Source organism: Glandiceps talaboti, chromosome 21 (genome assembly GCF_964340395.1).
Source record: "Glandiceps talaboti chromosome 21, keGlaTala1.1, whole genome shotgun sequence".
Taxonomy (NCBI): Eukaryota; Metazoa; Hemichordata; class Enteropneusta; family Spengelidae; genus Glandiceps; species Glandiceps talaboti.
Window position 1 is genome coordinate 14,302,324 of NC_135569.1, and position 72,089 is coordinate 14,374,412.

At 35.1% G+C, this 72,089-nt stretch overlaps 1 protein-coding gene and 1 non-coding gene across 2 annotated transcripts; one reads left to right on the forward strand and one right to left on the reverse strand.

Moving 5' to 3' along the window:
• The first annotated feature begins 28,478 nt into the window (after positions 1–28,478).
• Positions 28,479–28,550, forward strand: Trnap-agg (transfer RNA proline (anticodon AGG)). The gene has a single exon. It is a non-coding gene; the product is annotated as a tRNA-Pro (tRNA).
• Positions 28,551–28,725: 175 nt separating this feature from the next.
• On the reverse strand, positions 28,726–45,265 carry LOC144451277 (uncharacterized). Its single transcript, XM_078142080.1, has 11 exons — positions 45,123–45,265; positions 42,969–43,148; positions 42,216–42,454; positions 41,145–41,410; positions 39,610–39,899; positions 38,979–39,147; positions 38,739–38,749; positions 33,079–33,317; positions 32,509–32,801; positions 30,930–31,216; positions 28,726–29,808 (listed from the first exon to the last, which is right to left on the reverse strand). The coding sequence occupies exons 2-11, from the start codon at positions 43,064–43,066 to the stop codon at positions 29,622–29,624; spliced, it is 2,079 nt and encodes a 692-aa protein (XP_077998206.1). The 5' UTR covers positions 43,067–43,148; positions 45,123–45,265; the 3' UTR covers positions 28,726–29,621.
• Between the last annotated feature and the right edge of the window lie 26,824 nt (positions 45,266–72,089).

Below are 72,089 nucleotides of genomic sequence, written 5' to 3' on the forward strand. Positions count from 1 at the left end.
ATATTATGGGACTTCTCTTAGCTAACTTTATTGGGCCCTCGAACGGGGTAATGACCACAGACTACGGCTGCAATTCAGAGTTTCAATTCATCGTCTGTCGATTGTCCATCTGTTAATTGGACTACTAGAATTCCTAGATGATGAGCAGAATGGTCCTATTCAGCTGTACAGGCATCTTTTGAAATTAAAGACAGAATAAACGATTCATTTCGTCTAGTTGATTTGTTATTATCAACTAGCAAATAGTCCGTACTTCTCATGGGGTTTACATATAGATGCAATGTTTCTAGGTAGGATTTTCAAGTTTTATAAGGGGTCAAAGTTTAAATCTGCCACGCTAATTGTCAAAATAAAGATAATCAAGATACGCGTAAACCTTTGAATCTTGTTTTCTTTGTCATTTTCACAATGTCGTGTTACATACATACACCTACATACATACAGTACGCACGTTGAAACATTTCTATATATCATATTGCTGATGTTACATTCCATCTATCTCTAGTGGCATGAATACAAAGCATTATCTAGTGGTTGAAAAAATAGTTTTTTTTGTTAAAACTTTACAAGTGCAGAAATAATTACACATCAAATAAATATATTAAAAGCAGAAAACACTTTGGGCAGAGGGCACTATTGATCTAGTCAATGATAGAATGGATGTGTATGAAATAGGGTGTCAGTTGAGGCGACTTGGAGCATGTTTGAAGCCGAGTGGTGCCAGTTAGAGGCGAATGGGCGTAAGTACAAAGTACGGTTCCCAAGACTGACGGATGGAAATTTCATGACTAGACCGAAGTAACACCATGAGACAAGAGGTAGAATTTGTGTGGTGTTGTAAAGTTTTAAAGATTTGTTTTATATATTTGTGCTAGACATGCATGATGCGGAATCTTCGATCTGCAGAATGTTTTCGTGACTTCCCTTGTCTCAATGTGTAAGAACAACTAAATCTTTATCATTTTGTTCTCAATTTAAACATATGAACACAGGAAAATTAAACTAAAACTTCGTAGACAACAAAAATGATTGTAGTATCTGATATTAAAACTGTCCATGGTGATATTTCAATGCATGCGGAAGCGATGCATGCACAGATGGGATATGGTGTTTTCAAGTAGAAGTCTTCGAGTAGAGTAATCCTTGGTCCCTCTAATTGAACACCTTATATCGACATACTTGGAATACTGCCATGAGAGCTATCGAGTACCACACCCGCACAGAGAAGAAGCTATTCATTAGGCGATGTTGACAACAACTCAATGCAAATGGCTGTAAAGTTTGTGCAAGTCATGCTTGATGCAAAATCTTGAATTTGATCTGCAGAATGTTTTCGTGACCTCCCTTGTCTCAATGTGTAAGAACAACTAAATCTTGGTAATTTTGTTCTCAATTTATACATATGAATACAACCAACTTAAAGAAAAACTTCATAGACAACAACATGATTGCAGTATCAGATATTAAAACTGTCCATGGTGATATTTCAATGCATGGGGAAGCGATGCATGCACAGATGGGATATGGTGTTTTCAAGTAGAAGAGCAGAGTAATCCTTGGTCCTTCTAATTAAACACCTTATTTCGCCATCTTTGGATTGCTGATACGAGAGCTATCGAAATAACAAACCCGCACAGAAAACAAGCTATTCATTAGACGATGTTGACAACTCAAAGCAAGTCATGCTTGATGCAAAATCTTTGATCTGCAGAATGTTTTCATGACTTCCCTCGTCAATTTGCAAGGCGTGTGAAGAGTAACTAAAACTTGATAACTTTGATTTATGAATTTAAAAATATGAACATAGTCAACTTAAATATTTGTTCAAGCATTGATTTGAAAGTATCGTAAACGAAGCATGGAATATGTTTCAATATCCTAATGCCAGATCTGCCAAGCATATTAAAAATAATACAAGCAAGTGTTTTTACACCAATATCATAAACTGCAGACTATGAATGAAATCAAACCAGATCTTCAGTATTGCATTGTATAAATCTGTTTTGCAGCTTAGCGGAATTTTCCAACAATTAGAATTATTCAGGTCTCAGGTCTATAAATACTATCTAGATGTAGAAAAGCTGCATTAATATCAGTATTGTGGTTGTAGTGTTTTCTTGAATGCAATATAATGTATATTATACATCACAATGAGCTCACTATTTCTGCATGAATGACTACCTGTTACTCGTACATTTTCTTGAAATGCAGATCTTAATGTTAAATAAATAGTCCAGGAAATATATCTCTTTGTGTGTGTATGTATGTATGTATGTATGTATGTATGTATGTATGTATGTGTGTATGTATGTGTGTATTGCAAGATGTTGGAATCTTATAGGCAAAGTGAAAGTGTGACTGTACAGTCTTCTTCTGATGATTATTGGTGTATACTCTCATCACACAATTAGATGTACTTCCATGTGTGAATTATGTCGTTTTGCTAAATGGGTTCAAACGTGGGGTTTTCCTATAATGTAAATGTATTTGCCATATTTAACCATTAGTCAATGCCTCTGTCTTAAGTAAAGATAACAAATCTCAGGTCTGCGACATGGCGCCATTTCGTATATGATAGCTGTTGGTATCTGTATAGCTCAATAGTGTTACACTAGCTCGACATGTACTCACCGCATCTAAATCAATGTCGTAAGGAAAAGTGGAGAAAGTCAAACTCCTTTATACTAACAATGTTATTACCATCCAGGTTAAATGAAATATTGCCTCGTGTTGTCCATCGGTCCAATAACGTCTGCTACGTATATTAAAAAAAGAAGAATGTAAGTGAATCAGTTAGGTTAATTTACAATAATAAGACCACAAACCAAAGAAGCAAGGAGGGAGATTGCTCTCTATTTTTCATTGCAAAATAAATAAATGAAGCCGAGTTATTTAAATAAGTGAAATTCTCAGAATTCAAAAGTGAAATGAACTTATCATAGGACGGGTTTAAAGATAACCACCTTGGCAAAAATTGTCAATTCATATTGAAGGTCCTTATAATGCGAACAAACTCTGTGAATGCAAACACTGTATTGCAATGTGATTATATAGTAAGTTTTGAGATATTTTGACTATTTCCTGTTCCTTTGTCATAATGACCCGAAGTTCACGATCAATTCCTGAAATTGTACCGAGATGGTATAGTGGTGATTACGTGGTTTTACTAATGTGAACAAAACTTATTCAGACTAAAATTAGCGAAATCTGCAAATTATCAATCTAGGTGTACAAAGTAACCCAAGTTCATTCGAATCACAAAAAGTCAGACCATTAGGCCACAGTAAATTGAGTCAAAGGCAACGGTGGATGTTGTTCTGCTAAACTGACTAGATAACGTTAAAATATAGTGCAACTGAAATCGTGTGGGTGTGGTCTAGCATGGAATTTAAACCTAATGTCCGTCATATCTCAACAGGCGAAATGTCGAATGGAAGTTTGCTTCTAACAAAATAGATGCACTCGATCAACATGTATGACAAGGTAATCTGATAACAAAAGCAAAAGCTATCATAATGTAGAAGGCACTCACTATATACACCCCTCCCTACATACATACATACATACATACATACATACATACATACATGCATACGTATACATACATACATACATTCATATACATACATACATAGATACATACATACATACATACATATACACATCATACATACATACATACATACATACATACATACATACATACATACATACACATATACATACATACATACATACATACATACATACATACATACATACATAAATACATACATACATGCATGCATGCATGCATGCATGCATACATACATACATACATACATACATACACATACATACACACACATACATACATACATACATACATACATACATACATACATACACACACATACATACATACATGCATACATACATACATACATACATACATACATACATTCATACATACATACACACACATACATACATACATACATACATACATACATACATACATACATACATACATACACATACATACACACACATACATACATACATACATACATACATACATCCATGCATGCATGCATGCATGCATACATACATACATACATACATACATACACATACATATATACACATACATACATACATACATACATACATACATACATACATACATACATACACATACATACATACATACATACATACATACATACATACATACATACATACATACATACATACATACATACATACATATATACACATACATACATACATACATACATACATACATACATACATACATACATACATACATACATACATACACACACACATACATACATACATACATACACACACATACATACATACATACATACATACATACATGCGTACGTACGCATGCCCTCATATGCACATACATTAACTCTATAATACAATTTTAATGTAAATTTTAAGTTCACATTAATACTAATGATTATCTTTTTCTTTAACTTTCGTTTTGGGTCTTGGAAAACAGGGCAACATTAGTATCGATATACACGATAAGATTAACCACTGGTTATATTCTCTTAATATACAGGTTGCCATTTTGAGATTTGACATCGTTATGTTTTCCATATCTTCCACAATGCTCTTGTACATAGCCATTGCTACCTAGAATTCGTGTCATTGTATTGTATTACCCACATGATTACTTCTATATCAGCGAAACATTTTATAGACAGATTCTGGTGCACGGTTCCCTGGAGCAAGGCTAAGATTTTTGTCAAAGAGGTAAACTAATGATGAAGAACTGACGAAGTTTCACGAACTGTAATTAAGTCCTTCTAATTAAATACCGTATTGTGCACTTACATGTATTGCTGATACGAGAGAACACACTCGTACTTAGAACAAGCTATTCAATACGCGATGTTGACAACTTTAAAGCAAGTGTCTGTAAAATGTGTGCAAGTCATGCTTGATGCAAAATCTTTAATTTGATCTTCAGAATGTTTTCATGACGTCCCTTGTCAATTTGCAAGGCGTGTGAAGAGCAACTAAATCTTGATAATTTTGTTCTCAATTTAAACATATGAACACAACCAACTTAAAGTAAAACTTCACAGACAACAACATGATTTAAGTATCAGATATTAAAACTGTCCATGGTGATATTTCAATGCATGGGGAAGTGATGCATGTACAGATGGGATATGGTGTTTTCAAGTAGAAGCGTAGGTTAAGCCTTGGTCCTTCTAATTAAATACCACCCTTGTATTGTTGATACGAGAGCTATCGAAGTGAAACACCCGCACAGAGAACAAGCTACTCATTAGACGATGTTGACAACTCAAAGCAAATGTCTGTAAAGTTTGTGTTAGTCATGCACTTGATGTACAATCTTTGATCTGCAGAATGTTTTCGTGACTTCCATTGTCAATTTGCAAGGCGTGTGAAGAGCAACTAAATCTTGATAATATTGATTGTGAATTTAAAAATACGAACACAGTCAACTTAAAATATTTTTTTCTGGTTCAAGTATTGATTTGAAAGTATGGTAAGAACGAAGCATGGGATATCAGTATTGTCATGCTTCAATATCCCCATGCCAGATCTGCGTAGCATGTTAAAAATGTGTAAATAAGTCCTTTTACATCAATATCACATAAACTGCAGACTGTGACTGAAAACAAACCAAGCAGATGTTCAGTATTGCATTGTATATCCCCGTTTTGCATCTTAGCGGGCTTTTCCAACAATATGAGTTATTCAGGGCTAAGTAAGGGTATGAGGCAGCAATTCTGGTGTCTATTAGTATTAACAATTGAATAAAGACAATATCAAAAAGTTCCGTCAAGTTTATACCTATGTTTATAATTATTACATTATCTTGAATTAATAATTAATATCTAATTAAAATACACAGAAAAATACATAACAGTAACTTGACACGCGCTGGAATATAAATAGAATACGGCGGACTGGGATTCTGTAATGCAGTCTAGCATATGCAGCAGAGTGTACCGATTGAGTAGCGCCCCCAACGGTCATAGAAATTATGTCTAGTCGCATGATCGCGAGCTCGAATGATTCGAATCTTTTCAAAAGTCCATGAAAGTAGTGGAATTTGAAAATTCAACCTCCACGAGCTCAGCATTTGCTCAATTTGCTCAATGTGCTCATTTGGTAAAAAAAAATGGTAGGACACTTTGGTGTACATTTTGAAGAGAACCAGATATGATGACCAATGTTTATTGAATATTTTTACGTAATTTTATGAAAAGAATGTAGACCGGACTGTGTGTTCGAGCCTAGCCTACCACAACTCTTCGGCACCAAATATTGATTAAACCAAGATATTATCAATTGTGTTTTTGTTTATTTCCCTCGCAAAAGACGCAAAGTTTGGGAGCTTCAATTGAAACAATATGGTGTGTCGGCAATCTGTTGTAATATACCCAATGTACTTCAGCATGCGAAATATATATCTCACCACAAGAGGGCAGCAGGTGGTAACGAGCATTGCTACAAAAATGGAGGTCACATGGTCGATTTGAAGCATCCTGATTGGCTTATTCGATGCCATGTCCTACCCCTCTCTATTACTAGTTAAGCAAGCAATGCGTTTGATCTCGAGCACGGCTAGCAGCGCGTCAGTTGTCGTATTTTAAGCGCTAGGGCACTAAGCATCGATTTTGCACCATCGTTATGTTTTCCAAATCTTCCACAACACTCTAACACATAGTATTACATTGTTAGCTAGAATTTCGTGTTATTATATTTCTATTATTTTATCCACAGGTGAAACATTTTAGACATGTACAGATTCTAGTGGTTCCCAAAAGCGAGGCTTAGAATGGTGTCAAAGAGGTACACTATATATCACCATTCAAGCCAATGGAGTGTCTATATATTAACGTTTTTCGTTATAGTTTTTTTCCATCAGATGTACAGCCATTGCAGATTGGAAGAATATATTTATATTTTCTATTGAAGTTGATGTCAGTTTCCGCATCCAATATTTCTCGCGAGACTTCATGGTTTTCGCGATTGTATTTTATTTTGCTCGAATAGTAAAAACAAGTTTAGGGTCGGCAGTAAAAAACTAGGTGGGGTCGGGTAACTGGAAGAAAACAGTATTTCTGGCTTAACTATTATCTTATTATAAGATGGATAATAATTGTAAAAATATAGATACATGTTTATATAGATGTAGAGTTAAGCAAAACAAATGTACGTTTAGATTAAGACTATACATTTTTTCTTTAATTCAAACTTTTTAGGGTGTTTGAAGTCTTCGGCCATATAAGAAGATGTTTTTCTCAAGTCGGAGTTAGCAAGATGATTCGTGTCAATAGCAGAGGTGCATGAAAAACTTACGAAAACAACATTCAGTTTAAAGCATTAATGAATGGTAGCCGACCAAAGCAAATTATAGACAGATTAAGATTAACGATTAAAGAGAATATTTAAAAAAAATGATACGCTTAAATTTGTTATCATAACCTATGGGATGTGTAAGTGATAGTGTGAGATTACTGTCCTTGCCCTGGTTTCTACTGCTTGCAGACTAGGAATTATCTTAACGTTAACAAAAATGTTGTCATTATAATAAAATGGCAATACCATTGCAATGATCAGTCTTTTGGCTGTTTATATTGCAGTATATGGCAGTGCACAGTAGTTTTGGCGTTATTATAATTACACAAGCTTGGACACACACTCCGCCCCCCCCCCCACACACACACCGTACAAGAGGACCTGCAGATGATAGCATTTAAAATGTTTGTTTTTTTCAAAATGACGTGGAAATAGATTATCTTAACTGAACGGATCTGTGAGTAGCAATGTGAGAATACTTTCCTTCCCTTGTTTTGTGGAGTCATGATAGGCTTATGCTTAGCGTGGCCAGCTTGGAATCTGCAAGTTGCAGGTTAAAGACAGTCACTGCCTTGGAAAGGATTTGAACCTCGATTGTGCCAGCTCATGCAATCGACCCAGCTGCATGCCGCCATAGGATAACACGTGTAATAAGGGAGCCTTCATTGAGAGAATGGTTGAAACCATGTAGACGAGACGGAAAGTAGACGAGGCGGAAAAGAGTATAACTAACTTAGTGAGCCTACTAGGCAATGCATTCTAATTCGGCAAATGTCTGTCCAATCTGGTTTTAATATAATCGAAAATATAATATCACAGTTGGACAAATATCAGATCCAGATTCATTGTACATACATGTATACGTACGTGTACTTTGTCCTTAAATTCATTCCCCAGTGTAAGTGAACAGGATGTTTGTAAGCAAAACTGAGATGGCTTACAGTAATGTTCTTGAGTAGCTTGGTTGCGTTTCAAAGAAAATGACGACATTATTGAAGTTCGATCCTCATGAAGCTGTTTAGAGATTGCTACATCTGATAGTGTAATTTAACATCCACTTTGATCAACGTTAGGTTAGGATGCCAACTTATCATATCGTGCTCTCGAATCATAGATGCGTATCCAGGAATTCTAATCAGTTATGTGGCTTCATCCACTCTTTACATGGAATTAAATTTTACAAACTTTATAAACCTGTATAATTATTAAGGTTTCAAATATATTCAAGGTCGTATTAAAGTACTTAGCAATTTGACACCGTCTTCTATGATATATATTTGATGCAAATTAAAAAAATCAACAATGTGAAGGTCGGTTGAGCCTGTCTACATAGCTGATCTTCAATTGCTCTCGCCTACACTCACCTTGTTAGTCAAATTAATATCAACTTGGTAATGTAATTTGAAAACATTGTCATAAGGCCAAATAACAAACACAGTGTTTTTCCCATAACCCGACCGACCCTAGGTTAAGCCACCGACACTAAACCTGTTTTACAGTATGCAAATAATGTGGAATTATGACAATTAACTTTTATTTCCCTGTGGTTTTTGCTTGCCAAAGTAACTTTGGTTACTTCTTACAAATAAAATCACATTCCAGAGAGAAACGATGTCTTTTCAGCATGCGGCGCTATCAGTGCCAGACTTTGTTTGTAATTTGTAACAATCAACGTGTGAGATGTCAAAATACATCGCGCTGCCTAATTGGAAATGTATAGTCACTGACTTTTGGTAGTATATTGGACAAAGGCACCCAATTACTGACAACCATGAATGTATGAAATGTAAAGACTGTCTAATGCCAGATCCAAATGTGCATTTATATTTGTATACATTTGTACTAAGTTGGTACAGAAACGGCTGTAGTACTTTGGGTGAAATGGTTTTTATTTATTCTTTTATTCCCGAGTCTATTCGAACGTACTCGTGTTTGTATTGTTTTGCGAGTCCATGTGGTAGTGTTTGTCGTCAACATTGACGTCCATAGTGATTCGAATGAAATGCAAATTGTACAACATCTTCAATTGTTGTTTATTATAGTGTCATGGTTTTTTTTTCAAAAAAAAAACAAGAAAACGGAAATATTTTTATAATTTGGGCCTAATAAAAAATATTTGGTTCCGGTTACTCGACCCCACTTTGTTTTTCACGCCGATCCTAAACTTCTTTTTGCGTATTCCAGAAACAAATTTAAAATCGTGCAAATTGTGAAGTCTCGCCAGAAATAGCGGCTGCGGAAACTGACATCAACTCAAAGAGACAATACAAAACTGTTCTTCATCTGATGAGGAGAAACCAATAACGCAGCGACCATATGGAAACAACAGAAAACATAACTACCTGAACTAGACATTCACACATGAAAAATATATATTAACAATAGTAAAAAATCTACCTACTCCACCTATTCTAACATTGAGCGTAATCGGAGCCACACTATTTGTTTTGTATGCCTTAGTGTAAGTACATTTGTATTCCAGAACATAGGTTTCTATCGATGTGATAGAATCGATGTCACTGTGTTTCACTCAAACGGTATATTTACCTACCTCAACGCACCATCAATTAAAAAGAGATTTATTCAATTGTGGTGTCCTTGAGATGCATTCATTTTCATTACTAACGATCGTATATTTACTTACAATGGATGAAATAAGATGCACGAGCCTAGATAGAGAAACACTCAGTATAATTGATGATTGACACTACAAGTGTTCATATATGTACGACAACTACAAATCAATATTGATTTGCCACGAATTTGGCAGAAAGTTAATTAAAACAAATTAACACCTGCAATCGGAAACTCAATAATCAAACTTATACATTTTAGACGAACACATTAAAGTTAAATGAATGGAGAGGGAAACTGTAGACAACAATTCCTTAAGTCAAAGAGTCTCCATTTGTTTAGATTAACGTTGGTAATTAGTTTGGGGCTTTTTAATAATCATGCACGAACTCATTTGAATATATTAATTAAATGTATTTAAGGCTGGGGCGCAAGTTAAAAAGTTTACCATTCCAAAATGAAATTACCAGGTCATCCAATATAAGAGACATTGTTCAAAGTTTTTTTTTTGCACGTGTAATGAACATGCATAGAAGTATAAGGCTAAATAAGAAACCACCCACTAGAGGCAGACTTCCGATTTCCCCTCTAGTTAAGATAAATTATTCAGAAAGCCGCAATATATGAAAGATGATGAAGACAAATCTCATTATTTTTAAATAGAAGGTGCATTATATGAATTTGTAAAATAATTGTCATGTGTCGTGTTCTAAGGGTTGACAGTCTAGTATTCCCCTAGTAATCAGACTCTTCACCTGTTTGTGTGACAATTCATTAAAAACATACTTAATTCTCCAATTGAATTTATTTCGATACCCACGAGTAATTTTCCGTGCATGATGTCTGTTTAAAGGAAACCATAACTTCATATAAAACAATAGTGAAGTATTGTTTAGAGGTGTCAACAATATTAACGAATTCTTATTGACATCTACTTCATTTCATTGACAATGACGAAAACTAAAATTGAAAACAGACAATGTAGTGATAATTAAATAAAGGACACCCATTGCGCAGGTTTGTTATAATGATAAAATATTTAACAGTCATTAACTTGATTATCTCCAACTAAATTGATCACGTGGTTCGTTTGCGCGTCACTACACTTGGATGCAATTCACTTTAAGGCTTCTCATCATAAAATGAATTATCGTTCATCAATTGCTGTAAGCAGGCCAGTCTTGGATGAGTCCTTAAACAATGTCGACAGTCCGTCTTTAAGTCTGATAAGGTTATCTGGTTATGGAGAAATATAAACGATGTTAATAGCAGGATTCATATTTCATCGTTGGAATGTAGAAGTGAAGTCACCATATAAGAGAAATGCTGGTAAGTTGATAAAGAATTCCTCCAAGACGTATGCGTATTGCAGACAGTAAATTCCTCTTCATGTGATATTTTCAGAGTGTAAAATCACATATGTGACACCCGCTCGTCCTTTTCGTGGTATTGCTCATTCAAATTCCGAAAAACTATCTCGCTATCATTTTGACGAAAATTAGGGAAGTATAAAAATCATTATATAATACATATAGTAAAATACTCATGCAATGAGAGACAGTGAAAGTAGTAACTAAACGTAATGTGACTCGTTGCTACATTTCATCGTCTTCCGTCATTCAAGAGTTACCGTAGCATTATCTCAGCAGATGACATTTTTTTCAGGAATGTCAGTTGATTTTAAATGTAGCAACTGTTGTACATTTCTGTCCTTACAGACGATAAGATGTAGCAATAGTTATTAGTAAAGATATTTGTTGCACCAGAGGATAAGCAATATTTATTAGACTAAGTAAAGAGTATTTGTTGTAGCAGGCGATAAATTGTAGCAATGCTATTCAAATTTTAGTTGATCGATGGGCTAGACCACGAAGACGTTCAGTCTCGACTCTTCTTGTCGCCATTGTAAATCTGTTTCTTGTCATCAAACTTGACATTAAGTGTATACTGTTACTGAGATGAACAAATCCAAAATAGATGAGTAGGTGTTCATGTAACCATGGAAACATTGCATCAACAACCTTAACGATTCCTTCTTCGCACAGCAACATTTGCCTCAAGTTTCTAAAATAACTAAATGAGTGTCTAGTTCATGTGCCGAGGTAGTGTAGCTTGTTATTCCTGGTCTTAATCCTAATCGAGTTCTTAATCTTAATCCACTTCCTATAACCTAATACATCCTTTCTGTATGTGTCTTTCTTTCCTTGTAGCCTCTATTGCGTGTAGTTACTCAAGTGACATGTTATACTTCAAACGTGTGACCTATATTGATTTACACATATCTTGTGACGTCGACTAAATTCAAAACAAAGTTACGATTAAAAAATGATGGGAAAATTATATTGCATTTGTTTTATATATATATATATATATATATTTATATATATAAGCAAATGTACGTATAGTGCGAGCTTAAATCTCCATCTTAAATGATCTGGTGGAAAGTTCACCATGTCTCCTAGAAAAACGAATCTAAGTGAACGATCATCTATTTATAACAAGTGTTGCCTTGGGACTGTCTCTTGAAAATCAAGGGGTCAAACTTTAGGCAAGGCTGGAAAAATTCAATTGTCTATGTAAGCTTATGAAGAAGTGTATTCCAAATTAAATGACTTTCTTTTACATTAATCATTGAACTACATAATCAAATCAGTCTCTAGACTAAGTTTTGAAGAGATGGATTAGACATGATGTCAAACACAGTGGCTGCGATAAGTATATAGAAGCTCGATATACCTGAGCTAAAAGAAATTACCAACATCGTTTGAATCAATAACCAATAGTTGATGTATTACTAGCTGAATGCTATATGTTTCATTTTTCCGAAATAATACTGACAGCTGTGATTAACAATTGTTATGATCCAGAAATATCAAGTTTAGAAGTTTGGCATACTTTACAAAAATTAACGTAGAATTTACCTCTGTGCTTCATACTTACAAACGGGAGATATGTATAACTGACATTTTAATAAACCGACATTTCTAATAAATTACCGATATTTGTAATAAACTGACGATATTTGTAATAAATTCTGTGGACAATTGTAATAAAAATTGACGATATCTGTAATACATTTCAGAAAGAAATGTGTAATAAACCTGCCGAAATTTGTACTAAAAGAAATGTTAAGGAGGTTCCTCCCTGGCTTTCAGAGAAATTGAGTTACTCATCCTAAACTTTGAAGGGAGATAAAATATCCTCATAACAGGTTTCCTAGAATCAAGTTAAAACAATTATGTCATTCTTAGGCCACTTTGCCCTTCGAGTCTTCAACAGATTATCAATCAATCGATCTGTCAATCAATCAATCAATCAATCAATCAATCAATCAATCAATCAATCAATCAATCAATCAATCAATCAATCAATCAATCAACCAATCAACCAACCAACAAATCAATCAATCAATCAATCAATCAATCAATCAATCAATCAATCAATCAATCAATCAATCAATCAATCAATCAATCAATCGATCGATCTGTCAACCAACCAACCAACCAACCTACCAACCAACCAATCAATCAATCAATCAATCAATCAATCAATCAATCAATCAATCAATCAATCAATCAATCAATCAATCAATCAATCAATCAATCAATCAATCAATCAATCGCCATATTTCGTCAGAGTATTTGGGACTCACACATCAGATTCTATTTTCCATTATACATAGTGGCGATGAGCACACCAAATGTTCTGTATTAAACGGAAGCGACTTTACTGTATCTGCAAGAGGAATGCTACTATATATTATTAACACAAGCCTTTGTCAAACCGAGAAACGATAAAGTCATATTTAAAGAGAGAACTTTGGATTTGAATCACAGAAGTAGAAATATAACAATATCTTTCTCCGCAAAACTTCCCTGGCTTGTAGAATAAGTTTTTACGCAGGGAATTTTAATACAATTTCTTAGATTCAGGTGTTTAATTTGTTGGAATCTAGGATTGGTGAAGATGAAGCATTGATTGTAAATAGCCGAAAGCTAGTGGGTTTTATACGATAAACTCTGTTGTTAAAGAAAGGACCTCGGATTTGAATCACAGAAGTAGATACATAACAATATCGTCCTGTTTCCATTTTGGTGCTAAATATCTCCGCAAAACTTCCATGGCTTGTAGAATAAGTTATTATGCAGGGAATTTTATTAAAGTTTCTTTGATTTAGGGGTTTTATTTGTTGAAATCTAGGATTAGTGAAGATGAAGCATTGATTGTAAATAGCCGAAAGCTAGTGGTTTTTTTTATTAATTATTAATTCACTCAGCACAATCTATTTACAGAAACTGGTAACAATTACGAATACACTTGTAATACAATTGTTGAAAACTTGTAATACAATTGCCGACATTTGTAATAAACTGACAACATTTGTAGTTAATAAACTAACGATATTTGTAATAAAACTGATGACATTTTTAATAAACGACTGACATATCTAATAAAGTAACGACATTTGTAATACAATTGCCGACCTTTGAAATAAACTATCGACATTTGTAAAAAAAAAACTTCCGACAGTTGTAATAAAAGTGCCGCCATTTGTAATAAAATTGCCGCCATCTTAAAGCTGAATTTTAAGATGTTTAAGAATAGCATTTACATAATATAAATATACCTGATGTGATCTTATCAAAGTAACTTAGATTGTGTTGAGTGAATTAATAATTAATAGAAAACCCCACTAGCTTTCGGCTATTTACAATCAATGCTTCATCTTCACTAATCCTAGATTTCAACAAATTAAACACCTGAATCAAAGAAACTTATTCTACAAGCCAAGGAAGTTTTGCGGCGATATCTAGCACCAAAATGGAAACAGGACGATATTGTTATGTATCTACTTGTGTGATTCAAATCCGAGGTTCTTTCTTTAAACAACAGGGTTTATCGTATAAAACCCACTAGCTTTCGGCTATATACAATCAATGCTTCATCTTCACCAATCCTAGATTTCAACAAATTAAACACCTGAATCTAAGAAATTGTATTACAATTCCATGCGTAATAACTTATTCTACAAGCCAGGGAAGTTTTGCGGCGATATTTAGCACCAGAATTGATAGAGAAAGATATTGTTATATTTCTACTTCTGTGATTCAAATCCAAAGTTCTCTCTTTAAATATGACTTTATCGTTTCTCGGTTTGTCATAGGCTTGTGTTAATAATATATAGTGGTATTCCTCTTGCTGATACAGTAAAGTCGCTTCAGTATAATACAGAACATTTGATGTGCTCATCGGCACTATGCAAGAACAAATCGCACAAATTAACATCTGAAAGCGTCTGGATAAACAAAATTCAAAACATACTGAGCAAACGGAATAAACCGCAAACAATAGCATCTGTTCTCATTGCCATTTTGAGTCACGTGATGGCTGGACATAAGCAATTAGGATGCTGGTTTGGGCCTACTGAGGCAGCTTTGCGAAGCCTGAGCGAAACGTCTTGGTCAAAAAAACTATTTATTGTATATGTTCAAATTAAACTGCTTAGTGTATATGTTTCTCTTGAGTATCTTGCTTGATACTGTGTTGTTATGTATACCGCTCCATATACGTATGTATTGCGCACTGTTTACTCCAGCATAGACATTTTACATATACCGAGTTTATATATATATATATATATATATATATATATATATATATATATATATATATATATATATATGTTGAGGGTAGAAGAAAATCAAGTCGGGTTTTTCGTCTCTACAAGCCTGTTTCGTGAGTAAATCACTCGTCAGGAGATGTTGATGTACATCAACATCATTTTCTTCTACCCTCAACATATACTCCGCTCTGCGTGCAGACGTATCGAGCACTGTACTACGGACAAATCTTACCACTGACTTCCTATATATATATATATATATATATATATATATATATATATATATATATATATATATATATATATATATATATATATATATATATGTGTGTGTGTGTGTGTGTGTGTGTGTGTGTGTGTGTGTGTGTGTGTGTGTGCGTGTGCGTATATATAAAAAATCTTATATACATTGCTGCATATTATTATCTGATTCGACCACAGACAACGGTTCGATACAAATATGTTTTCTAATATAACTTAATCATATCGTCTAATGTCTGTGTCTGAAAACAATCGTATTAACGTTGCTACATTTTGTGTCGTCTGCCAGGAAAAAAAACATCAGTATTATTGTTACCTTTTAAGCCATTGATATGCCTCAACAATTATTCGTTATTTTAATGAAATATGATTTTGCGACGATTTGCCAAGACAATGGTCGCTCATGTAAGAAGGTGAACTGTAGAATTGTTAGTAAGATTTTTGTTGATGTAGACGATGAAATGCAGTACTGCTAGTAAGACCCTACTTTTTGTTTCAGGTCGCATGTACTATATTGTAAATGACCGTGTACTAAATTTGAGTGATAACATAGGACGCATTATTTATAACATCTGCACCTGGAACTCAATTTTCAGTTGTATCAGCAAGTAGCCCTCTTTCCAATTTCGAGCGACAAGTTTCATTCGCCTAACCTTTGCTAATGAAGATGACATTTTCGACACGAATGTCTTCAATTAAATCTTCCGCCATGCCTTTAAACTATAAAAGTAAAAGTAACTGTTTTTTTAATGGTACCCGCGGGACATGTGTAAAACGACTTCAATAATACTCAGCTTGTCTGTTTTATTCGTGCAATCTAATTTACGATTGTTCTGACACAAATGATAACTGTTTTAATTATAATTAATGATTGTTTCAACCATGGGAATATAAATAATTAGAGTATGTAACTATGTATGTATGTATGTATGTATGTATGTATGTATGTATGTATGTATGTATGTATGTATGTATGTATGTATGTATGTATGTAAACAAATAACAAACTCAAATCATTTTAGGACTATGATTCTTATAAATTATCCACTATTCTCAACTATAGGTCCCTCTGGCACTTGATAGATATTCTCAACTTAGTATCAATGTTTATTGATATGCACGATTAAGAAGTTGTCTAAGAATAATGATGCGACGTCGGCTATTTCACATATGGCAAAGCTATTAAACGGGTATTAAAAGTTACTTTGAATGACTAATACCCGATTGCAGATTAATACTGCACGATATTTCTACGAACCCAGTCCCATTTCGTACCTATATCAATCAAAATCAAGTCTTATTAATGGCAGATATATTAATGTAAGTTGAGTGATTACATTTCGTAAGCATGCGCACGAATGACGTTATCTCTCAAAATATCATTTTTATGCCATCTATTTCTTATCGAATTCAAACATTTTATTTCTTCAGTAATAGTATTTTAAAATGTGCTTTGTTATTTCCATGGATTTAGCTGTGGTTATACTTTCCCCATTACAGTCTTTTCCCCATACAGAGTAGGGCGCTAAATCTTGCACCCGTTTGGCTATAGTCTTACTAGATGCTTTTGTTGTTATATCTGGATGTACCCTTTGTATCATATAACTTGAATTTCAAGTTGTCACCAAGTTCACACACATCATTAATCCTGTGTAATCTTAGTGTACGTATATATGTAGGCAGATTTAACATATTTACGCAATCATATCGCTGGAATGGTTGAGCAAGAATAATTCAAATCAGGTGTGATTTCCGTAAGTACAGAATAATTACCAGTGTCTTCATAAGATTCAATTATGTGGGAAAGCTCTAATGTTGACAGAGTTGCAGAAAATGTGATGGAGAGAAGTGTATAAAGGATAATGTATTTCAGAATCTTTAAAACGTTGCAGTATGTAAGTGGCATCAAATTCTTTTAGTTATATCCATATTCAGTATACAAAGCATACATATGAATGAACTCGGGTATAACAATACTTTTCGTCAGGGAAAATCGGCATCAACACAACAAGATAGAGATGCTGGAGTGTGCACACACCCCCTAGAATTTTTGTATTCAATATATAGATTTTTAGTTGCCGAGCGAATTTTAACATGCTGTATACATTGAATGACGTATTGATATTTCAAATTTAAAGTACCTATCCACCTAAATCTTTAATTCTATATTATAAAGTGAGAATTCCATAAGGTTTGCATACACCCATTGGGTTCCACTAGCACACAAACTAAAACAAGAAGTGTTGCACAACATATAATGCAACAAACACATTTATAAAGTAACAAGGTTATCATTTCGGACGTTAAGGTTGATGTCTCACTTGCTAAAATACAATGGGTTCTAGATTACTGCTGACTGTCACAGTTGTGTAAATCATGCAGAAGCCAATATGAAACTGAACATAAGTTTAAGAGAGTAAGATCGAATTAATACAAGAGTTGCTATATTTAGTCTGAATGACTCAACCAAGTGAACGTCCCTCAACTAGATGCAGATATGTGGGCACCAAGATTTTAATTTCTCTGTATTACATCAATCTGTCACTGTATCTATTATATGTCTGCATGGTGGCACACTAGTACATATCATTTAGACAAAATGTAGCAAGAGTATGTATTAAGTCAACCAACGACTTGCTAAAATGTTGTATATGTTGCAGCTTTTTGTATATGGGAAGTGGACAGTAACGTCAACACGCTGTAACAAGTCGTATAGTGCTGAATATAAGAGGATTGTAATAGAGGAAAATTTATATTCAACAATAAACCTTTTGTATCTATCAACTCTAGCAAAACAATCGCAAGTTTCTAAAATGATCGGCTTACATCATAAATGTATATAACACCACATAGACTGTGGTAAGTTGGTAACACACAGTCTTAGAGTGAATGTTTCTTATTTATTTTAGCTACATGCAGAATCACATAATAATGAACACATTGTAAAATATCTCCTGTTTAGTATATTACATTATATGAAGAGATAGGCCATGTGAAACTAATATCGGCTATACTAACATGTTACCTAAATACATATATCATATATCCAATTAATATCTACCTTATGCCTTACTGAAGTGTAATTTCCCTGCAGATTGTAAGTGTTTTTTAAATTATTGATCTAAAACGGTGTTCATCAGGTTTCTATGTTAAATTTTAATGCCGTTTTAGCGCCGGGGTTTTTGCATGGCATAGATCACTATAATATAGTCCCTTTATAAGCTAAGGCAAGACTTAAATGTATACGCCGATTGGGGGCTAGGGTAACACGTATCGCGCATTATCTCTCCATTTTGCTGGTGTATATGTCTATGTGCGTCTGCTAATGATCACAGTGTGTCTATTATTAATGGCACAATTGTAGAAATTTGCTATTAAGCTCAATTAATCATGTAATGCATTTTAATTGCATGTTGTGTCAATGTATGACAGTAAGATACTTTGTAAAGGGCATTATAACCGAGGTGGTATGCCTGACTTGATATAGATAAAAAGGTGTACTTCAAGAAACATCCGTCAGTAGCGATGAAGACCTCGTTAGTGGCTACACGTATTTTGCGAACGATGACCATTTCTGCTAGTCCCTCTTTGCAGTGAAGTAATTTTGCTGGGTGATATAACGTTCGAAGAATATACGTAAACCCCATTAGTTACACTAATTGTGAACGATAATCATTTCTGCTCGTCCTTCCTTGCAGAGAAGTAACTTTACTGGGTGATACGTCCGAAGAATATACGTAGACATGAACTAAAGAAACTTGGTTCTTGTATCAAAGAACAGTACTGTTACATTACTGAAGTGCCAACCTTATAAACCTGTTTACTGACGTCCGAAGAATACGTTTACAATAAGATGTCGACGAGAGTGGAGAAGACATCATAAGGAAAGAACATCGCGCGAAAACATCAACGTCTTGCTTTCTTGCTTTCGCTCGTGCGAAGAAATTGTTTTCTGTGTTCAAGGACACACGACCATTCAGACAATATTCTGACTTTGCATTTTAGAAGCAGATTATTGTGTCAACTTAACCAGAGACACGCGAATACGATTATTTCCGTAGAACAATGAATAACACAACAGCGGCATACCTTGATGTAGTTAGTCTCACTGCTAAACCCTTCACGTCAACGTTGGAATGGACTATTATTCAAACAATCATAAACCTACTAGTAGTCTCCAACAACGCACTTGTACTTTCGGCAATGGTAATGTTTTCAAACCTTAGACGTTCTTTCAGTAATTTCGCCATCGCCAACATGGCGGTGACTGACTTTCTCCTCGGTGTTTTTATACTCCCTCTTGGGATTCGCTATCGGTCTCGAGAGCAGTGGGAGTTTGGTGACTGGGTCTGTAGGTTTTACCAAGGTATATTCATCAGTCTTTGTCATGAATCAATTTTTAGCGCTCTAATTTTATCTGCAGACAAATACATTTTTATAAAACACCCCTTACACTACCATACTATGGTAACAACAAAACGTATAATTGCATCTTTAGTAATCACCTGGTTGATATCGATAATTTACGGCATAATCCCCAACCTAGGTAGGTGGGCTCCGACTCCAAATCCCCCTAACGTTAACGTGTACCCACTTTGCGCTCCATTGTTGCCAGATTATGTCGCTGTTGGGATGGCTCTAAGTATTATTCCTATGATATTCATGCTTTATGCAAATTACTACGTTTTAAAAGTTTTGAAACAGCAGCGAATGAAGATCATGCCTTCCCTGCTGTTCCCAGCAAACCAAATAATAGGTTTGGAAAATGTATGCAGGGATGGGAACCCTCTGAATCAACGCAAACGGAAAATTCTTGCCGGTGAAACAAAACAAATCAAGACAATGTTACTGATCGCTATTGTGTTTTTCATTTTATGGACACCCATGTTTCTTGCTTTACTGACACATTGTTTTTGTCATTGCCTTGATGTTATGACTATTGAAATATTTCACTGGTTGGCATTTAGCAATTCGGCGGTAAACCCAATTTTGTACGCTTATAACAAAGACTTTAGGGATGCCTATACCAGGATTTTGCGATGCAGATATAATGTTCGGGCTTTCAGTGATAATGAAACTACAAGAACATTTCGAGAACGTACCAAAACCATCGTCAAATAACGACACCAGTTTAAGGGGAGCAAGGTAACTTTACATGTTTTTGGGTCGTAAGTTTTGCCGTTGATTAAAGAAATACCTTAGGACGCTCAATTATAGAATAGGTGAGGTATGTAACCTTTTTATTTTAATGCAGTACATTTTTTCATGTGTGGAGTGTATAGTTCTGTTTGTTCGGTTTTCCTTTATTTTCCATATGGTCTCTGTGTTATTGGTTTCTTCCCATCAGATGTACAGCCATTACAGATTGGAAGAACAGTTTTATGTTGTCTTTTGAAGTTGATGTCAGTTTCCGCATCCACTATTTCTTGCGAGAATTCACAATTTTCGTGATTTTTTAAATATTTTTCTCGAATATGTAAAAAATCAAAAGTTTAGGGTCGGTAGCGAAAAACTAGGTGAGGTCGGGTAACTGGAATAAAACATTTTTAGGGCCTTACTGAAGCATACATAACGATCACTTACCATTGGCAGAAATCAAACAGAATGTATGTAAACATTTCGATGGCGTAATTTATTACAGTGGATTTAAAAATACCGTTCAGTTTCTCTAATTGATACAACCTCACAGATCTCAATAAGAAACTAGACATGCTACACTTTAATAGGAAAGATGTCAATTTATTGGTATATTTTATATAAATCAAACACATGTAAACCATTTAAAAGAACGTACTGCTACAAGGACCAAGGCGCAGACACGCGGCGCCAATGGTTTGACGTCTGTATTTGATGTCTGCATGGTGGCACATCAGTTCGTTTGATTTAGACAAAATGTTGCAAGAAACTGTATTCATTGAATCTTGCTGTAGGCATGTGTAGTCTCTTTTTAGCTTCTGCATGGTGTATCAAAAAGAGAAGCTGTGTGGTATTTTGAAATTCGCTGTGTATGTATATACACAGTGTGTCGAAGAAATCTTTATTATGGAGTATATTGACACTGAAAAGTGCCATCAAAGACAGGCATCGACATTAGCATAATACTTCTACAGTTTATTTATGGTTTTATCTAGATATTTTCACCTGATAAACTCAGAATGTGTCATTTTTACAACATCTTTTCAAATATTATATTATAAATTACACAATGTCAGATTTACAGTAGTGACCATAAAGACGAGGATTTGGTATTTATTTGGTATTTTTAATTTATAAAAAAGTTTCATCATGGCTTCTTACTTTGAAAATCAACACGAAACAATATATATCAAATCTGTGTTTGTATCTACATACATTGCAAAAAGCTAAAATGTGTACAAATTCTGTTGTTGTGTTATACGTACATAACAAACGTAGAAAGCCAGTCATGATCATAAAACTGTTGTATATCTTTAAAATCCAAGATAAATACAAAATCCTGATCCATATGGCCACTGTAAAACAATAGTAATACACATATAAGGGATTAGAGTCAGTGAAAAATATATTTACAATGCTGAGGAGAGACATAGTACTTTACTGTTGTGAGATAAATTAAATAGAGCACCATATATGTGACCCTGCACACAACAGACGTTAATTCTGTATGAAATTGTCAGAGTTGCGTCTGTTTGTGGAAAATGTAAGGAATTTCCTACAGACAGACAGTGTTTTTTTAATATTCTATGCTAACGAAAGGAGTCAAACTGTAGCGATTTGCTAGATTTGATGTTTTATGGGTAATTTTAGAGTCTTGGTCTTTCATTCTTATCAATGAAGAGTTTTCATTTTAAGGTAAAATGTCTTACTGTTTGGAATTGTAACTTTTATTTCCTTTCTGAATTTATTTTGTGTTATTTAATATTCTCTGATGTATAGTAGAAATTGAGGACAAACACATCGTCTATATAAGACGATATAATTATATAGAAGATCAAAAATCAAATATTCTGTACATTCAATTTATGTTGATACGAATGTCTAATTTGCTGCAATTGTTTTTCTTAATATATTATTGAGCAGTAGTAATAGCATTGAGATCGCCTGTTAATTGTTTGATTTATGACAGACGCTTTCCGTGACTGATTGCTTTTAAAGTTCAAGGTTTTTAGCTCATAGCATAATGGAAGTGAAATAGATTGCAAAAAAATAACCCAACGCTTGTCAATTTAACAATTGTAAGAACTTTAACGTGTTAGATCGCCATGCAATGAAAAAATGCCGATTCTAGAATGTGTTCAGACACTTGTAATTTTGATACTAGTTTGACCCTAAGTGTGTGTTATTAAACATTGTTTGTGTAAATTGTAAAGTGTTGTATATGTAAAATGCCAGTCAACATGCAAGTAACTGTAAGCTTATTATATCACCAATCTCTTGATTAATAAGTAATTATGTTGGACGTGTTTTACTGTCATTTGTTACATGTAATGATTCTCTATAAAACACACCTGTATGGGATGACATATACATCATTTCATGTGTGTCATTCTTTATACTGTGGTGTGTAGGCGTGTATGTATGTATGTATGTATGTATGTATGTATGTATGTATGTATGTGACGGTATGTATGTATGTATGTATGTATGTATGTATGTATGTATGTATGTATGTATGTATGTGTGTGACGGTATGTATGTGACGGTATGTATGTATGTATGTATGTATGTATGTGTGTGTGTGTGTGTGTGTGTGTGTGTGTGTGTATGTATGTGTGTGTGTGTGTGAAGACAATTCGGTTTTAGTCGTCTTGTTGTTCACACCATTGCTATATTTCTACTTAATAGTGGAATGTTTGTGGCGTAATCCCATGGGAAGAAATCCCACACCTACAAATTGAGTTCTTTTATCACTCCATCGTGAATATATTGCTAATTAAAAAGTCATTATATTCATAACTCCCATGGTACCTCATTCGTAAGGTGATTAAATTGGTTTGCTTAATATCCTACTCGTGTACTCCACCTCAATTTCAATATAATTTAATGTCGGTATAAGGTCTATTTTATCATCAATGATTTTGTAGTCTTTGAATACAAAATATGTTCTTCTCTACGGTAAGGAAATGCCTGCTGCGATAATTAGACGGACTGTCCTTCACTTCAAATGGCCGCTCACAGCACTGCAAATTTTACAACATGCAAAAGATGTGTATGTTTGTAGTGAGTTTGTTTCAAGGCCACCTGCTCAAAGCAACGTTATTAAATAAGAAAAATAATGTTAATTATACTAGTAAAGAAAGTACAGGCATACATTGGATAACAATATTCGACTTTCACTTCATTTGTAAACCCCTTTATAGCATTAGGAAATTATACGATATTTAATGATAAGACTATGTGTATTATTTTTTTTGGGGGGGGGGTAATTCTATTCATTACACAACATTTTCTGCGAAATGTTCCTGGAACGTATCTAACAATGTTCATCAGTAAACTACTCCATTTTGAACGTCTGCAGAATAATAATATTTTGGTTGCTCTTCAATACGTATTTCTGTGTGACATATCTCCATTACAGCTACAATGATGTTGCCTTGGTGTTTTACTCCTGTGTACAGTAGACCATTTTGTACACACCCTCAGCCAACTTCTAATGCGAAAGAAACAATTATATAGGTGCCATGCAAAGCGGGGATGCAGAAGTAATCAAGTTGAAACGTTGATTATCAGTTAGAAAATAAACAATTGCAGCCATTAAAATCATCATGTCCATGTGTAATGTTTTCAGTAGAAGCCGGTCTTTACTGCAGTGCGGAAGAATAGCAATGTTTATTACTGTTCAATGTGATTAGGCATAGAGTCCTGCTGTGTTTATTGTGTCTCTGTTATTGTTAGTCAAGAGTAGAAATATGTATATTTTTTGTGTCAAGAACGTAATTGAGCGAAAACCAAGCTTACTTCATTTAACTATAATATTTATCTAAAGAAAAAGTTATATATCTTCAAATTGATGGGCAACAGTTTTCTCTTGCTTGTTTACTATTCCAAGTTTTACGACAAAGGTTGAGGCAGTGACACGTCTACAACCTTGTTAACTACGGTCATTGCCCGCTTAATGCAGTCAGATAAACAAGTCCGCCCTAATTAATCTGCTGTGACTCACTAAATGATAATTCCACATATATGACACTAACGAACTCACACTCTCAAAGTTGAACGACACTCCTGGACATAAAGGCATTGTTTATAACTTCTTGCTGGTTTGAATGAGCATTGCATATTCATATGCACTAAAGTGTCTATTTCATTAATTAAACAGTCATGCATTGTTCATCTAATAGTCGGTGTACCACGTAAAGAACAAGAGGGGTGAACAAGTTTCATTTTGATCTTTTTTGCAACTGCATATAATCTTATAATAGTTAACGATTGTTATTTAAATATCAAACACATTATCTACACTTTACAAGTCACGGTTAAGCCTGGTGTAGAAAATTGTCCAAATGTCGGGCCTCGGCTTAGACTCGTAGTAACCAACCCAATATGTCTGAATGATGGTAATATATTGTGGGATTATACAGTTACATCTTCACAAACGTTGGTTAATGAAAAATGTACCAATGTCTGCTTATTCTATAAAACAAGATTTTGTCGGAACTTAGAATCACTACAGATGCCATCCAGACGTGGGTAGAAGAGTGGTTACATGAGCAGACCAACGACTTCATCTTTCAGACTAGTCGATGCTTTGTTTGTCCTCAACTGGTTTCCATTGTAGAAGTCAATGACGCTCTTTGTAGGGAGGAGGAGCGCCACCAACGACAGTCCTCTACAAAATACATATGAACAAATTCGGATAAAGTAGATACACGTATGTTCCTTTTGCATCATTACGTGTCTGTCTGTCTGCCAATGTCTTTTATTTGTGATTGTGTCAATCGGATACAGTGAACAGTAACTTGCAATGCGCTGTACATATATATCTTATGATGTTAATAATAGATATGACCTTAAGAAAGCCAAACTTAAATAAATCAATTAATTCATTACTTTAATTTACTACAAGTTACTACACCTCTGTTACGATTCCTTTTCATCCAATCTCCATTCTGTATTAATGTCCAATTCCCTAACAATTCCCACTGATCTCTGCAGTAAGTGTTCTCTTTTTATATTGTCTCTTAAAAGAGGCAGTAAGAGAGAAGTGTTGTCCAGACACGATAGATGGTATATTTGAAATGAAATTAGAGTACAGGTGATATCATAATGAACTTTCTAATGAGCTATTCACTCAGGCATAGATAAACCCATCAGCCAATGTTAAATGGGTGAATCAAAATAAAATGTAATTTGTTAGTGTCTTGTCAAAACTGGTTTGCCGTGGCATAGAAAATCAATACCATTGGGGAAAGGGGTAACGTACTGTAATAAGTATGTGAGGCAGTGAGATGAGAGAGACAAACGATATATTGATCAGATGAAAGATTAATCAAAAGTAGCTTGAGGGTAAATCGACACATGATACGTAATTGGTAGTTTAACGATACTAATAATACGTATATGTAGTTCGCTGTTTGGTGAAAAAATGTCCACATATGAACACTCAGACCGTTGTAAGCTACTCGTTGGTCTGCTGCAGACAAAGGTAAGGACAAAAATCATCTCCATCTCTGTCAGTCAGTCAGCCAGCCAGACATACATACATACATACATACATACATACATACATACATACATACATACCTACATACATACATACATACATACATACATACATACATACATACATACAGACAGACAGATGTTAGAATGGTTACATTCAGCCAAGCCAAAGTCGCCCGCCCGCCCGCCCGCCCGCCCGTCCGTCTGTCTGTCTGTCTGTCTGTCTGTCTGTCTGTCTGTCTGTCTGTCTGTCTGTCTGTCTGTCTGTCTGTCTGTCTGTCTGTCTGTCTGTCTGTCTGTCTGTCTGTCTGTCTGTCTGTCTGTCTGTCTGTCTGTCTGTCTGTCTGTCTGTCTGTCTGTCTGTCTGTCTGTCTGTCTGTCTGTCTGTCTGTCTGTCTGTCACACTGTTCAGACACTGCTTACTACTGAGATCTGCATATTGTAGTTTGAATTTGCACATTACTCTAAGTGTTGGGCAGGGACTTAAACAATGATCTCTTCATTATTACTTAGGGTAAAACCAACTCAATACGTATGCATGTACGAACATAGATGAACTGAGCAAATGGTTCATTGAGTAAAGGCGGTAAGAAATTAAAAAGATTAACTAACTAACTTAGTCATTGTACCAAACGTACTGATATACTATCATTGTATGGATGTTTATGAAAGCAAATTACATTTTACATAAATTGAAAAACAAATATAATGTATAACTAACGTCACATTTTCCCTCTTATATATGTCGACGACACATCTGATAAATGAAAACGTGTTTTATCAAATCGCTCCGAAGAAAGTCTAATTAATATTTCGTATTCTTCAATAGTTAGTATATATTGGTAAATTCGTTATACTAGGGGCATTTTTGCTTTGGATGCGAGAGGTCTTGGTTTCAAATCCCGAACGATCCAGCAAAATTTGTGTTTTTAAATCCCTCAGGGCCGATTTTGTTTTCCATCTATGTCATCATTCCCCCCCCCCCCCGGCAAATCAAAACAAAAACAAAAACGGCACTGATTCAATTTGACCGAAATTTGGAGCAACATTCTTGGTTGTTGACCAGAACTGATTAGTTTTTTAAGCGAGATCTACATGAAAATTAACGTAACATTAGCTTAAACCGTATTCGGTCATTTGATATAATAGTGAGAGATATCCCTGCATTAAGATAGTTTTGTCTACATATGAACAATCTAGTCGTTGGTGGCGCTGTTACTAGAATTATGACCAAACGCAATAATAAGTAAAATCTTTTTAAAACAATATTTACAATTAGAAACGCACCATTGCACCAATATTTAACCCACAATTTTCGATTACAATAGAATTTGTAATGTGAAATCATGAGGTGATTGTACTCTCTAGAATCGAAAGAATATAAAGCCTTTATACCTACCTTAGACAGGTGGAAAGAACAAACACACTGTGTAGTGAGTACCGAAGTAACCTGACAAATTCAAATTACAAACAAAATCGCTGGAAACCTTCAAAGCTAGGATTCAAAATTCTACTGACCGGTCACCGATGTTAGAATGGTTACATTCAGCCAAGCCAAAGTCGGCAACCTAGCGAAAAATATTTTTCCCAAATCGCGGGAGAAGAAATGAAAACTGTGTTGTTCAGAATATGTGGTAAAAGCTAACCATGCTTTCACACAGGCTACACCCCTACATAATGCTTTAAAAATACATTAATCGTCAAACGCCTACACGTGTCGAAAAGTGAATGTGTTTGTAGGGGGGGGGGTGACTGTGAATACTATATAGATTGTGAATATAATATAGATTTGAATGCTACAAGTTACAAACAAGAGTAAGAGGAGAGGTTTGGGAAATTGAACAAAAAATGTAGGAATATTATATCACAATTATTGCCATTTCTTTAGTATCTGCTTGCACTGTTGTATCATATTACCTGATTCCCAAATGTTAAATGATGATGTTCCCATAATTTGTCAAAGGTAAATTCAGTATTGTACGCCTGATTAAATGTGTGCGTCGCCATGAACAGCGTCGGCTTGTTGGTCTAGTGGCATGATTCTCGCTTAGGGTGCGAGAGGTCCCGAGTTCAATTCCCGGACAAGCCCCTCACTTTTGTATGGAAATACAAATATATATTTGTTGATTTTTGTTTTGTCACGTCATATAATTTTGTGAATTCATGAACTAAGATGGCAAGCATGTATGATTTTAAAATTGACCACTATGCATATTAAAAATAATTAGTGCATGAAACACGATTCTGAATATTCATCATGATAATTTTAATATAACTAATTTTGCATGATTTCGGAGGTCAAAGCTTTTGTCATTTCAAACTTATTACAATATTGCTATCACCCTCACTACAAAATCTTTGTATCTACGTTACTGCTTCCAACAGCGCCTTTCTCAAATTTTAGAAAGGCCTATTGTAATAAACTAGTCGGCAAATGACTACAATGTACTATATGATATTGAACCGTCACATGATGAACCAATGCTGAATTTGTCAACCGAGACTTAGAATAAGGTACAGTTATCGTTTAAAACCGTATAGTTCAGTTAGTAATAGCTAAAGAATGAAAAAACCCGGAGGAGCTTGAGCAGTCTATCGTTGTCTCACTACTACATGTAATTGTTTTCATTTCTTTACTTCTTTTGGAAATATGGTGAAAAGTACGAGTTTGGTGTACTCAATGGCTAGTGTAATTTAGAAACAGTAATGTGAGTGATCTGACACATTTTCTTGAGACCAGATCAAGTCTACAGTGGCGACTTGATGGTCTAGCGGTGTGTTCCTAGCTTTTCACACGGCAAGCCATTGGGACTGTCTTTAATACAAGAACAACAAATTGGTTTTCGCTTTGGGTGTGAGAGGTACGGTGTTTAATTCCTGGAAGATCCATGCTTTTTCTAAAACCTTAGCATGTAATATATTGTCCTGTCAAACCCGTTCATATCCATTAGATTACAACTCCTTCCTCTTCCTATTCAAAAAGGGGTATATCTAGCATTACCGTTAATGCTACAATATTTTTAGCTGAAAATCTTCCTCAAAATACTGTATAAAATCGTTTTACCTGGCGCATAATATTGTTTACAAAATTGTCTGCTCAGTTGAAAGTGAAAAAATATTCGTTAACGTATGAATTTTGCAACACCATTTTCCTAATTTCTTATTTGCAAATGTTAACTTCGACTGCTCTTGTGCATGTGTCACATGTGACGTTACAACACCAATGATACCGACAGTAGCATTCCTCTACAACCTCCATCACCTCAGTCCTGTATCCTCGTCCGCAACACATATATTCGCACAAATTGTATGGCATATGGTCAATATTCATTCTTCGGTTACAAAACCTGAGGTTGAACAAGAAAGAAAAACATCCCAAAAATGTCACTTATGAATATAATTGTTACGTTCTAGGGTTGTTACTTTTATGTTCTTGTATCTAAGTAGTATTGTTGTAGGTACCTGGACGTAACGAGCTTGCCTAGGTTAGGAATTCGCCACACAGGTACACAACACGTACGTACCTATAAGCAGAGAGAGACATCGCACACCAACAGTTGCGTTGTGAATCAAAATCTAATCTTGACATAGAAATCAAGAATCACTTTATTCACGATTACATCCTCTCTCTCTCTCTCTCTCCCTCCCTCCCTCCCTCCCTCCCTCTCTCTCTCTCTCTCTCTCTCTCTCTCCCTCCCTCCCTCCCTCCCTCCCTCCCTCCCTCCCTCCCCCCTCCCCCCCCCCTCTCTCTCTCTCTCTCTCTCTCTCTCTCTCTCTCTCTCTCTCTCTCTCTCTCTCTCTCTCTCTCTCTCTCTCTCTCTCTCTCTCTCTCTCTCTCTCTCTTTTGTGGTCCAGCCAGTCCACTGGAAAAGTACGCATTAATCGGAGTTCGATAATCAAGTTATCTTGTTTACAAGTACGTGTCTATGTTGTTTGAGTCGTGTGTGTGTGTGTGTGTGTGTGTGTGTGTGTGTGTGTGTGTGTGTGTGTGTGTGTGTGTGTGTGTGTGTGTGTGTGTGTGTGTGTGTGTGTGTGTGTGTGTGTGTGTGTGTGTGTGTGTGTGTGTGTGTGTGTGTGTATGTGTGTGTGTGTTAATCAATAAAATAACGGAAATCCCAAATTTATTCCAAGAAACCCTGGAATCCGAATCAGAGCCTCTAAGGGTATAATTTTGCATTAAGATGGCATACATCGGTGATTTTCTCTTTTTTGCTTTGTTTTGCTTTTGAAAATTAACACTATCAGCTGTTTATAAATTACAGACAGCCAGCCAACCAGCCAGACAGACAGACAGGCAGACAGACAGACAGACAGACAGACAACAGGGGCAATATGGATCCATTGTCTTCATTCCTTTACGCGTTATAGGTATTTTGTAGTCTTGTTAATGATTGCGGTCGCATTGCACTTCAAGCTAGGATATATTTCGTGAGCGTTTCGTTGATTGAAAGATCATGGGTCGGCTTACCTGCCTACTGTTCCAGGTAAACCAGCTTTAGGATCCGGCTTACAGTAATCGGGAGATGATTGAAGGTAGATCAAATCGTTCTTTGTAAACTTTACGTTTAGATCCCTTGGTACCAGTGTGGTTCCATTTTCGGTGCGTTGTTCTACAACTTTAAACGCCGCCATATATTTGCCTGTCAATTTCGTCGCAATATCTTCCATACGAGGTAATGTTTTCCAACAAGTCTTCAAGGTGCAGCCTTTGAAACCATGACATCTACAATATAACTGTGAACTTGATTCGAATGCCTGAACATTGAAGAAAATCAACAGATTTAAACAGAATGCCTAGCATAAGGGCAACACAATATATTTTTGTTCCTATACATATCATTGAAATGGCAAAGTTAAACATATAGCTATCATACATGACATACCTTTAACTGGAAAATTATATGAAATTTAAATTAAATGAAATCTGACCTTGAAGACTGATATGTTCGATTCATGATGTACCAATATATATAAAATTTGAAGCTGAAGATGTAGCCTAATTACCGAAAATCATTAATTATGCAAATAATCATTAAAACTATATTATTTACAAATATATATATAGGATATGTGTACTTTGTTAGGGTGGATGTATTTGCCAAATTATATGGAATTTGAAGTGTACATTCTTAAGGTGAAGCTTAATTACTAATGATCAGAAACTAGGTCAAAATTCTTCATAGATAATGAGCGAAATGTTATGTTTGATATATGTACCAAATTATACGAAATTTGAAGCTCCTATTCTAAAGATATCGCCTAGTTACAAAAGTTTTAATTAATTATGAAAATTTCATGTTAAAACTTAATATTATGTCTACAGTCTTTATACGACATGTGTGTTTATTATGGTTGATGATTGTACCATTTTTGCTGAATTTGAATGCGCAGTCTTTAAATATGACTTAATCAGTTGGAATTATTAATTATCAACATTTCTCATTAAGCTATAAGCTACATACACAAGTTTTATGATGCGCTTTCATACAACCAACGTATGTATCATTTATATTGAATCTGAAGTGTGCATTCTTAAGATATAGCCTAATTACTAAAAAAACATCAATTTTGTGGAATAATTAATGTTCATTAGTTGCTTACTAAAATCTAATCAGTTTTTGTATTCAGCATATGATAGATGTGTATCATATTTTATTAGAATCAATGCTATCGTTATTGGTATATCGTGTCCACAGGCAGACACACCCATACACTGACAGACAAACAGACAAACAGACAGACAGACAGACAGACAGACAGACAGACAGACACAGACACACAGACAAACAAACAAACAAACAAACAAACAAACAAACAAACAAACAAACAAACAAACACAATCATAACATAACCTCCCTCAGGGACGTAATAAAACCAATTTGTAAATATGTATTTGCCTAGCTTTTGGTGGGTTTTTAGAATTTAGAATATGGCTATTACATGTAGAATGTTGACAATGCCGCGCATCATAACAATGCCTATTATGTGTGTTGTGAGGACTAAGTCTTGCAGCTGTATGGTTTGATGTGACGGTAAAAAACACTTACCAAACGTCCAACCCTGCTATTATGCTCGTTCATGTTATTCTTCTGCTTTGAATCTGTAAAGCGGGAACTGAAGTCCATTCCAAATTGTATAAAATCACCGCAAGTGCCCCAATCAACGACACCCATGGAATCATCAAAGGTTTTGTTTTGCTGAGATATCCTGTCACAACCACAACTGGCTATGGAACCTAAATGACACTCGCGGGCAATTGAGAAGGCAATTGCTGCTGCTGACAGTGCTTGGACGTACGCTCCCTCCCTTGTCACTGAAATATTATGATCACAAAGTTCTCCTTGAATAGAAAATCAATATTATTCTATGTATACATTTTGCCATATTTCATAGCAGCAATAAATTACTGGTAAAAGCACTGTATATTAGCAGGGGAAGCATTCCTTTTGGCAGGGATTTTGTCGCCTTCTACCATGACCGTGATTTCAGCTGTTATAATTATTCATCGAAATTAATTGTCATTGATGTAAAATCATGAAATGACGCCTCAAAACTAGTCTATATTTCCTGAGTGGTGTTTCCACATTTCAATTTATGACTAATGTATCGTGTATTACCTTTTGCCAGATCTGACTTTAGTCCTGGGGCCGTCATTAGACTAGAACAGTTCCATCTTCTACCTGAAAACTGTTCTTGGCATGTCTTTATCGTCAACTTTGCAGCTTTCACAATACTTGGCATGGCGTCGAGATTTCGTTTACACACTTTCTTGGCTTGCTTTGATACAATTCCTGGAGCCATTTTACATGAGGTTTTTGATTTCCACTCAATTTCTGGCCTGTGATTGGCCAACGCACTGAAAGGTTAACATAAAATCATGCAATTATAATCGGTTTTAGACCAAGCATGGTGGACATTCGAACAATGTGTGTGTGTTTTGTTTTTGGTTTGTTTGTTTGTTTGTTATTGGGTAGTCGGGGGTTTGTAAAAGTAGTTAAATCTATTTCATTCAAATGTATACACGCAGATATTAATTTAATTATTGTACTAACAGATTGCGTCAGATCATTCTATTAAGGAGTAGATATCCTATCTCATTACAGTAATACAATTACTGACGCCAATTAACCAGTAAGGGCACATCGCCCCACGATATCTTACTATAAACACAGCTGCATTTTTTCACTTGACTTAACAAAAATCAATTAATTCTGGTACATTTATCTTTTTAATACCCTTTTCTTTACTACCGCACACATAAATGATGAATTCCGTCATTTTTCTTATGAATATAGATATCAAATGTATCCATTGATAATTCAACCAAATTTGGAATAGACCAAAACAACTTACAGCCATTCCATAGCATATATATGATAGAGACACGTGATGAGAATTAGAAGAGACAATGTAGTAGATGGTAACTTAATAGATGTTCTTTGTGTCGCCATGGTGATCGTTCAATTCAACTTGGTTGTCTGTACACTGATAGATTTCTTCAAATGAAATCCGTGACGTCATACACTCTCGAAACTGAAATAGAAGATAGACGAGATTTCTATTGTGGTTACTCTGTCGTAAAGAAGTGTAAATAAGTTGAAATGAGGAATTTTACATGACCTTGATGCATATTAATGTATTCAAGTGAAGAAATCTAATTCATTTACAAACACATGCCCTTCATGGTTCGAAAAATTACCCAGTAACGAAGGACATTAAAGAAATTCTTGTTTCTATGCAGAATTATTAAGATTTACCAAAGATTTTAACTTTACAGAATGGATGCATATATACCAACTTCAATGTGGTGGTCGGATATGGGCACAGGACTATTGACTACCAGATGTGCCAGAATGCGTACGTTTCGAAACGATGAGAACTGCTGAAAATCAATCCCTGATTATTTTAACTACTAGTAACTATGCCCCTTGAAGCATTTCTCTCACAAATCGTTTTCTTGGTTTCGATTGTTTTATTTGTTGGAGCATCATGTTGACAAACAAGTGAATGGTTCGTTCATACATACATACATACATACATACAGACAGACAGACAGACAGACAGACAGACAGACAGACAGACATACATACATACATACATACATACATACTTCATGATTACTTACACACGGATAACAAGTCAATTTACACTTTTCATCAACGACTAGGAGAATCGTCATTTAGAAAACCAGCTAATGGGCTTATTTCAATTAAAGATTGTTTGCATTTAAATATTCACAATTTATTGGTTATTGGCAGAAGTTACCAAGTGCAAGGGCTATATTGAATCGAAAACGTTGGTAGGGAAGGGAGTATTTTAAACGGGGAGAGTCCTTACTCTGATTCAGTTTCAATGGACGAAGTGACGAAGTTAGAGAGCACATGGTTCATTGAAAGAGTATAAGTATATGTAATCTGTGTGTTGAGTGGCTTGAAGTGACTGGGATGCATGGGGAACCATCATATTAAAAGGGTATTGATAGCATGCATATGTATAACCCAGGGAAACGGACAATATAGGGGAGCTCGAGAGGTTTTCAAAGAATGTATCAAAGTAGACATCTTTACTTGATGCCAACAGGAAATTAAATCTCATTGAACTTTAACCCCGGCTGCTGATATTCGTCAGCCTATTTCAATTACTGTGTCACTCTGAGACATGGTACCAGTGTGTTGTTCTTTATCTCATTACCACATGTACACACTTTCCCACACTGACATTAAAGTTGTCATGTTGATGAAAAAAAGGGGTATTAACCAATATTAATCTCAATAGACCAAGTTCGTGTTTAGCAACTTAATACTCATTGCTTATCGAAATTAAATATATGTGAACGGTTTGTTATTGTACGTACAGAAGGGATAATAAACTAGGTAAATACCAGAAATCCTTGTATAACTTACATAACATCTGCTTAGCTGTATCGGGTTACTGTAGGTCAATAATGTTTACCTAAGGCCTGTTTCAAGGCTAAACTAAAAGTACCACTTGGTTATTATGGATTATAAGGAACAGAAATGTACGTCTTCTTCCCTTTAAATTACGTCAAACCTCACACAAGATCTCTGTTATGACACTGTTATGAATAAGTTGTTTGTCTTATTAGGATACACCACCATTGTTGTACACAAAATAAGCAGGGTTGTGGAGGTCCTTGGCAGACATTCCTTGCATATTAGCAAACGTCTTTGCATTCGAGACAACGGCGTCCAATGCGTTATGTAGTTACAAAAATTGGAAATTCATGAACATTAAGGATCAAAATATATACGTGTAAGTTACGTGTAATAACCAAAGTTGGTGTGAGAGTAACTGGAATGAACGTAATTGGCGAAATAATACAAGCTTTGTAGCTTGTTTTTCCTACATCATTAGTTAGTTCACTGACCTGCTGAATATTGCCCGCGGATTCGGATGAATGGAACGAGATCTTTTCCTGGGAAAAAACACTGTCTTTTCGAAAAAAGTTCTTGTCGCGAAAAAAACAATGTTATGTTTAACAAATAGACAGTGGAGGGAAAACGTATATGGTTAAGATTGCCACATAATTACCTGATAGGTCTTCGTGATTAAATCCGGGAATGAAAGTATCCAAGTAGGACAGATTGTCAACGAAGCTGCGCACGACTGTCCCACTGCGATTGGTAGGAACTTGATGACGTCGTCCTCTCAAACGTTTTGATTTTGAGCCACCACTTGTACGTTTAAATAGGACATACTCAAAGTGGTTGCGTAACGATAGTGTCTCTGGTTGTGATAATAGAGAATTGGAACAAAACACGCGTGTGTATTCCTTGACTGAACTTGCTTTAAGTCCCCTTTAAGAGTAAATATTCAACTGACAGTCACCACTTTTGCAGTGTAATATCTCTATTGATATTTCAACCACATACCATATTATGTGTACATCAAAGACATTTCAACGCATCAAAGTGCAAGGTCACGAGATTGTCACATAAATTAAAACATCGACTCACTAACTACTACTAAAATATTAATAAAACTTACAATTGGCGACAACAACATCAAAAAGTGTTCTTTGCAATACCTAGTGTAACACACACAAGACAGTTTAAAATACTTTACAAAAGGACTTAGTGGTAAATTTAAAACCAATTAAATCCAATTTCATTGCTCTGATCCTCATTCCATAATTTGATCATGTATGGGATTGCACTTTTAGCATACCTTTGGAACTGACAACCTATGTGAAGTACGCAAATCTCGCCCATTTTCCTTTCTTCTTTGATTTGGAAGCCAGTTGTGAAAGTCTTTAGATATATTTAAGGATTTAGCAGATTCCAAACATATGATACCGCGCCTTTGTTTAAGCTCTAGGAAAATTGCATGACTGTAGAGCTTGTTGGTATGAAATGTAGTCGTTGGCTAAGATTATTCTGCATGCTCTTTTCTGTACACGTTCAAGTAAATTGTGCTGTTGTAAAGTCCAGTGTTGTAAAGTAAGTTCTAAAAGTCGTCTAATGTAGCCAATATAAATTGTAATAAGGTGTTTGGTTTTTAAACCAAACCCCCTCAGGGTACTTAACATGAATAATCGACCACTTGCTCTTTTACTAATGTCTCTGATATAAATGTCCCATTTTAGATTGTTTGCTATTTTTAAACCGAGTATTTTGAGTACATAAGTTGACTGAAGTTAATGTCCAGCTAGTTGCAGTGGGGTTAGAAGCGGAAGGTTCTTGGCTTTAGCAGAATACTCAAATATGTTATTAAGTAGTCGAACAAGGTAGTGTGTGGTGGAGTGACCCTTGCGACTTCCAAATTGATTGTCGTCAAATGTTTGTTTATGTTACATCCCTTGTATATATACCTTCTCTCCGTAGATACTTTTTGCAACCAGAAATGCCAACTCATTGTTTTCACTATGCAAGCTATTTGGTCTGTCTTTTAATAAGAGAAATCAACTTTCATGTTTTCTTTTTGTCTATTTTTGTATTCGAAATTGTATTACTCAGAGAGAAGACACTGTGTAAATTCTATGTTGTTTGTCATTGTGTTCCAAACGTTACTGTGTTATTTGTCCTCTTTATTGTCAAACGATGGCGGTGCCCTATTCTCATCACAAAAAATTATATAATTCACTATTGCTTTATGCAGTTTTGCCTAGTATTTGGATTCTATTTGTCCCTCATCACATCGTTACTGTAAATACTCTCAGAGTCTCTTTATCATAAATGTTTTTATGGTTCCATTTCTACCTGAATGAATGGTATAATATTATAGTAATGGCGAGATTTGTCTGACCCACACCGGCTCGTTGGTCTAGGGGCATGATTCTCGCTTTGGGTGCGAGAGGTCCCGGGTTTAATTCCCGGTCGAGCTCGTATTTTATTAACCTTTTCTGTTCTGCTACTACAAACCAATACTGAAATCATACTGATCACATGATCACAGATCGGTCGTTTTACGGAAGTTTCCTTACAATTGCTCCAATTGGGGTGTATCATCACCTCATAGTACCATTTCTTAAAAGCTTTGTTCCTTGATATTCAGTAGAAGTGTAAATCAGGGATGTTTTTATCATATTGAAAGCAGCAGTGATATATGATTAAGCAAGTAACCTCTACCATGTATACCCACAAGGTACATAAAACAGGAAGTAGAGCACCACCATGGCAAATTCTGGAAAGGCCTAGTATTGAAACAAACCAGTCAGCGTATGATTACAATATACTATAATATTAAAGCGTCACCTAATGAAGCAACATTGAACTTGCCAACCAAGACGAATAAGGTACAACTATCTTTTAAAATCCAATCGGATATCTTATCAAAAATAGGTAATGTATGTTGTAGACATTTACACATAACAAATATAGAATGACGACATCTAGCGATTAATTAGGAAAAGAGAAAGAGTTCAGAAGATAGGCCAGTATCGCTAGAAGTAACTACAAATCCAAGGTGGAAGAAAAGTTTATATCTGTAATGCAAAACATGTCTGGAACGGTCTTAAAATAATAGTAGGGAAGAAACAAACTAAACAGCTTCTCCCTTTCGGTTCAGATCCATCTCTACTATGCCATATGATCTAACCTCTTTTTATGCCTGTTTGGATACAAGAGATTTCAGTATAGAGTGTATTTCATTATGTCAGAGTTCTACAAATCAGTATACGTGAAATAGATGTGAAATCTAATTTTCACAAGTAAATTATAGCAAAGCTGCTAGACTGGTGCTGTCATCTCTTCCCTTGTTCATGGAAGACATCCACAATTCTACCAATGTCCCAAAAGTCCCCACCCTCAGCATTTACAGAGCTCTACTCTGTATTCAAGATGTGAGAAAAAATTAGCACTATTAAGGTGACAGGTAAAATAATTGTTAGACGAAAAAATTCCTCAAAAATATTGATTAATTTACTAATGGATAATATTGTCGATATAGACGAATAAGCGTCAGCTGAATTTGAATGTGTATTCTTTTACTAATATATTCTTTTGGGAAATACGATTTTTCCCATCATAAACACTTTTTTTTATTTGCAAATATTAACTTCGACTGCTCTTTCGTATTTTTCACATTTGACGTCACAACACCAAAGATAGCGACAGTGACGTTCTTCTACAATCTTCCTCACTTCACTCCTGTATCCTCGTCCGCAGCACATATAATCGCACCAATTGTATTGCATGTGGTTACCAATCGTTGTTCGATTACAAAGCCTGGGGTTGAACGAGAAAGAAAAACATCCTAAAAATTGTCACTTATGAGTATTATTACTTGATTGCCTACCGATTCGATGGGGTGGGGTGGGGGTGGGGTGTTTTTATTCAATTATAATAAGGAAAATCGCAATTTCTTTCCAAGAAACCCTTGAATCCAAATAAGAGCCTCAAAGGGACTAGTTTTTTATTATGGAATAAATGGCTCGTCATACATCGGTAATTTTCCCTCCATTTCGCTCTATTTTCTTTTTGGACATTATCTCTATGAACTTTTTTATAAATTAAAAATAGACAGACAACAGGGCAATATTCCTTCACCGTGTATGTGTTATAGGTACTATATCTGTGGTCTCAGGAAAGGTATAAATGCCTTAAGTCTTAATGCGTTTCAAGCTAGGCTATATTTCGTGAGTGTTTTATTGATTTATAATAAAGCCGAAAGGTCAATGATCGGCTTACCTGCCAACTGTTCCAGGTAAACCAGCTCCAGGATCCGGCTCACAGTAATCGGGAGATGGTTGAAGGTAGATCAAGTCGTTCTTTGTGAATTCTGTTATGTTTGGATCACTTGGTACCAATGTGGTTCCATTTTCGGTGTGTTGTACAACAACTTCAAATGCCTCCATATATTTGTCTGTCAATTTCAGCGCAATATCTTCCATACGAGGTAATGTCTTCCAACAGGTCTTAAAGGTGCAGCCTTTGAAACCATGACATCTACAATATAACTGTGAACTTGATTCGAATGCCTGAACATTGAAGAAAATCACCAGATTTAAACAGAATGCCTAGCATAAGGGCAAAACCATACATTTGTGTCCTAGCTATCACACATGATATGCTTTTAACTGGAAAATTATATGAAATTTAAATTAAATTAAATTTGACCTTGCAAACTAAATATATTGGCTAATTATCGAAAAATCATCAAGGAATTTTCACATTAAAACTAAATGCTACATCAACAAACTTGCTTTGATATGTTTGATTTATGATGTAACAAAATATACAAAATTTGAAGCTTGCATTCTGAAGATGTAACCTAATTACCGAAAATCATTAATTGTGCCAATAATCATTAAATCTATAATAAAAAAAACGTTGTCAACAGGCTTTATAGGATATATGTGCTTTGTTAGGGTGGACATATTTGCCAAATTATATGGAATTTGAAGTGTACATTCTCAAGGTAAAGCTTAATTATTAATGATTAGTAATTATTCAAATTACTCGATATGATTAGATATGACTTAATCAGTTGGAATAATTAATTATGCACATTACTCATTAAGCTATAAACAAATTTTATGATGCATTTTCATACGACCAACGTATATAACAATCATATTGTATCTGAAGTGTGCATTCTAAAGATATAGCCTAATTACTAAAAAAAGCCCATCAATTTTGTGAATTACTAATTAATATTGATTAGATGCTTACTAATCAGTTTTTGCATTCAGCATATGATAGATGTGTAGCATGTTTTATTAGAATCAATGCTATCGTTATTTGTATATTGTGTCCACAGGCAGACATACAGACAGACAGACAGACAGACAGACACACAAACACACACACAGAGACAGACAGACAGACAGACAGACATACATACATACATACATACATAAATAAATAAATAAATAAATAAATAAATACATAAATAAATAAATAAATAGATAAATAAATACAGACAGACAAACAAACAAACAAACAAACAAACAAACAAACAAACAAACAAACAAAATCATATTTAACATAACCTCCCCCAGGGACGTAATAAAACCAATTTGATAAACACTTTCACAACGCTGAGTAAATATGTATTTGCTTGGCTTTTGGTGGGTTTTTGGAATTTAGAATATGGCCATTACATGTCGAATGTTTACAATGCCGCGCATCATAACAATGCCTAATATATGAGTTGAGGGGCAAGGTCTTTCAAGTGGATCGATAAAGAATGCATTGCTGTATGGTTTGATAAAAACACTTACCAAACGTCCAACCCTGCTATTATGCTCGTTCATGTAGTTCTTCTGCTTTGAATCTGTGAAGCGGGAACTGAAGTCCATTCCAAACTGTATAAAATCACCGCAAGTGCCCCAATCAACGACACCCATGGCATCATCAAAGGGTTTCTTTTGCTGAGATATCCTGTCACAACCACAACTGGCTATGGAACCTAAATGACACTCGTAGGCAATTGAGAAGGCAATTGCTGCTGCTGACAGTGCTTGGACGTACGCTCCCTCCCTTGTCTCTGAAATATTATGATCACAAAATTCTCCTTGAATAGAAAATCAATACTCTTCTATATATTCATATTGCCATATTTCATAGTAGCAATAAATTACTGGTAACAGTACTGTATGTTGGCAGGAGAAGCACTCCTTTTGGCAGGGGTTTTGTGGACTAATACTGTGATTTCAGTATCCCCCCCCCCCACACACACACATATATATATATATATATATATATATATATATATATATATATATATATATATATATATATATATATATATATATATATATATATATATATATCATATACACAAAATACACAAGTTATGGTACGGAGCCGTTACTCAGAGTTTAACGTTTGAATGCGATCTTCGGACGACAGTGACAGTGTCGTCCGAAGATTGCATTCAAGCGTGAAACTCTGAGTAACGGCTCCGTACCATAACTTGTGTATTTTGTGTAATACAGCTCTACTTCTCAGTATTGAGCGCTTTTCCTTCAGTTTATGACTTACCTCTTACACTGAATTAGTATATATATATATATATATATATATATATATATATATATATATATATATATATATATATATATATATATATATATATATATAATACAGTCAGCAGAAACAATATATTCATTGTTGTACAATAAATATTTATGTGTCCTAAGTGGATATTCCCTTCGGTAAAAAACAGCTGTTATGAATATTCATCGAAATTAATTGTCATTGATGTAAAATGAAATGACGCCTCAAGACCAGTCTGTATTTCCTGGAGTGGTGTTTCCATTTCAATTTATGACTGATGTATCGTGTATTACCTTTTGCCAGCTCTGACTTTAGTCCTGGGGCCGGCATTAGACTAGAACAGTTCCATCTTCGATCTGAAAACTGTTCTTGACATGTCTTTATCGTCAACTTCGCAGCTTTCACAATACTTGGCATGGCGTCGAGATTTCGTTTACACAATTGTTTGGCTTGTTTTGATACAATTCCTGGAGCCATTTTACATGAGGTGGTTGATTTCCAATCAATTTCTGGCCTGTGATTGGCCAACGCACTGACAAAAAACATAAAATCATCATGCAACGATAATCAGTTTTATACCATGCATGGTGGACATTAGAACAATGTTTGTGTGTGTGTGTGTGTGTGTGTGTTTTGGTTTGTTTGTTATTGTGGAGTTGAGGGTTTATAAAAGTAGTTAAATCTATTTTAATCAAGTGCATACTCACAGATATTTATTTATTTATTGTACTAACAAATTGCGTCAGATCTTTCTAAAGGAGTAGATATCCTATCTCATTACAGTAATACAATTGAAGCCAATTAACCAGAAAGGGCACATCCCCCCCCCCACGATATCTTACTATAAACACTGCTGCATTTTATCACTTGACTTAACTAAAATCATTTAATTCTGGTACATTTGATCTTTTTTGATACTCTTTTTCTATGCTACGGCACACATAAATGATGAAAGTTTACAATTCTAACATTTTTTTTATGAACATAGATATCAAATGTATCCATTGATAATTCAACCAAATTTGGAATAGAGCAAGACGACTTACAGCCATTCGATAGCGTATATATGATAGAGACACGTGATGAGAATTAGAAGAGAAAATGTAGTAGATGGTAACTTAATAGATGTTCTTTGTGTCGCCATGGTGATCGTTCAATTTAACTTGGTTCTCTGTACACTGATAGATTTCTTCAAATGAAATCCGTGACGTCATACAGTCTCGAAACTGAAATGGAAGATAGACAAGATTCCTATTGTGGTTATTGTGTCGTACAGAAGTGTAAATACGTTGAAATGAGGAACTTTACATGCATATTAATGTATTCAAGCGAAGAAGTCTAATTCATTTACATACACATGCCTTTCATGGCTCGAAAAATTACACAGTTACGACGGACATTAAACAAATTGTTGTTTCTATGCAGAATTATTAAGATTTACCAAAGATTTTAACTTTACAGAATGCATGCAGATATTCCAGCTTCAATGTGGTGGTTGGATATGGGCACAGGACTAATGACTACCAGAATGCGTACGTTTCGAAACGATGATCAGAATATTGAAAACTACTGAAAATCAATCCCTGATTATTTTAACTACTAGTAACTATGTCTCTTGAAGCATTTCTCTCACAAACCTTTCTCTTGTTTTTGATTGTTTTATTTGTTGGAGCATCATGTTGACAAACAAGTGAATGGTGCATACATACATACATACATACATACATACATACATACATACATACTTCATGATTACTTACGCACGGATATCAAGTCAATTTACACTTTGCATCAACGACTAGGAGAATCGTCATTTAGAAAACCAGCTAATGGGCTTATTTCAATTAAAGATTGTTTGCATTTAAATGTCAACAATGTATTGGTTATTGGCAGAAGTTACCAAGTGCTAGTGCAAGGGATATATTGAATCGAAAACGTTGGTAGGGAAGGGAGTATTTTAAACGGGGAGAGTCCTTACTCTGATTCAGTTTCAATGGACGAAGTGACGAAGTTAGAGAGCTCATGGTTTATTGAAAAAGTATACGTAATCTGTGTGTTGAGTGGCTTGAAGTGACTGGGATGCATGGGGAACCATCATATTAAAATGGTATTGCTAGCATGCATATGTATAACCCAGGGAAACGGACAATATAGGGGAGCCCGAGAGTTTTTCAAAGAATGTATTAAAATTGTCTTTGGTGTCTGTACTAGGCGCCAACAGGAAATTAAATCTCGTTGAACTTTAACCTCGGCTGCTGTTATTCATCAGGCTATTTCAATTACTGTTTCACTTTGAGACGTGCTACCAGTGTGTTGTCCATTCTCTCATTACCACATGTACATACTTTCCCACACTGACATTAAAGTTGTCATGTTGATGAAAGGGGTATTAGCCAATATTAATCACAATAGACCAAGTTCGTGTTTAGCAACTCAATAATCATGTTTTATCGAAATGAAATATATGTGAACGGTTTGTTATTGTACGTACAGATGGGATAATAAACTAGGTAAATACCAGAAATCCTTGTATAACTTACATAACATCTGCTTAGTTGTATGGGGTTACTGTAGGTCAATAATGTTTACCCAAGACCTGTTTCAGGCTAAATAAAAACTGTACCTCTTGGTTATTATGGATTATAAGGAACAGAAATGTACGTCTTCCCTTTAACTCACGTCAAACCTCAAACAAGATCTCTGTTATGACACTGTTATGAGTGAGATGTTTGTCTTAAGGATACACCACCATTTCTGTATCCAAAATAAGCAGGGTTGCGGAGGTCCTTGGCAGACATTCCTTGCATATTATCAAACGTCTACCCTCTCCTAAGGATGTTTTGCATTCGAGACAATGGCGTCCAATGCGTTATGTAGTTACAAAAATTGCAAAATTCATGAATACTAAGAATCAAAATATATACGTGTGAGTTGCGTGTAGTAAACGCAGTTGGTCAGGGAGTAACTGGAATGAACGTAATTGGCGAAATAATACAAACTTTATGGCTTGTTTTTCCGACATCATTAGTTAGTTCACTGACCTGATGAATAGTGCACGATATTCGTATGGAAAGACACCGAGATTTTGGGAAAGGAAAGTACGTCTCGTCTTAGAAGGTTCTTGTCTCAGAAAAAAATGTTATATTAAACCAAAGACAGTGAATGGGAAATGTGTATGGTTAAAATCGCCACTTAGTTACCTGAAAGAAAGTATCCAAGAAAGATCGATAGTCCAAATCTCAAAGAAGCTGAGCACGACTGTCCCACTGCGATGGCTTGGAACTTGATGACGTCAGCCCCTCAAATGTGTTGTTTGTCAGCCATATTGTACGTTTAAATTGGACACAGGCCAACCTAAGCGATGACGTGTATAACAAACTGTGTCCTAGGTTGTGATATTAGGGAATTGGAACAGCACGCGCATGCGTATTCTTTGCCTCAGCTTCGTTTGGGAGCAAATATTCAACTGACAGTGACCACCGTTCATGTGTGACGGACGTGACAGAATGTACAACAGTGAACATCTTTACATTACGCCAACAGGAAATTAAATCTCGTGAACTTTAACCTCGGCTGCTGTTATTCGTCAGCCTATTTCAATTACTGTTTCACTTCGAGACGTGCTACCAGTGTGTTGTCCATTCTCTCATTATCACATGTGCACACTTCACCACGTCACACTGACAATCATTAAAGTTGTCCTGTCGATGATAAAAGGGTATTAGCATATTTAGATCATCATAGACCAAGACCGTGTTTGCCAGTCAATACTAATTTATTTTTTTTGAAAATTGTTATTGTCCTGTAAACTTAACTTGGATGAAGTGCAGGAATTGAAGTTTAACGAACAGAGTGAACACAAACTATCACGTGACTACGTGCAAATACAAATAATCTAGCACAACTTGTATTGTCAAAACTGGCTATTGAGTATCGCATATAGCTCGTAACTTTTTAGAAGTAATGCCTCATGCTCCACGAATTCATCAGGTAATATTAATTCGTTTTAGAATAAATTATGTGCTATTCGACAGACAGCATGTTGATATCGCATCCCCCCCCCCCCCACAAACACACATATACATGTATATATATATATATTACTTTCCCTACTTAGACTTTTTTGCAAGTACAAATACCAACTCCCTTTTTTCTCAAGGCAAGCCATTAGGCATGTTTTTTAATAATAGAAAAAAAACAATTCTCGTTTAGAGGAAAGCACAAAAGAATGTTTGTGAACACAACTGTTGAGCGCCCACAACGGTTGATATTTCCGTATACTATCTTAGTTTGAAAAATCTACTTTTTTCGAGTTGTGCTAATTTTAGAACTTTTACGTAAAGTATAGTTGGAATACTCTTTATGTCTCATCATCTCCACTCACATATAGGGAATGCCCTTATTCTCACACATAAATATGTGCTACCCCGACAGTGCGAAGGGTAAACAATGCATGTCAGTAGTAATCCATCACAAATTGACAGGCAGTTACAATTTGTTAGTTGCTTTAGACAATTGCTAAGTAAACCGAACTCCACCTCTCCAGCACAGTCTGAAACTAAACTCATGTGGGGACGCGATAACGGCATCACGTTTATATGAACACAGTCATCTCCACTCACATATAGGGAATGCCCTTATTCTCACACATAAATATGTGCTACCCCGACAGTGCGAAGGGTAAACAATGCATGTCAGTAGTAATCCATCACAAATTGACAGGCAGTTACAATTTGTTAGTTCCTTTAGACAATTGCTAAGTAAACCGAACTCCACCTCTCCGGCACAGTCTGAAACTAAACTCATGTGGGGACGCGATAACGGCATCACGTTTATATAAACGCAGTCGGAGGTCGCATAGCTTTCTATGTGTTTGAATAATGACTTTCCTTTTTCGTGAGTGGAGATGATGGCAGTAATCGTACCGCATCGTATACGAGCTATACTATATTCAACCACATTCAAGTTTAAATTCTCTTTTAGTAAAGTGACAGCTTTAATTTATTTTTCATATATATACCAAGGAAGGAAGAAAATAGTACACTTATAATTAGGATAACTGGTACATCAATAAGTAGTGATTAAGTTTAATAAATCAATATGTATGATATTATTAATAAGAACTATATATGTGAATGGTATTAGTGTTTATCAAAATGAGCATAGCAATTTAGAGTTTGCTTCAGCTGCAACTGGACCGATTTTCATTTTTTAAACTGTTTTGTCTAAGATATGACTTTCTCATAACATTGTATACCTTGAATCATGTTACATTATCATATTATTATACCTGCATGTAAATTACATGCAAATGAGGACGCCTTCGTTCTCTCCAAAATGAAATCGCGTGATGGCGGTGTATATTTTTTTATGATTTTTATGGAAATTTGCCTTTTCAGATAAAAGCCATATAAAGAATAACAGACCCCATACCACGTGAGTTCCAGTGTTGTCAAATCTTGTGTGTAGTCGTTCGGCTCATGAAAGTACAGTGCAGATAACACTGCATGCAAGCACTAGTTTGGAATTAATGAATATGTATCACTCAGTATGTGTTACATCTAAAACAGTTGGGGAAATAAAACTATTTTGATGCCGGTGATTTTTTTAAATCTTAGGTTATTGATTGATAATCATACATTTTCATACAAACATTAGATCCTTAGGTTGAAAGGCTAAAGGTTAATGAGTTGGCTTGAAGAATAGAAAGGTACACACCAGGAAGACACCCGGAATCTACATCCTGACACGTTAACTCATCAGCTGTTTAGAGCATTTTGGCTAATATTCAGGGACATGGGTTCGATTTCTACACGTGTCACTATTCTAAATTCCTATATTTTATGGTATAACCCACCCTTTAGCAAGAGTGTCTCCACTAATATTGGTAAAACATTTCTTGCCCTGGTAGACAAGTGCTTTCCACAAGGGAACAACCTCAGGAAAATCTTCAATCGTAATACAATTAAAATTAGTTACAGTTGTGTAACTAATACTAAACGTCTCATCGACAACCACAATAAAACACAACTGTCTACCCAGAACGGCTGTAAAAACGAGAATACTAAGTTATGTAACTGTCGCGTGAAGGACACATGTCCCCTGGACGGGAAATGTTTACAAAAGAGCGTGGTATACCAGGCAACAGTTCAGCGTAAAGACACCAATATCCGCGAAACGTATGTCGGACTTACTGAAAACGAGTTCAAGACACGGTACAGGAACCACACAGCTTCATTCCGCAACAATTTGTTAAGAAACTCAACAGCACTAAGTAAGTATGTATGGTTTCTTAAGGATAAAGAAATTGATTACGACATCACATGGAAAATTATCGCACGCGCGCGACCGTACAACAGCTCCAGTCAGAGATGTAATCTCTGCATAACTGAAAAGTATATTATAATTTGTCAACCTCATCGTTGCACTCTAAATAAACGGAATGAACTTGTGTCGTCGTGTAGGCATAGACATAAATCATTATTGCAGAACAATTAACTATGCAAATACGCTATGTTACTAGGTAGATATTTCCTGTTAGGAACATTAGAATTATAGAATTTAACGGTATGGTAACGCAGATACTATATTCCATTCTACCCCTGATGAGTGAGGACTACGCACCTCACGAAACAGTTCTGTAGGGTCTATAGCATATAATTTGGTTCAAATTTTCAAAACCTGTATATATATATATATATATATATATATATATATATATATATATATATATATATATATATATACATATATATATACATATATATATATATATATATATATATATAACATGTTATATAATGTATACATATATTCAGGAAAAGCAACGTACGTTTCTGTCATGTCACTACGTCCTAGTAACCGTGTTAAATTGGAAAATTTAATCAGACGATACTGCTTAAGGCATGCACTTTGGCAATATACATTTCCAGGAAACCTAACAAGTCACGATTTTTCAAACAAGTATTTTGACTACTTGTGTTAATTTCTGCTACCAGTTTGCTGCAAGCAATGTTGTCGTTACATGATGGTCTTTTAATATTGTCAATGGACTTCAGAAATTTCATGCATATACAAATTACGTTAGGGGCGATCTATGGAGGTATAGTCGAAAAGAGCACACTGAATTGAACTCCCTCATGGCGATTACATCATTTGATTGGGTTTGAGGTGACAAAATATTAAACTTAAAAGGTTGATTGCAACATGGAACTAGACCTTATTTACAACTTTAATGTACAGTTTAAGCCGATATATCAGCTCTAACTCTAAAATACGTGTATACTCACACGAGCTCGGGAATAAAACCTATAGTTTGTGGGATTTGAAAACCAAGTAAGACAGGCAAATGCGAGACTCTGGCAGCAAATTTATCCAATCATGCTGATATTGAAGAGAGTGTTGGTTCCGGGATATCTGCATTTATTTTGATAACTTATTGACTTTTTCCATTTTTGTTTTGAGAAATTACAAACACTTGCCACGGAAAATTGTCAAAAGATTACTTCTCAAATTGGTTGCGAAGGAATGTCAAGAGGCAGATGAATAATTTCATTCCTAAAGCACAAAAGGAATACATGTTATGTTTAATAGGTAACGCCCGATCTTCGGATTATGATATTATGTTTCCTCTTCAATTATTCAGGAGCAAAATACTAAGGCCAAAAAGAATTTTTTTCTGGTCAGCGTGCACATCACTTGAATACCCTGACGTCGGTCTTTGTTGTGTGTGTTTGTCCAGCCCATGCAGACTGCAGATCCGTGGAGAAACACATAAATAACCCTCCCTCCTTCAGTGAAGACAACTGCAGAGCCAGTTATGAACAAGCAAATGACATCTGCCTCACATACACAATTACTCTAAAGTACTAAATATAAAGAACAGTAACTGCCATAAATAGTAGACTGATTGACAGGTGTGTTGAGAATTTAAAAGAAAATCGCGTCGTTGCACCATTGACAAACTGTCCTGTCCAGAAACAATTTTTGGGTCAAGATATCTCACAAGGACAACATTTGTCTTCGTGTCATACTTCTGTCTACACGTAATGCTGACACTGAATCTGATAAGTTAATTTGTAACATCACATCATGACAGTGATAACATCATAGCTTTATAATTAGATTCCAAAAACCCTATATGCAGTACGTTATACAAGGTGACTGGCTGTCTTCAGATGTTATGAAATATTCACTATCAATATGCTTTTGATAACATATTGAAAAAGAAGACAACCCAGAGGGTGTTTTATATCTTATGAACCAATATTCCCTGATAAGATGTAAAAATTCTATTCGCTTTAATACATATAGAATATGCGCATTAGCCTTAAGAGATTTGACTTGTCTTTATTATTTGCGAATATTATCACCGCTAGTCAATGTCTATTAACCCCTTATCGCATAAAATGAATATGAATTTGCATCAATAACGACTGGGCATATACAAATCATTTCTCTTAGTACCACATACGTTGACAACCTTCATATAATTCTCATAATAGATAGACGCGTTTACTTCAGCATCAGCAAGGGATATTGCCATAATTTGCTATACGTTTATGTCCAGAAGGTTCACTTGATCAATTGACTCAGTCTGCATATATACTACTACTCTTTTTGGATATTTTTTGTATGTTTTAAGGTGTCCGGGTAGTTTTTTTTCCAAGATGTCTGTAAAAGTGCTCTAATGTTTCGTTAGACCATAGATATCAGCAATGTCTGTGGCTTATAAATACAATTACTTGAACATTAACGCTAAATGTTGTATGTAAGAGTATGTACGACTAATCTGGGACATTTTGTTAGGGGCGAGAGCGATAGTTCAATGTAGGATGAAAAACTAAATTCTTTTACTAAGGCCTCACCCCCGCCCTCCCCATCTAAGTAAATTGCTTTAAACCGCGCAATCAATTTCAAATCAGTATGTGGTATTACATGTAGTGTTATGAATACAAAGCTAGTATGTATTAAGTAAAAAGTAGTTCTTTTGATGACACTTTACTTTATTTTAGTGCCATGCATTTAATATAGCAAAAATTCTTCTTTGACATTTTATAAAAGAAATATTTGGGTGTACGAACCACCCATTAAAAGTAAAATAAAAGAATTTAGTTTTTGGCTTTATCCTACATTGAACTATTGATCACATACATTGTCCAACACTGTGTTCACTTTCATTATTCATGATCATTATGGATGTGCACTGGAGATTTTATGAAATTGACCAAATATAAGGTGTACTAACAAATGACACATTACTCTGGGATAAATTTGTGTGTATATATATATATATATATATATATATATATATATATATATATATATATATATATATATATATATATATATATATATATATATATATAAGTATTATTAAAGAAAGAAAAGAACGCAAACACGCTCATAAACATCCCATAGATAAAAACTATACATAAAAATAGCATTTTAAAACAAGTAAGACTTTAAAAAGACAACCTGACAAATACACACATGAACAAATAAAAGCATTTAAAAATACAACAAATCTCTATACAGTTTATGAATCCCCGAATAGAGGATTGTATATATATATATATATATATATATATATATATATATATATATATATATATATATATATATATATATATATATATATATATATCAATTCAATGTTTTAAGTGTGTGTGCAATTAAATATTTCGTAAATTCCAGATTAATTCTTCCTAATCGATATCTTTAAGAGTCTTAGTTGTGACGTTGTTCTTGGCATGAAATTTTCTTTGAAATGAGGGACATCTACGCAATTTATCTAATGGTCTTTGAAACGTTATGTTGACTAGGTTAGTGTAAAGGAGGAAATTAAATCGTGATTAGAATTGCAGGTAAATGTGTATCAAATATTATTACTGTAAATAATCGATACCATGCCATTTTGATATGTAACCCTAGGTCATTCTAAAACTCTCGTTGCATATTTGATATGATGATCGTGGATGACAACTTAAAAGATTGGTTATAAAAATGTGTCATTGAGCCATAAATATCAAAAATGTATATTCTGAACAGATTTGTGAACTACCTTTATGTAAACTAATCAACGAACGGGTTAGAGTTGAAAATGGTATATGTATTCATATTATTGCCGAAATGGATATATATTGCAGACTCTTGTACTTTTACGTACACCGATGGTCTGTCTATAAAGCAAATAACATCGCGAAATATACATTTCTTACCCAAATGTTTCGAAGAGACTGAACTCCTCTTTATCAATGGTTCTCCAATTCTGTCGAAATCAAGTTCTGTCACACTAGAAATACTAAATCCGGCAGCTATTGACAAGTAAGATCGTGTTCTTGTCTTGGAATGATATGAATATTAAGTCAACTGACACGTGTGTCTAGTTATAAACCCACATTGACTCACGTATTTGGCGGTAGCTTTTATTTGATATGTACATTCTTTTAATGACCATAATTTTGAAATATTTCATTGAGTGTGAGATGGTCATTAAAAGTTGATTGTTCGTATTTATTGTTATTTCTGATTTGTGGTGAGTATTTCTACATTATTGTGTCCCCAGTTTCTCTTACGTGGCTTATTCTTTTATTGCAATATGAATAATAAATTGTATACACTAGGTATTGTTGATTTGATGTGATGATTACTCTTGAATGTATTTGGAGGTAAAATCACTCTACAAGGGGCTTTCAACTCGATTTACCATATGTACTCGACGAATGCCTATATTCATATAGATGAATCTAGCCACAATGTGTCACAGGGTCTGGGTTTTTTTAAATATGTTACCAACACCGCCCCCCCCCCACACACACACACCATCAGGATCACTATCCTCACCATCACCATCATCATCATCATCATCATCATCATCACCACCGCCATCATCATCATCATCATCATCATCATCACCATCATCACCACCACCACCACCACCACCACCACCACCACCATCATCACATCATTATCAAAATATGTATCAGACAAACGTATTTTAGATGGAAAGTGTTCACCATTCATGATTACTACTCATATGCACAGGAAAGTAGAGAATCTCATTCAGGGATTATCCAATTGTGAGATTACAGAGGTTTAGGTACACGTTAGAACGCGTACTCATAGGGGACCATTATCATGCAGGTGTACACGTAATGAAGCATACAAATTTCTCTTGTAGCTACGCCTTCAGAATATAAACTTGAAGACAGTAGAATGTACGTTTGCATCTTCAGTCCAGAAGGCCAAACACTTGACTTTGTTTTCCAAACTTTTCAGTACTTTAGACATTTTTCCTGCAAGTACCCTAAGGAAATACCGGATAATTTGTTTATAGTAATATTTACTAACTTTGATATACAATTACGACATTTAATAGCAGGAATGAGCAAAAACTAACACGTATTTGCAGTTGCGCGTAGACCACCTTTTTGACGTAGCAACGTCTACTACAGAAGTCGTGGGACGCAGTAGAATCACGTGACTATGACTCCACGTGTACAGGACACACGTAAATGCTTGCATCTAAACCTCTATACTTACGAACATATGGACACTTATAACCCGAGGATAATTTTATCTCTCAAATTAATTATTCATATAATATATCAAATATACGATTAGTAAAATTAAATTTACAGTTCAATATTTTAAATGTGTATAAATATGCACGATGCAAACAATGGGACAGATTATTGTGGGATATTAATAATTTCTAACATCAATAATTATCCATTACCAATATGAAAATGTTCCTCTTCGTTGAAGTAAACAATGAGTTGTTCGTTGAAATATTCAATAACTTCCTCTTAATCTTTCAAAAGCCTGGTTATTGATGTTATTTTCGGTGTAAAATTTGTTTGAAATCAGGGACAAATGTGCAATTACTCGAACAGCTTTTGAAACGTTATATTGACGATATCAGTATGAACAAATATAATTGAAATTGTGATCAGATTTACAGGAAATGTGCGAAATTTTTTTTTCTAAATAATTGATTTGTATACCCTTTTTCCATATACTACAGTTATCATCACATAATTTGATATGATACATGTACAAAAATGGGACATGCTTGGCAAGTTAAAAGTGTTATTGCTCTAACGTGTTTATAAAATTGACCCAGATATTACAGGCAAAATGCATGTAGGGGCGAGATCAATAGCTCAATGTGGATAAAATGTAAATTTGTTTACTTTGACGAGAGGGGAGGGACGTTCGGTCATTTGCGTTCTCATCCTACAAAAATGATTTTTACTTTTAATGGATCTGATTTGTACCCCTAAATACAAACAATACTAAAATGCCGTCAGTTTGAGAAATAGAAGATTTTTTGCTATAGTTTATGCATGGCACTAAAGTCAAGTAAAGTGTCAACAAGTGATATATTTTGTCCTCACTACATACATACTGGCTTTCTATTCATAGCACGACATATCAGTATACATATTAGAACTTGGTTGACTATCTACCGTATAAGAGGGTGAGGTGGAGTGGCAGTGGGGGTTTTGAGACCTCACTGAAAGACTTTAGTTTTTTTATCCTACTTTGCACAATTCATCTCGCCCATAAGGGAATTTTTCCATTCATTTCAGTTTGATGCACACAGTCCCATTAAAAAATCCAAAACTTCACATTCTCGTTATCTACAAATGTTTTACTAGCAAATTGTTATTTTTGTTCACGAGACTAGAAATAGATACCGTCCGAAGGCGCGCGAAGCCAATATGACGTCTGTGTTGCTCATGCACCTGTATAAACTAAAAACATGTTGGGGTTGATGTTTGTGCAGACCATCGATAATCATTGGTGATCTCCACAAACCTAACCCAAAAAGGTTTTATTTATTTTTTCTTTGAAAACCGACATACCTCACCTTGTTAATAGGGCTTCATCAGATTAGCAAATATGTTTTAGTATAGGGATTGTTACAAGTCATGGCTGACACTTTAGTTCGTAGGAAGCCCACTGATTTCTGTGAATAATCAAACTCTGCTATATTGCACGTAAACCATAATACAAAAAAACAAAAGCTTTTCTAATTTTTTTCCATGGCACGTTAATGTCGTGATGTATGTGCTCTATTAATAGTATACATACCTTTAGGAGTTTGAAAACATAACCTCGCTTTCTAGTCTTCATCATGCCTTTGAGGTCAGTGTACCGTAAAAAGCAAATCTGCTATATATCTCTGGCGGTTATAAAATTGAAGGCCATCGTAGTAAACTAAATGCACTGCTCTCTATTGAAACGTATATTGGTTGTTAATTAATTGATATTATGGTCCGTCGGTTTGGAAAAAGTTGGCTCATAATATTGTAAATATATAAAGTAAATAGGATAAATGAATGTAATGCGAAGCATATACTGTGAATTGAAAACTCTTAAAGTTGCGATATGGAAGACAAATGGGTATTAATTTTGGATTTTTAATTCTTAACACTATAATATTTTCCTACTTGAAAAAATAACACAATGAGGAAGTGCATCGATCAAATTCGTGTTTGTAATATCTCAACGGAATACAAAAAGCTAAAAAGTGTATAAAAGGTGTGCTGTTGTACGTATATACAATAACAAATGTTTCTATGTTTTGCAATTTTGGAGTTACAGACAGGGATTTACTATTTGTTCTTTCACATTGTTTTTCTTTTAATTTATAAAAGCATAGTAGAGCCGTTTTATGAATTGCACATCCACAATGAATGTGTCAATCATACGGCCACATTAAGTAAAGGATATATACAACGAGATGCATAGACTAGGAGTTGTATAGTCTACTAATACCACAGCTCCCTTTGTGTTGATGCCTTGATGATAGTTATTATACAACTGCATCCCCATCTCTTATTTTCACATATACACCTTCATTCACACTCAAATCAGATCACATTCATCGTTTGTCATGGGCAACATGGCATTATGTATGTAGTTCACCGTTGATGTACAACATTTGACAGGCTGTAATGTAACGTGTATCCAATGTTTGACATCTTTTCAGTGTATTACAGTTCAGTTGGTTTGACCCTACTTTGACCTAGCGGTGGTATGCTGCAGTCTACTTGTAAAACAAACATGGTGCTTTCGATGAATTGTAACTCTAATATATAAGATGATCATACAAGTACTTTACCAGTGAAGTTATGACTATCTACCCTCCTGCCTGCCTATATGTATGTATGTATGTATGTATGTATGTATGTATGTATGTATGTATGTATGTATGTATGTATGTATGTATGTTTTGCACAAAATTATCTGTAAAAAGAAATCTCAGTTTATCTTGGTCTGACAGAGTACTAAATTCAAACAAACTCTGTTAAAGACGTCAAATACAAAATTCTAAGATCGTCGACGACGTCATAGAACTCACACTGTAGTAGGAAATGTACCTCGTCTTCTACGGACCCACTTTGACAGAATTCGCACAATCTACCTACAACGGCCTCATGCCGAAATCTGCCTGTTTCAATCCTAATATGCAAAAAAAAGCAAGCAAGCCAAAGAACGTTGTAAAGTACATGTTTTTTTGTTTGTTTTAGCTTTACACTCATTTTTGAAAAGCACATGTGTGCGTAATTTTTCATTTTCCCGCAGCTATTCTACTTCAAGGGTGTCGACCAATTGCCGATATACATCGGTCATGAATATACAAAGGGTTCTCAATAACAAGATTCGGGTTATCAAATATTACATATATCTCATAGGATCACTTATAACTGTTTAAGGCAACAGTCCCAAAGGAATATTTTCTTTGTCAATCTGTGCTCGACTAGAGATACTAAATTATTCCAATATCTGACCATACTAAAAATTCTACGATTTCCACAAAACCTCCAACCTGCTGTGTCGCAAGTAACAGCATTAGTTGGTGTGAGCCTATGAACTCGTATAAAAAAGCGTAGCCGATCTGCATGTTGATGTGCCTCGAGCGCTTACGTATTTTGTCAAATCATTATTCATGAGAGTGGAACTTCTCTGTTTTATGACACCTGGTAATTCTATCTTAAATGAACAATATAACTAATTTATCACTTGACATTTGAAATCCCTTTGTCGTATACTTACACTTGTATTATTTATATTACAAAGCAGATCACATCGATAGCACAATCTGATATAAATCTGATGTTGTGAAAGCGGCTAGATGTCCTTATTTACCTCTCTTTCTATCCTGTTGTAACATTCGTTTTGTTCTGGGTGGTCGCTGCCATCCTACGATCACCCGGAACAAAACTCATGCCGAACACAATGGAAATAGAGGTAAATAAAGACATCTAGCCGCTTTCACAACATCAGATTTTAATCGGATTGATCGATGAGTGCAGTAGTGTATGGGTCATGCAAAAACTTAGAATCCGTACGCTGTCGTTTAATGCCATTCGTGATAATTTCGATTTAAATAATATTTTTTCTAATAAATGTTTATAACATGTATGTATATAGAAATGTATGATTATACCGTAATAATCTAGGTCGGTGATGACGTCCTTTCAATGAAGAAGTATGACAAACAAACCCCAAAACTCGTCTTCATAATCGTAGCATAATGAACTCAATGTTGCAGCGTCGCCTCATCGATTCAGTGGATTCTACATAACATGTTTGGGTAAACATCGATTAATTTGTCCGAGACGAAACTCCATGATGGTTAGCAGGATACATTATAGCTTACAAGACTACACGTACATAAGGCTGGGATCAGAATTTACGGTGGGGGATGGGGAGAAATCGGGGGGGCATAAAAAATTAAGGGTTCAAAGGGGAGGGAACATGACAATTCTGATGGACTGAAAGGTGGGGAAGCCCGAAATATTTTGCCCATGATTTGAACGAAAAGTAAAGCTCGGAGCGGTTGTTTACTGAGTGAATTAAAAAATGTCTGGCGGCTTCGCCTCAATACCTTCTACAACCTACATTCAGTGGTGAGTTGAGTGACAGCCATGCGAATGTATATGTGTATGCCTTCTTCTGTCTGTCTGTCTGTCTGTCTGTCTGTCTGTCTGTCTGTCTGTCTGTCTCATTTACATTCAAAACTCAGGAGCAGTTGTTTACCTTGTAGTTTGCAAGATTGTACACTTCATTTACCTACCATACATATAATTATGAGGCAGTCAATAGCCAAGCATATGCGTGCGTATTTGCCAAAACATTTCTGAATAGGTAATAAGTTAAAGTGTAGGTAATATAGCCATACATGTACAGTTGTATAATAATGTATTGACTCGAGTAAACTTGGGGTATTGAAGACAATTTTTAAGTAGTCTATGGCTTTCGATATTGTATATGGTTTGAAATGTTATGCCATTAAATGGCCTCCTAAATGTCCTTGTTTTTTTAAGAAGTGTTTACTGTGGGAGCGGGTGTCCCCTTCCCACTACCAATCACTGGGATGCTGTTTCTGACCATAATCAGGATTGAAAGGTAAAACCCTGCTAGGTATATCCAAGTACAGCACGTGAGACCTTTTCGCAAAGCCCACATATATTTGTAAAGAAATAACTCATTGTTCTGTATGGACGCTGAAATTGATTTCCACTGTTAGTTTAATGTACCATACCGTACACCTATGAAGTGGAGGGAGGGGGGTACTGTATAATTTCACATCACAATATTTCCGCCTGTGTTGTAAATTATTTCTTACTATTAGATGCACAGCCATTACAGATTGGAAAAAAAAGTTTTAGAGTGTCTGTTTACGTTGATGACGGTTTCCGCATCCACTATTTTTAGTGAAACTTCACAATTTTCGCGATTTTATTATTTGTTTTCTCGAATACGTAAAAAATGTTAGGGTCGGCAGTGAAAAGCTAGGTGGAGTCGAGTAATCGGAACCAAACAATCATTTTTTTTACGCCTTATAGAATTCCAGAACGTGGAAATACATATAGGCAGATTATACTGTTCAATTCTAGCAACGTTTCTATAATAAAATTCTTGTAGTTATTCATTATTCCCTTAGACGTAGAATAATATCCCAAGGCAATCTGTACTCAAAGAAACCGTCGAGAAAAATTGAAAACCCTTATCGCTAATACAATCTCCTGTTTTTAAGAGGAACGCGACAGCACGAAGAATACATGTTTTTAAACTTCGAGTTCTAGTTAACTATTTCCTTGTCTTATATCACATTCCGCATGGATGCCAGGAAACACAGATGAAACTTGTTCCTCATTCATTGTTCAGTGGAAATCCTTGTCATGGACACGCATTTCTGCATGGGAGTCATCAAACATGCAGTACGACAAAATTTCAACTTATAAATACTGATTTGTTTCTGTGTGATTTGAATGTGATAAGCACTTATTTGCTAATTTAGAAATTTAAATTTATCCGAGTCCCACGAGAAAAAAAAGACACCATCTGCGTAAGTTATTACATTGCAAAGACTAACATTATCTTAGAGGAAAACGTGATCAAGGATCTCGACAAGATTTTAGAATGAATTTTAGACATCAGAAACGGTTTAGTTTAATTGACATTTATGCTTATATATTATTGAACGATCTTGAGAAAGAAGGGAATAGATGTATTCAAATACGGAATAAATATAATCTCATTTGCGAAGACTTCTCATTTTAAATTCTATTGTGATAATACTGCCTAATCTCATGCTGAAGGCTTTCAGACCGTCTAGCTGAGATTGACGAGATTAAATTGCACGTACCATCACTGTCTCCAACAGTCTACGTAAATCTTGTTTTTTGAATTTCGAGTGATATCTTTTTTTCACACTCATGTGGATTCAGGAACCAATCATCTACATCTGAGATGATGACCATTTGAAGAATTGTTGTCTCTCCTCAAAATTGAAAAGACGTGTTGCCATGGAAATAGAAGTCACTTAATGTTGTGAAAGCTTACGAATTGATTTTCCACGATGACGTAGTCATATTCATGGGTTTATAAATATGAAGAATTTGTTCCAGATTGCTAGATATCGACGAAGAGCTGCGTTGGAATCAGCAGGGTTCCTAGAGCCACTGAGTATTAAGGTAAGTCGCTTATAACCAATTCTCACGAACCCTTCAGCACATCGACTATCTAGAAATTCACGCTTAGGCTTGGAAAGAAGTTGTAATAAACAAGATATATATATATATATATATATATATATATATATATATATATATATATATATATATATATATATATATATATATATATATATATATATATATATATATATTCCACATTGCAATTGCCTGCTCGCTATTACTTCATTCAGTTATTTGAAGAAGGGGCTACAAACCAAGATCAAACGGTGTGTGGAAAGTACAGAGTAAGCAACATAACTGTCAATGAACCCATCATCATTTCCCCCTGACTTCGCTGCAATTAGTGGAAGTGGAATTTGAAAATGTTTGTAACATTTTATCAATGATCGGCACAGTCAGACTGATGCATTGTGACACTCACAGAAAATTTGATTTGATGAAGAAACAGTTTTTGCATAACAGCTCAGGCATTGCATTTGTCGTCTGGGATAAAACCAACTGTTTCTGGTATTGAAAAAGTTGTGTCTGATAACCTTGATTTATTGATTAACGTTTTGTAAAACTTGCAGTTCAACACTCATGCAATTACTGGATACTCATGAATAGGCACATAGACTCTTACTGAGCGGTGTTATCAAACGGAACGAAATAAACTTGCATATCTAGGCTACTTGGTTGTATATAGTGTTTCACTGTCACCGTAGTGGGTTATGAAAATGAGGTTTGAAGCTGTGGTAGATTTTTCTGATGTCGAAGAGGTCACTCTGTCTGTAGAGATATAGATTTTGTGCAGTAATTATTAGTTGCACGTATGTATGCATGCGATGTTGGTAAAGTAACGCTAGTCTTACCCTCACAGGAAATTGCCTCTTTTTGGAACCTAACAAGGACATTTGACATGCTATTGCAACATTTTAATCGTTCTAATATTGCGACTTTTTCGACTGTTATTGCCAGAGGGTATAGATAGATCGTGCCCATCTTTTATGCTTATGGCAATCTGCATGATTGATATGAAGTTGGCGAGAACGACACAAGTGAAGTTAAAAGATTCATAGGCGAATATACAATTACATCAACGAAGTCGAGAAATCTTTCACTTAAGCTGATAAATCTTTCAAAATCAATATATACGTTGGTTAGGAAATACCCAGTCAATAAAAATGTTAACAATCAATGCATAATGTGCAGTATCCTGTTTCACTTTGTAGATCCTTCCGTGTTCAATTACTAAAGTAGTGATTGTCTTGTATCCTGCATCATATTCTTCTGTATTGCTGACTTGGGTAAGTAAAGCACAAAGTCAGTATATAATTGTTGTTAATCAATCGCTAAAGTTGGTTTGAGAGAGATAGAGTGAGAGAGAGAGAGAAGGAGAAGACAGACAGACAGACAGACAGACAGACATGGAGGGACAGAGACAGACAGGGAATAAGAGATAAAGATAGGACACAGACTGAATTAGACAGTGAGATGGGGACAATTTTTTCTCAAATGACATTGATGAAACTAGGTATATAAGCCCTTCAATAACCAACATCCTTTGGGGCCAGGGTCGGGCACGGTAATGTCAAAGATGATAGTCTGATAGCGAATGTATCAAAACACTCAGTGTGTAAATTAATGAGGACTACACTGACTTGTCGACCGTAGGAAATAATCAGAAAGTTGATTAAATTCCAGAAAGCTATTTTATCAAAAGCATAGATAATAATCAAACTGCGTGTGAATGAAGTATTAGAAGACTGTGAAAAATAAATGTTATTTGCAACACTGCTAGTATGAAGAGTACAGTGTAGAAACTATTTACATCATGTGATTTACATGTGATATAAAAAGTGGAAAGACGACCAGTTGAGAATAAAATACTCTAAGATTGTAAAAACACTTCGACAACGCAACATCGTAGAAACATTTTGTCATCAAAGGGCAATTAAACAACAAAAGACAATGAAAATCGTTAATGATATGATATGATATGATATGATATGATATGATATGATATGATATGAAATGATACGACAGTTGTTACTGACAGTATCAATTTATCTAATTTGACGAAAACGTCTTCAAAGTCATGCTACTGACTTGGCTCCCTCTGTCTGGCAGAAATCTAATTATAAATTAGTCATTATTAGGTTTACATCATTGTCACTCTACACTCACCCTTTCATGTGGGACTCTACTTGTACGCCTATCAAACTATCAATCTTACAGCTTAGAGTACTCTACACTCACCCTTTCATGTGGGACGCTAATTGTACGCCTATCAAACTATCAATCTTACAGCTAAGAGTACCTCAAAACAGACTTTCTTCCCTTTTCTCCTTTCCCCTTTCTTTTTCGTTGTTGAATTTTTCTTGATTTTTATATGTTAACATTTAAAGAATTAGTCCTTGCTGTCTACTCATTTGAACTTTAGCATTGAGACACACGTAAGCCATGTACAATATGCATGTTTGCTATCTTCAACTGCACTCGAAGTCACAAAGTTTACGTTCCCCTTTAACCAGAGGACAGTTCATATTTAGTCCACCATCGCCTGCACTTTGATGACTATTTGCCTTCACTATAGTGTTGTGCAGTTTTCCACATTATTTTGCAAATTGGGACAAATACGAATTTTCCATTATACATCACCAAAATATGCACGCTTAAAATCGAAAGAAATTTAATGTATTTCCAGGTCTTCTACTCTTTTTTTCTGTCTGAAATATTACAGTTCAAACTATTTAATTCACATATAACGATTGCGCCATTCTCAGAGGCGAAACCGTTCGACCGTTGTCCTACTATGCTTGTCTTTCAGATTCATTGGGAAGAAGACTAGTACCGCATACGCTGTTACAAGAAGAACCCCCTGAAGCTCTTTCCTTTTCAAACAGTCCCGAAAACCGGAAAAGAAATATCTGCTTGAAGCAAGTCTGCTTTGATGATCGAACTGTCTGGGAGGAAAGAAGTGCTAAATCCAAGAGAAGAGTAGAATGACAGTTGATGCCAACTAGCACCAACAGTCAGAAGACACACGCATTTAGAGGCAACGTATCACAATTTAAAGTGTTATTTCTTTAAAGTTTCACAAAATATATTGAGAGAAATTGTAAGTTTGTGAAAATGAATAATACTACATTGTTTGTAACACCTGACAAGACATCTGAAGGTGACGTATCTGCTCTAAAAATATTATGGATTATAATGTGTGGAGTTGTCACCATATCTGTTATCTTTAACAATACTATTCTTTTGTTGGCATTCATATTTTTCCCCAAACTTCGACGTTCACAAAATAATATACCAATTATGAACATGGCCTTGACAGATTTTCTGCTGGGTATTTTTGTCTTACCTTTGGGTCTTATTTTTCGCATCAAAGATACATGGGTGTTTGGTCACTTTTTCTGCAGTTTTTACAATGGATCAATGGCTAGTCTTTGTCATGCTTCAACTTTTGGAGCACTTGTGTTATGTATCGATAAGTATATATTTTTCAAGTTTCCGTTACATTACCCGACTTTGGTCACCCCTAAAAGACTGATTTTCGTATATGTGTGCTCTTGGGTTGCGTCGGGGTGGCTAGGTGTGTTTCCGGCACTTCCGAGATGGTCCGAAGATGTGAGTCTTCGTGGCGAGAAGTTGTACCCCTTATGCTACATGTATAATTCGACTTACGTTGCTGTTACTGTACCCTTTGCATTCGCACCACTTTTGATAATGTTTTACATCAATTACTTTATACTGCAAGCACTGCGGGGGCACCTTAAAAAAATTCGACCGTTACCGACGCTACAGCATCCACAGGGAATAGCAACTGTAGATAGCTCACAGGTCGAAGGAAATTCTTCAAACCAAGAGGAACATAACCTTCAGCTTCAACCAGGTGAGGTCAAGGTTATTAAAACAATGCTACTGATTTGCATTATGTTCTTTATCTTATGGATGCCTGTTTATGTCACAGCGTTATCGAGTGGTCTTTGTTATTGTATAGATAAGATTTTCATCGAAATCACTCATTGGCTGGGGTTTTCTAACTCAGCAGTCAATCCTTTATTGTACGCCTACAAGAAAGAATTTCGTCATGCATATGGCAGAATTTTACGCGGTAAATTTTCGGAGGGGTCCGTATCAACTAGTGATGGTTCAGCATCTAGCGAATGAATGTGCATCAGCGCAAATGTACATATATACCAGTAACAAAGCGCACATTTGCGGCACTTCTTTGATCTGACGTGGCTTATTAAGACTGTAATGGATTATATGCTCCCCAGGGAGTTGAGGAAGTATAAAGGGCTGTTGTGCTGATATAGATCCATGCCAGGGGTAATAATTACCAAGCGCTTTGAACATAGAGTAGGAAAGTGCAATGTAAAAACAAACATTATTATTAATTTTATTATTACTGAAGTTTGTGTAAACATTAAAAAATACCTATTAAATAAATGTTTTATCAATATGTTTTGAACACTTATATATTCAACGAGATAATGTATCTTTCATTAAGTTTATGTCTACAATCAAATATATGATTATTAACTTTTGGGTAGTTGTAACTTTCAAACAATTCGTCTGCACTAGCTGCAAATGAGACATTGTTTTCATCAGGTAACCAACAATACATTCACAATTTTTTTCAGTGAATATATCGTTGGTTGTTAAATCGAAAAAAAGATAACTCTGTTAATCCTGGTGCATATTTAAGTAATAACTGTTTTACCTTTCTATGTACTTTGTACGGATTTCAGAAAGTGACCATATTGAAGGTACATTATATATATAGGCGTAAACAAATTGTGTGGTTCCGATTACATTCAATTTTAGAATAGGTGGGGTAGATAGATTTTTTTAAATTTTATTATATATTTTTTTCATGTGTGAGTGTCTAGTTCAGGTTTTCTATTGTTCCAAATGGTGTCTGTATTGTTTATTTCTTCCTATCAGATGTACAACCATTACAGATGGGAAGAATAGTTTTTATATTGTCTTTTTAAGTTGATATCAGTTTCCGCATCCACTTTTTCTTGCGACACCATGATTTTCGCGATTTTATTATTATTTTTCTTGAATACGTAAAAAGACGTTTAGGGTCGGCGTGAAAAAAACTAGGTGGGTTCGGGTAACCGGAACCAAACACGATTTTTTATTTGGCCTTATTACTGAATATATGTAGAAATTTTAAAATGCTTCTTTTTGTAAATATTCCACTATACTCATTTATTGTATCTTGTATTCTCACCATTGTCATTTTGTACGACTTGGAGACATCATATGTATTTTATTCTGTCAATTTAAATTCAGGATTTTATTAATTAGACTTGAATCAAATCAACTTTAATATCTATATATGATCTGTATTTATTTATTTATTGGAGGTATGTAAGTATGTATTTTGCTAGATACATTCGATTATGTGTCGACAAAAGGAAAATTGTCAGTGTATGTTGTTCATTAATGAAAATGAATATTTTGTATTGTATTGCATTGCATTCCATTCCAGGGCATTGTATTGTATTGCATCGTATCGAATGCGTATCGTATATTATCGTACCGCATTGCAATGCCTTACATTGCATTGTAGTGCAGTGTAGTGTAGTGTAGTATAGTGTAGTACAGTGTAGTGTAGTGTAGTTACAATGGATGTTTTCCTTTCAGTGCCATGTTCTTGAAATAGTTTAACAACTTAATACGCTTAAGAATAACAATAAGAATAAGAATACACAGTTGTTACTTATTTTTTTTAATTTATGAATTTCAAACTGAAAAGAGCATGTTTCTTGAATTTTAATATTAATATCAGAAATACACATTTAAAAGAACACTGAAATAAAATCGACTAAACCTAACGTGTTTACAGTTTTATTCTGACATTTGTTTAGGATTCTCCTTGAATTAGACATAACATCGCTTCCAGCGAAAGTATGTGCTTTGAGAAAATTATATTTAGACTCAAAGAACCGATGACTTCCTAACTAATTAAAATGAAAAATACCTCATAATGCTATGGGCGGTGGTCATATTTCCCTTTCATACATTCTCCGACATGGGAATGTGTATCTGTACCATCTACAAATTCACTGAAGTTTCCGCTAATTGAAAATCTATATTTAAATGTTGAACGTCAAAGTGCCAATGGCGATCATTAGCTTTCATTTTCTTTTTATCAGAAAAAAACTGAGTGGTAGTGACTTGGAGGCTTTGATATTTGATGTCAATATACTGTCTTCAAAGCACTTCGCCTAATTTGTAACTGATTCTTCTCTTAGTATCTTTTACATTCGCATTAGTCATAATCACGTAATCATTATATGTTTGATGAGACAATCACAAAAAGTTAAAGCATTGAAGCCATTTTTGAATCCTTTGACTGTTAGTAATGATTCTGAGTCTACGATTAAACCTAAAGGCAAAGAGTGAGACAGAAATATTTCTTAAGATTCAAATAAATCCGTCAGAGTAAATATATTACAGTCTTGAATTTATGGTATACGGTTTTTGCAGTTGGCGTCTCAAAAGTTCTCCGTCTGGCAACTTTTAATTTGAGTGTTATGCATGTCTGTGTATGTGTATTAGACAGTCAGTAGTCGCTCGTGCCTTTTTTGCGACGTTTTATCTAAAACTAAAGTCGTCGCCTCGCTCCGATCCGGAGCAATACTACTGTAACCGCGTACTACGGCCCTTACCGGTTATAGTAGTATTGCTCCGGATCGAAGCGAGGCGACGAATTTAGTTTTAGATAAAACGTAGCAAAAAGGCACGAGCGACTGTCTACAGTCTATATATGTGTACACACATGTATGTATGTATGTATGTATGTATGTATGTATGTATGTATGTATGTATGCATGCATGTATGTATGCATGCATGCATGCATGCATGTATGTATGTATGTATGTATGTATGTATGTATGTATGTATGTATGTATGTACTGATCGCTATTGGCACTTTGATGTTGGACATTTAAATATAGATTTTCACTTTTGGGTGAAAATGCGATTCAATACGTTTGTCAATTAATAAGTAAGTTGTTACCACAACAAGGGCAGCTAACAAAATAGAAGACAAACCGAAATCATTAAACAGGTAATACTAAATTAAAATCTTTAAGCAAACTCACATTTTAACACATCCATTGATTCTGTTAAAGCAAAAGTCTATAAGAAAAGTAAGAATTGTAGGCTACTTTTTGTCACTTAAAATATCTCCAAGCGAATGTGATAAAAAATCGATGTTCAACTTCTTAAGGTTTAATATCCTCAAGAAGATTAATCTTTCGGTTGTAGCTTTATTGTAGAATTGAATTGTGTTAATTGTTAATTGCTCCCTCTCGGGAATCTTTCATCTAAAGATATTACGTTAACAGAATCCAATTGCGTACTTAGGGCGTTTAGACGAGTGCTCGTGGTGTACTCTGAGTCCGCATTTACTTGCATTCACTTCATAGTACCTGCATTGATGCCTGTGTTGTTATAAGGATGCCGATTGACAGATTTATATCTGAATGCATACAAAGAAGAATAAAATTATGTTCAGTGCTGATAAATATGTCTATCTACTACAGCTAGGAATAAGGGATGAGATCAATAGAGATCCAGTCAATACACCTTTCCAACAGTTGCCTTGGTGATGCACTACTTCCTGTATGTTTATACCTTGGGGGTATACATGGTGTAGGTTACTTGGTTAATCATAGAGCACTGCTGTTTTCCTAGATATCTGAACAAATTAAAAAAAAAACATCCCTGATTTACACTTCTACAAAATACCGAGGGGCAAAGCTCTTAAGAAACGGTAATATGAGGTGATGATACCCCCAATTTGAGCGAGGGTGCTGTATTCTCAATTTCATGGAATGGTCTATCGAAGAACTAAATTCTTTTAGTTTAGGGCGGTGAACCACTTTAGTTCTCATCCGTCAAAAACTATTTTACTTTTAATGGAATCTATTTTGAACCCATTACACAAATATTTCTTGTTAAAAAATGTCAAAAAATTGAGAAATGGAAGAATTTTCGCTAAAGTAAATGCATGCATGTTGGGAATGGGGGGCTTTGTATCCACAGTACTCTATACTACTACATACTGATTGAAATTGCTTGCGCTGTCTGAAACAATTATCAATTTTGGGCATTTTAGTTAGTGGGGAGACCCAACTAAAAGAATCTAGGTCGTATCCTCAATCGAACTATATTGATCTCGCCCCTAAATGCTAGGAGGTCCTAGGGTCTACCTACACATTCTATTAAAACATATAGATATTACACAAACAAATCAAAGATCATGTGGCATATGTAATACCTTTTTTCTGCAAGAACTTTTTCACATTACTTCTTTATATATGTAATTTTGATAATTTATAATTATGATTAATTTGAATGTACATCAAATGTCATTTTCAGTATGTCACAATAAAGTTATTTTGAAATGGAAACATGTTTTGGCTGTATTTTGCTTTATGTTTCTTTATGTTTGTGGTGTACAATTAGTTAAGATATATGCGTTCATGGTGTTTAATATCGCACATTCAGAATATTATAAACGAACATCAAATATTGCACACTTACACATACATACATACATACATAATTGTATTATTTCTATTACACCAGTATATAGCCATGGTACGAGTGCTTCCCCCTATCATGAGCAATACCCCGAGAGCGTCTATTCCCCCCGACGGCAACTTAGTACTTTTACACACACACACACACACACACACACACACACACACACACACACATATATATATATATATATATATATATATATATATATATATATATATATATATATATATATATATATATATATATGTATGTATGTATGTATGTATGTATGTATGTATGTATACATACTTAATCGCAAAGAGTAAGGATGTCGTTATAAGTCGTTACTCGGAGTTTCACGCTTCCTCAGGGGTCATCAGACAGATGATCGCTGAGTTACGACTCATAACGATATCCTTACTCTTTTCGATTAAGTCTCTAATGCTCTGCTACTAATATTGCATCGAGCACTGTTCTCTCCAGTGAGACACTCTATAAATATATTTACTAGAACTTTTCAATTAATAATTAGTCTTTGGGGCGGAATCGGTTAGAAGTCAGGGTTTCACATGGCAAACGGATCAAGGTCACCTATGTTTGGAAGCCCATGAAACGAGTAGCAAAATTGAGTAATTCATCGTTGATTGCAACAAATCTAATAACCCAAATTAAAAGTTGGTGGTTCAAATCCACCCAGGGACGGTCTTTCTTTTGCTGCGGTAATGCTGTATGCGTTTATCAGATTGGTAGATAGTTGTGACGTATCAAAAAGTGAAGTATAGTGAATGTATAGAAGAACCTTGCAGACCGAATAGTGAGGATAACAATGTGACTTTATTTCTGTAGATATATAGCGCCGAGATCGGACTAGGCAGACCACGCCACCTCAGGCTAAATATCAAAACTACAGAAACTGCAACATATAGACTTATTCGACTCTTGTATTGTTCTCATTCATTAAATAGACCGGTCAAAGGCATATTGCAATAATCTTACAGCTTTATTTTTTCGTATGAATACGGTGTAGTGAAGGGGTGCCTGTGATTACTCAATCATAATTTATTCTCCCTATTTTGCACGTCGTGGTATAATTTGACAGGTTTTGAAAGTTAATCTTGGATTTCGCGAGGTTCTTTTTGATGTGTAATTTCCGTTTTGGGGATGTGTTGTACAGCAATCGATTGGGAGTCGATCTCCCTATTATACCAAAGAAATTCGAAGCTCTCGTCAAGCACTTATATGTGTTATGCAAATTCATACTAGTAATAATTGACATGGACAGAATAATTGTGACTGAACCCCATGACACTCAAGAGCAAGTGTGGTGTACTCGTGCGCTTGCAGTATTCTGTGCGCCCTCACTTTCACGAGCTGAGCGTGTGAATTTACAGCAGAAAACAATGCAAGCACAAATGCAAATACCCTTGAGTACCCACACTGGACCCACATTGGAACTTATGTGGCATGTAGTTCTGTTATTATTATATTTATTTGAAAACAGCAAATTCGCATTAAAGTCATATCATAAGATTTCACGCCATTTCTTATGTAGGGAACGATCGCGTCCTCATTTGCATATCATTTGCATGCAGATATGCAATAATGTTTTCGGTAAATTGTACAGCAGTGAAAATACCACTAGTATGCGCTCGCCAGTGCAAGTAATCTCTGTTGTATATGTAATAATGATAGCTATTATTTTTGGTTGCATACACATGCACTTCAAAACACATAACATGAATACACAGGGTGTCACCACCTTCACAGGTTTAGGAAAGCGCCACCAACGATCAAATGTACATGAAAACATATAATATTCTGGTAGTTTATAATCAAAACTATCATTTGAATTCAGTTCGGAATGTACCTTGTTTTTACAGTTGGCCTAACTTCATAGATAGTTTGGTGCCTCTTAATTGGCTTCCACTATTTCAAATTAAAGCACAGGGTCCAGTGAACAAAAAACACTGATTAGCCATAACGTGCACGTGGATATCCACACACAAGGATGAACTATAACCAGTACGCGAATGCATATATGGTGTGTGGCAATCTCCTAAAGGTTATAAGATGGTAGGTAAACTGTGACCTTGGTAATTATATTGAGAGAAATGTTTTCATTTAGATAAAGGATATTGAATAGAAGGAAGGACATAGTGTCTTTATATTAGACAAAATAGACGATGAATATCAGTCTTAAAAGGGCCATGCGGATGAGAATGTAAGGTTTATTTTTTTTATTTTATCAAAAAAATCAATGCGAAACAACACATACCAAGTCCTTGTTTGTAACTCGATACTTTGCAAAAGATTGATAAATGTGGAAAATGTTTGTTATTGTACATGATGTCTATTTAAACTGAGATGACATATACGTGCAAATATGTCATTTGAGTTGAATAACGTAAGTAATAATAATCAAATCTAAATACTTTTATATGAACCTAGATTTTAATTCCCATTTCTCACCATACTTGTAATCAGAGCCCTGACGACTGTAGGAAAATATACAACAATGGTCTGAAAATAATACTAGATTTATAATCATTCACATTATTTAATTACAAAGCCAACTATATTTATTTATTTTATCTTTATTTTCATTTTCATTATTTTTCCTAACGCTAGTCTAAAACATGGGATTGTAAAAGATTTGAAGTCTTTCTGATCAAAAGTTTCTTTCACGATTTGGTTGGAATTTAGCGCAAAGAGAATACAAACTAGATAAAGCCTGAAAGAAGACTTTTAAAGGTGCATACGAAAGTGAGAACAAGTGATCAGTAGTACTGAATAAAATAATGCATACCAAAATTAGCTAAAAAACGTCTAAACTTCCAATATTGTGACTTGCATTTTCATCGATTGTAAAAAAAACGTGTTGTATGTGCCAATAGCATATTGCCAGTCACAGTTTCACTGTTTGATATACATCTGTTTTCTTTTTTTACATCCTTAAATCTGCACTTTAATTCGCTCGATTCCACGTCAGCATCCGTCTGTCTTTGCGTTAAATGATAACTTGTTCGACGACGTGTACTACAGCGACGTTTCACCCGTTTTGAACTTTGCCATGTGGCGACAGTCTTTATCTACCTAGCTGTGGTCAATCAGTAGACATACTTAAGTACTTTCGCAGTTTGAGCTGTCACGGTTTGCTTGGCTTATCAGAACCGCGATGATGGATTTATTACAAGACAGCCGTAGAGCCATACACACTTAGTACAAGACAGCTGTCCTGTACTACTGCTTCCGTCCTCCGGTTTGGCTGATAAATCGAACCAAAGTGGCTATGGCAGGTAAGTTATACAATTTCAAGTATTCAAACTGTAACCCATGTAAGATGATTTCTCTCCAAGCACAATAAACTATACGGTTGACAATTTCAGTGTTGGCCAACTGAACGGTAATGTAAGAAATCAAAATGCAGTACTGTACATGCAGAGTTTATTGCACCTTCTCTGTCAAATATTCTGGTAGTTTATTATACACGGCATATTTCGTACATGTTCACTGTCCAAAAACATCTAGATACACTAAAGAAAGCTCAATAACCATCCGAGAACATGAAAGTGCAAGTCGTGGTTACAACCATTTTTAGTCAACTAATAGGACACACCATTCCCATTTCC

What these genes read in the sequence shown, in the direction of transcription:
- LOC144451277 (XM_078142080.1), bottom strand. Translation starts at nt 43,066, where the DNA reads ATGGCGACACAAAGAACATCTATTAAGTTACCATCTACTACATTTTCT. An exon ending in ATAGCAGGGTTGGACGTTTG is followed by an intron (nt 39,900 to 41,144) that starts GTAAGTGTTTTT and finishes TTCAATGTTCAG; the next exon opens with GCATTCGAATCAAGTTCACA. An exon ending in TTACCTGGAACAGTAGGCAG is followed by an intron (nt 29,809 to 30,929) that starts GTAAGCCGACCC and finishes GTTCAACCTCAG; the next exon opens with GTTTTGTAACCGAAGAATGA.